Source organism: Ceratotherium simum, chromosome 30, assembly GCF_057802395.1.
Source record: "Ceratotherium simum simum isolate JZ-2026a chromosome 30, ASM5780239v1, whole genome shotgun sequence".
NCBI classification, from domain to species: Eukaryota; Metazoa; Chordata; class Mammalia; order Perissodactyla; family Rhinocerotidae; genus Ceratotherium; species Ceratotherium simum.
Genome location: NC_141929.1, coordinates 3,801,038 through 3,871,039, shown reverse-complemented (window position 1 = coordinate 3,871,039; position 70,002 = coordinate 3,801,038). Strand labels below are relative to the sequence as shown.

Below are 70,002 nucleotides of genomic sequence, written 5' to 3'. Positions count from 1 at the left end.
CGGGACCTCCTAGCCTGCAGCTGCCGTTTGGCAAAAGAAAAAAAGTGATGGAGGGAGAAAATGTGAGAAAGTGTGTGTGCGTGGACGTGCGTGCGCTCGTGTGGACCGGCCGTGCGTGCGACTGTGTGTGTATGGGCGGCTGGCTGTGCGTGGGCGAACGCCCAGGGAAGGAGTGTGTGCCCTTAACCGAAAGTGTGTCCTCAGCGGTGGGCAGGCCTGTGCGCTCGTGCGCGGGTCGGGGGCGCCTGGCCTGTGTGAGGGTGTCAGCCGGGAAGACGTATTCGAGGCCGCGCACACACATGGCGTCTGGTCTGTGGGTGCCGGCTGGGCTGTGTAAAGTGGAGGTGGGCCTGCCAGTGCGCAGCTGACTGCGCGAAGACGCAGCCACACACAGGGCAGTCACGTCCCACGCTCGCGCCCTTTCCCAGCGCCGGCCGGGCTGTGTGCTCGCGGAGCCCAGGCCGGGAGCGCCGGGCGGAAGCACAGCGCGGACAAGCTGACTCTCATCTCCCGCGAGCGCGGCCCCGCCGGGGAAGGCGGACACCGCTGGGCAAGCTTCGCCGGCAAGCCCCCAAGCTCCTCGCATGGACGCGCCAGGCGCCCCGAAGGCGACCAGGCATCTCCCCACCGAGGCTGAAGGCATCCGAGCGAGGAGGGGAGTCAGCGGGGAACAAGGAGGCCAGAGAAACCCGAGAGGCCAGTGGGCTTTGAAGAGTGCCGCGGGCCGCACTCCGAACCCGGCACACGCACAAGGCGTCCTGGCTCCTCGCGACGACCCGCGAAAACATCCCTCGCCTCCCTCCTCCCAACCCTGGCCCAGAGGCCGGCCGGGTGCCCCGCAGTCTATGCGCGAGCAACACTCACCTGGGTCCCTGCGCGCCGCGTTGCGCCCGGCTCCAACGCGATCCTGCGCTCGGCGCCACTGTACCCCCTACCCCGTCGTAGCCCGAACCCAAGCGCTACGAGGTTGGTGGGGGAAGGCTTGCGTGCAAGCCGCTGCTGCGGGCAGCCAGGCGCGCGAGGGCCACCCAGGCCCGCGCTCCCCGCCCGCGCAGACTGCTTTCCGGAACCTGGCCTGGCGCGCAGTGTCAGAGGCCCCCGCGGCGGCGGCAGGCCGATCCCACAGGGGCATTAGGCCAACTCCCCCCGCGCACGCGGAATTCTCTATTATTATTATTAAAGAATCCCCCAGAACGTGTTTACGTTGAGCCGTATAAACTTCCTGCCAAGGCCTTTACCATCTACGAGAAATCAGAACCTGCTCTTGGAAAGTGGGGACACCGGGGCTACGGGGCCAAATAGGCGGGTTTTCAGTGCGTGTATGGTGGTGGGGGAAGTCAACTGGGTTATGTGTGGGTTCAGATCCGAGCGTGGCTAGTGTACACGTGAGTGAGAGTAGGTGCGAATTTAAGCTCCTGTGGACCTACTGTGTGTGCGTGAGTGAGCGCATTAGCGGGCGCGCACACGCCTGAGCACCGTGTATGCGTGAGTGGGGACGCACGCAAGGGTGCGAGTTTTCACCTCTGCGTAATTTACCAGGTTTGCACGTGCATTAGTGCACGCGTGTGTGTGCATGAGTACTCGAATGGATGAGTGAGTGAATGAGCGGGGCCGCTTGTTCGGGGAGCCTGTGCGGTTTCGGTCCCCGCAGGGCCAGCTATTCTCACTCGCTCCGGACCGGCCCACAGCGCCGGAGACAAAGCGGCAGCGACCCGCCCAGCGCTTTCGTTTTCCGCCCGCGCTCGGCTCCGGCGGCCGCCCGCCTGCTCGCGCGCTGCTGGGCGAGTCCGAAAAGTCCCGGGCGCGGCGCAGTCCTTCCCGGGGCGGGGAGAACGGGTAGGCGGTCCCTCGCGGGAACAGACGCTCGCCGGTCGCGAGGACCCGTAGCCAAGCCAGCTGTGCCCGCGATGGCTAGGACCTGGAGGCCGCCGCCGCCGCCGCAGTTGCGATTTGCCACCAGGCTGTACGCGTCGGGGAAGGCCGGGGACCCGGGGTGCGTTTCCCTCCGCGCCGCCAGGGCAGGGAAGGCGGGGTCCTGCGCGCAGCGGGGCTGAACCGCGGGCCGAGGGCGCATTAACACTTGCTCGCCAGGTTGGTGGAGGCGGGGCGGGTTCTGCAGGCGGTCGCTGGGCAGCGAGGGTGGGGGCCCTTTAAGCGCCCACCATCGCGGGGGCCGGAGGGGGGCGAGGAGGGGAGGGAACTCCTGGAGGGTCTTACGCCGGCCGGCGAGACGCCGCCGAGAGAAGTTGCAGTGAGGGCGGCCTCGGCTGGAGTCGTGGAGCCGAGCGCCGCGGGTGGCGGGCATCAAGCGCACGGCCGCAGGCCCTGGAGGTGGTGTCTTCCCCCGAAAACCGGTGGGGGGCTTCCTCGCGGCCTCTGCGCGCGCTGCAAAGAGGCTGCTCTCAGCCTCCGCTGGGCTCCTTCCCTTGTGGGAGGGCGAGAGGGAAAGAGGGAGGAGAGAGAGGTGGGGGAGGAGGGAGCTGGAGAGAGAGGGGGACTGCGCCAACCGCCGGCGGATCCAGCAGCTCCTCGGGGAGGACGCGCGGGCGGGGGAGGGCGCGCCGAGGCTCGCTCGGGAGAAGTGGCCGCCGATGACGGCAGAGGCGCAGCCAGCCCCGCGCGCGCAGCCCCCTCCCCCTCGCCCTCCTGCCCCCCCTCCTCCTCTTCCTCCTCCTCCTCCTCCTCCCGGCTCGTCGGCGGCGCAGAGCAGCGGCGGCAGCGGCGGCGGCGGCAGCAGCCACCCGATGTCTTCGGCGCCCGAGAAGCAGCAGCCACCGCACGGCGGCGGCGTCGGCGGCGGCGGGGGAGGCGGCGCGGCCATGGACCCCGCGGCGTCCGGCCCGTCCAAGGCCAAGAAGACGAACGCCGGCGTTCGGCGGCCCGAGAAGCCGCCCTACTCGTACATCGCGCTCATCGTCATGGCCATCCAGAGCTCGCCCAGCAAGCGCCTGACGCTCAGCGAGATCTACCAGTTCCTGCAGGCGCGCTTCCCCTTCTTCCGCGGCGCTTACCAGGGCTGGAAGAACTCCGTGCGCCACAACCTCTCGCTCAACGAGTGCTTCATCAAGCTGCCCAAGGGCCTCGGGCGGCCGGGCAAGGGCCACTACTGGACCATCGACCCGGCCAGCGAGTTCATGTTCGAGGAGGGCTCCTTTCGGCGGCGGCCGCGCGGCTTCCGAAGGAAGTGCCAGGCGCTGAAGCCCATGTACAGCATGATGAACGGGCTCGGCTTCAACCACCTCCCGGACACCTACGGCTTCCAGAGCTCAGCCGGCGGCCTCTCGTGCCCGCCCAACAGCCTGGCGCTCGAGGGCGGCCTGGGCATGATGAACGGCCACTTGCCGGGCAACGTGGACGGCATGGCTTTGCCCAGCCACTCGGTGCCCCACCTGCCCGCCAACGGCGGCCACTCGTACATGGGCAGCTGCGGCGGCGCGGCGGCCGGCGAGTACCCGCACCACGACAGCTCGGTGCCCGCGTCCCCGCTGCTGCCCGCGGCCGCCGGTGGGGTCATGGAGCCGCACGCCGTCTACTCGGGCTCCCCGGCCGCCTGGCCGCCCTCGGCCTCCGCGGCGCTCAACAGCGGCGCCTCCTACATCAAGCAGCAGCCCCTGTCCCCCTGCAATCCCGCGGCTAACCCCCTGTCCGGCAGCCTCTCCACGCACTCCCTGGACCAGCCGTATCTGCACCAGAACAGTCACAACGCCCCAGCTGAGCTGCAAGGTGAGTGGGGAGCTGGGCTGTCCCAGCCCTGGGGGAATCCGACATCTGTGAGCCCTTTGCGGAACCCAGCCCCCCAACCCGCTGACTGCCCTGGGCAAGAGCTGGTGGCCACTTCTGTTGGGTGCCAACCCCATCTCTCTGGGGAGGCCTCTGCACCCCGGGTTGTCCCTCGGCCCCACCTCCCCTCCTTTGAGGGGTGAGTGCAACCTGGGGCCCCCAGTTTGGGCCAAGGCATCTCTATTGCTCTTTTTCTGTTTCAACTCCTGGCTGCTGGCTGTCCCAGGCTTGGCCAGGTAGGCCCCGTTCTCACCAAGAAGACTCAGACCCCAATATTCTAAGTCCCTTACGGTCCCATAGCCCCTCACACCTCAGCAAGTACCAAGGATGGAGCTGGGACGCCTGCCCTGGCCGGCTGGCTCACCCTCCCTGGGGGGGTCACCCAGAAAGCTGCCAGAAGAGTCACCTCTCCTCCACGCCCGGCCGAATGGAAGAGTTAGGCCCAACGCCGCCTGGGCCCAGTGCTCAGAGCTCAGCGCCCCGGCCTTTCAGGGAACCAGGTCTGGCTGTGCAAACGTTGAGTCAGGGACACTTTCTGGTGACAGGAAGAGGGGTGCTGTGGCCAGGCCCAGAGCAAGGCTCAAAATTGCAGGCCCCACAGACTCTTTGTTTTTCAGGATCCAGGTTTTCAGGTCCCCTGGTCCCCCTCTCATCCTCTGAGGAAGAAGATTCAGAACAGTCTCCCTTAGTGAACTGCCCCCCAGCAGCCTTCTGGGCCTAGTTCTAAAAAGAGCATGGAGTGAGCTAAGCAGGGCCTGTCAGGGGTCAGCTGTCAGCAGCCTGCGGGAGGCAGGAGCCAGCCTGGAGGGTCGCCTCTCTGCAGGGGTCGTCCTGCTAGGGGCGGCTTCAAACTCCTGGGCTCCATCTGCCCTGGAGGGCCCTGTTCTCCAGGAATCCACTCTTCTGGAGAAAACGCCCTTCACCCGGGATGGCCCTGCCGCTTCTCTGCTCCCTGCACGGGCCTCTCACTGCACCAGGGCCTCAGCAGCCGTTCGAGTTGGGAGGTAGCTGCCCCGGTGGCCAGGCGCAGGCCACGGGCTGCCCTGGAGGTGGAAGCCGCCGGAGCCCTCCCTGGTGTCTGCTGGTCCGTGGCAGGCACCCCTCACCCCTTCCCCTTTGGCTTCCGGGAGCCCCGGGTGCCGGGTTGGTGTCCAAGGCAAGACAGGCCCAGGCAGCGGGCGCTCCGGGGAGCAGGGATCGTCGCCGGCATCCCGGGGTCTTCCCTTGGGGCGCACAGCCCGGGCCAACCGAGGGCCAGGAACTGGGGCAGTGTGGGCACTGCGGGCGGAGTGTGCGGAGGCGCGAGCCGTGCGCCCAAGCCGGGCAGGTCTACCCCGTGCGCCCCGCAGGCTTCTCCGCCTTGAACGCCGGCCCCCGACGCTAACCCTGTACTCCCCCCTCCTGTTTTCTCGCCCTGCAGGCATCCCGCGGTATCACTCGCAGTCGCCCAGCATGTGTGACCGAAAGGAGTTCGTCTTCTCTTTCAACACCATGGCGTCCTCGTCCATGCACTCGGCCGGCGGCGGCTCCTACTACCACCAGCAGGTCACCTACCAAGACATCAAGCCGTGCGTGATGTGAGGCCGCCGGGCCCTCCAGGCACGGGCCGGCCCGGCGCAGGACCTCGGAACACATTGCCAGAAACTGCTTTATTCTCGAGGTATAACCGTCGGCAGAAGAAAAGGGTTTGACCCCTCCCCAACCGGATTATTTGGAAAGGAGTCCCCAAGGCAAAGACCCAGCGCAGTAGTCGGCACTTCCTCCCCCACTCCCTCAAAAATTTTTAAAAATGGTGGCGGCGGGGCCTGATCTGACTGCAGCTGTTGGTAAATAAATATCCATTTTTGATCCAATTGAAACCGGCCGAGAAGGTGCTGTGTTGGGGAAACCCTCACCATCTAAACAAGATTCTGCTGCGGTCTCCCCCCTTCTCCTCCGATGGCAAAAGTGGGGAAGGTTTATAGAAAAAAGGCAAGCACGTGAGACCGTCACTATCAAATACTTTTATTTTTTGATTATTTATCTTTTTATTTTTAATTTTGTTGGAAAGAATGTCTTGGAATGCGCAAGTCTCCTTTTAGAGCCGTCTTTTGCAGGGAAGGGGGGGACGAGAAACCGCGCTCTCCCTCCCCACCTCAGAAGTCCTCCGTGACCGCAGGTGGATCTTTGTGGGAACAACTTGCGTTTCTGAAGCCACTGTTCGTCTTACAAAAGAAACCAGGAGCGGCCCAGGAGCGGCCGGCCCTCGGGCCCCTGCCGTCCCCATCTGCCTTCCTCTCTTGCCTTCTCTGCAGTCTTTCTGGTTTTGTTTCGAATTTTCTTTGGACTTTCTTGGTGGGTGTACTCCTCCCGAGCCCCGGCTGTCTCCGGATTTCTACTGTGAATCTTCCGGAGCGAGAGCAGGCGAGCAGGGCGCCCGCCGCGGGGACGGGCAGGCCCGGGAGCGCGGATTCAGGATCGCGGGGACGCGGGAAGGTTAAGGCACTTTTAAACTCTAGCAAGGCTCATCCTGTTATTTATTCTACTCTTTCCCTAATAATCGAAACACCGCATAGGCTCCTCCGTTTATCAGTATTAATGGTGTAACTTTGTTGGCAATATTTGCCGCGTAGAATTTTTTTTAGATATCCATTGTAAATTTGAAACAAAGTCCGATCTGTGTAAAAACAAATTTCCATATGTTTTATATAAATATATATATAAAATGAAGGACTACCCCCCTTTTTTAGTATTTTGGCTGCTGGGGTGCAGCGTTTGTGACACGTATTTTAAATTTCCTTCTGCACTGTATAAAATGACAATTTGAGGATGTTTTGCCTTTGTGTATTTTTTCCTAAAAAAAAGAACAAAAATAAAAATGTATAACATTTGTACCTGGCCTTTAACATTGTATCAACTAGAAATAAAATCGCATGAGTATCAGATTGGGATTGGAATTGCAGAATATCTTCCAAACCCCAAAATGTAGGCAGAAACCCATCTGGGACCTCTAGACATTTTTTTTTTCATTTAAAATAGGGGTGATTCTTAATCCTTTTTTTCTTTTTCTTTTTTATGTGTTGGCTAATCCTCCTCTTTTCTCTCTTCATTTCACATTGAAGTGAAATCTGGAGAAGAGTAACAATTTTTCTTGGCTCCTGTTTTTTAAGAAGAGCCCTCTGCCCCTCTAAATGTCATTTCTCGTTTTAAAGACATAATCAAACGTTTAAAGAAAAACTGTAGTCTGCCTTCCCCCAGGAAAACCATATATATGTAAAATATATATAAATATGTACAAATCATATTTTTTACATTTTTTGCCACTCCAACGCCAATGAGAGTTTTACTTTGAGGTTCAGACTTTACTGTTCCCATATTCTAGCTGTTATAAATCATGAAACAGCTTTTGTGTTGTTTTTTTTTTTTTTTTTTGGTGCCCTACACTTGGTTTTCCCCAATTGAGAAGCGAGTACAGTTTGAGCAGGAAAAGGGCCGCTGGTGGGAGAGCAGGGTGACAGGATGTTTCCAATCCGGTAATATTTCCCCCAAAATCATCCGGGGGGGGTGTGTGTGAAACATTTTTTAAACCTGCCTCTCCTTCTGACTACCCTCTTTCTATTCCAATTCCCGGCTACCTAGGAAAACAAACACAATCAAGTGACATTGTTGATGCGGCGGTTCGAGACCCACCGCAGTTTCTCCGCATCGTGGGGTCGTGAGCCTCTGAACCTGGTTCTTCTCAAATTTGACATTTTGGACGTGAGGGTAATTTCTCCGGTGCTCTGTTACATCAAAATTATCAATAAACTCACCAGGGCAATTAATGTCCCAAACTAACAGCTGTCTATAAAGCCGAGTGGGGATAGGAAAAGGCTGGAGACTCGGTCCCTCGGGGTCTTGGGCAGGCCGAAGTGGTGGGCTGGGTCTCCCTGACTCAGCGGTCTGTCGCCCCGCACGTGCCTAGCCCTGCGCTCTGGAGCAGGTTCGTAGCGGGCGGAGAAGGTAGGGTGCTCCGGCGGAGGCCACATCTCCGCATACCCCGCCTCCCACAGGTGCCCAGGAAAACACGACCAGAGAAAAGCCCCCAGGCCTCTAGCTCGGGAACGTTGTGCTCGAATCCAGACAAGCTCTGCAGTCAAGAGCGGGGGGGGGGGGGGCCCCCTCCTCCCTCCATCAGAGACTGCGCCCCAATTAGGACGGAGGCTCCGGGGAAGTGGGGCTGATTAGGAGAAACCCAATGCCAGCCCAGCCGGCGCGCTCCTTGGTCTCCTTCAACAGCGTCTCCAGGCCCCGCGCCCACTCGCTTGGCCCCTTGGCATGCCAGAGACCTCCGTGCGCCTAGTTGTGCGTGGCTTTGGCGCCGCTGGACCCGAGTCCGTGGCGACGGCGAACCCCGGCTTCCTGTTCATCTCCCCGGCGGCGCCTTTATTTCAGCCAGATCTCCCAGGGCGTCCACGTCCCGCCCGGGCTGGGTAGGAGGCACCCAGAGGGGCCTGTGCAGGAAAACCGGCCCGGGGACCCCAGGGATGTGCCTGGCCTCTGTCTTCGGGACTGACCTGGGGCCTGGGGATGAGAGAAAAGTCCAGCCTTCCCCGCAGAGACAGCTTGGCTCCAGGCAAGTCCGAAAGGGCCAGATTCCTCAGGCAAAATTGCCTCCGCGCCCGCGTCGGAGACTCCACGCCGCCGCCGCCGCTGCTGCGTGGAGACTGCGCTCGCTTGGGTTGTGTCTTCCGCAGGGCCCATTTCGGCCCTGGCTCGCACAGGGGCCGCGGGGCAAAGCTCCCACCGCCACAAAAGCCTGCCCGGCATGTGCAAGTTACTAGCTTAAAATGTAAAGGCCCTTCTGAGTCTGGTGCAAAATCACTTGCCCTGCATGCATAAACGGGTATCTTTCTAGCATAGGGGCATCCTCGATACAATTAACTCAAAATCTGCACATATCTTCAGAGGGTTTGTCTTGGAACAATGCGGTCAAGATGCCCTAAGTGTATGACTCCCCCAAATAATAAAAGGCCCGGAGGCGGGGAAGTGGCAAGGATGTACACGATAGGGTTTCTGTTGGTGGATTACACATCCTGAGGACGCCGCGGTTCTCCGTGCGGGGCCGACGCCCTGGGCACGCGCGAGTCTCAGCGGCTTTTGCCCATTGCAGCTCCGGCAGAGCAGAAGAAGCGCCTCGCCGCGGCCGCCAGGTTCCCAGCTGCAGGCCGGACAGGCCCATGCTGCCTGGGGCTCGGTCCCAGGTCCCAGGTCCCAGGTCCCGGGTCCCGGCCGCAGCTCGGGCGGCTGGAAGGTGCTCAGGATGTGCGCTTTCGATGGGAAGGTGACTGGCCCACCGAGGCCTGCTCTGTCCCACTGTTTTCTTTTCCCTTCGGGGCTGAAGGGCTGGGCACGAGGAGGGGGGTGGTGGCGCAGGAAGGCCTGGCTCCTTGCCTTCACCTTCAAACCACCCACTAGCAGGCAACACTCCCTGAGGTAGTGGAGACACGAAGCTCGAATCCCCGCTCTGCCGCCTTCTGACCTGGGCAACCACGTCACTTCTGAGCCTCGGTCTGCTCATTTAGCAGTACTGTCCTTGCCACCTATGGGGGCAACGGTTGGTTGATGAGGTGACGCTGGTCAGGAGCACGACGACGGCCCAGCTCTGTGGTACCCAGACAGGAGTGGCCACGAGACCTACCCATCTCCCACCCTCCTCCTCTGGAGATCCGCTGGTGTGCACATTTAAGGACGTGGGGGTGGGCGCCATACAAGGTGCAAGAATCCATATTTTACAAGGCCCCCTGCTCAGGGACTTCCCATGAGCACCCAGTTTGGGAACCACTAAACTCCCCGTCTTCCAGTATGACACACCTCGACTTCCTCTCCCTTCCCAGGGAGAAGGAAGACATCCCACGTGGCTCAAGAAATGGAATTCTGACAATGGGCTTAGGTCTGTGGGTCCGACATGGACCCATCCCCAGGATCTCCTAACCTCCAAGCCAGAAGACCCCCAAGCCAACGACATCATTTCTGATGATGGCTCTCAGAGTGCTGCCCAGGAATTTCATCAGAAATACTCAGGGTGCCTGCTCCAACTGCAGATTTGGGGGGAGTGGGCACTGAGAGCCACTGGATTAGAATCTCTGGAGGTGGGACCCAGAAGTCCACAGTATTCACAGACTCGCAGGTGGTCCTGGTGAGTGCTAAAGCTCAGAGCCTCTCCTCTAGCCTTCTCTGGGCGCCTGAGAAAACCTTGGCTAAGGCAGCTCAGCGCGGCCTCTGCTGCCCCCTCCTGCCCAACCACCCTGGGCCGGCTCCTGAGCCTAAAAAGCAGCTGATTGAGAGAATTTGGAGCCCAGGCCAGCAGACACACGGCTGACGTTTACAAGGCGCACTGTGTGCTGGGCTCTGCTGCCAGGCCTCTTTACACACCATCCCGGTCCATCCTCCCTGTGGTCCTCCCAGGCTGGGCCTGTTCTTACACACACCACCCCGGTCCATCCTCCCAGGCTGGGCCTGTTCTTACACACACCATCCCGGTCCATCCTCCCAGGCTGGGCCTGTTCTTACACACACCATCCCGGTCCATCCTCCCAGGCTGGGCCTGTTCTTACACACACCACCCCGGTCCATCCTCCCAGGCTGGGCCTGTTCTTACACACACCACCCCGGTCCATCCTCCCTGTGGTCCTCCCAGGCTGGGCCTGTTCTTACACACACCATCCCGGTCCATCCTCCCAGCGGTCCTCCTAGGCTGGGCCTGTTCTTACACACACCATCCCAGTCCATCCTCCTGGAAGTCCTGAGGTAGTCCTGTTCTTACACACACCATCCCGGTCCATCCTCCTGGAAGTTTCCTGAGGTAGTCCTGTTACTACTCCTGCTTTCCAGATGCAGACACTGAGCTCAGCCAGCTTAGGGGATGTGCTCCAGGCACTGTTGATAAGAGGTGGAATTTGGACTCAAGCCCAGAACTTTTTGACCCCAAAGCCCGTGTCCCTAACCATTTGTGTTCCTAACCATTGTGCTACGTAGCTCCCAGACACCTATCTTCCTCTAGCCACAGGGCCTAGTGAACAAAGAGGGAGGTTTCAGTATTGTCCATGATCCAGCCTCTGCCAGCTGCTGGCCTTTGCTGGGGAGACGGCAATGGGCAGGGGCCACACCTCCCAGACCCCTCCCTGCCTTCGAGCTGGGGGGCGCCTTATGCGGATTGGGTTCAGAGACTGACCCAGTAGGGCCAGCTCAGACCCCTGACATTCACCTCCTCTCTGGGACAGTGGACTTAGATTTCATGGGTTCCCCCCCGCTCCCCCTTAAAAGCTCCCTTCACCTCTTTGGGACCCCTGAGTCCAGCAGAGAAAAACTCAAACAAAAGTTGAAGCTCAAGGCGAGCGGCCAGCTGGGGCAGCACACGTGGCTGCACCTCCTGGCTCTGCTTTTGGAATCTTCTGGGCATCAATATCTCAGAGCTGATTTAAGGAGAGAGGCCCTTGTTCAGCACCTCCTGAAGGCAAGCCATGTCCATTCATGATGGGACACTTAATTATCACAGGACCGAGACGAATCACAGGCCCTTAACACATATTGATTTATATGCTTTGGGGATGGGCAAGGGAAGAGCGGTAACTGACATTTGCAAGTCTGACACATCGTTGGCATGCAACAACAGAAGGACAGAGGGAGAACCACCACACGAGGCGCTGCGCACCTGCTCCAGCCTGCCATGGGACTAGACTGGATCCAGTGGCTGACACGCCCCTGTCGTCATGGGTCCACAGACGAGTCACTGTTTCCAGCACCAGGATCCTGGGGGGGCGGGTCTGGTTGACACCCTGAAAAGAGGATGTCACCAAAGCCAGGGCAACCCCGACCCCAGCAGAGGCAGACAGCTGGCACTGTTCAACACCCCGGTGTGAGTATGGTCACCGAGGTGGCCCTCCAACTACTATGGCGCAGGCTGTCTGTCTGGGGACTCTGGACTTGTCCCCAGTGGACAAGCTCGCTGGGGTCAGGTGTAGGCCATCCCTTCTGGCTTTGTGTCTGCAGGAGGGCAGTGCAGGGAGAAATGTTGCAGCTGGACAGGGGTCTGGGGAGGAACAGTGGTGACAAGCCTCTCCGAGCATCTAATTAAACTAGTGACGGCACACAGGGAGAAGGCATGGACCCCACAACCTGCTGTGTCTAGGGTTTACAGCCACAGGGGAGTGTGCAGGTCCTCAAACGTCCCCTGGAAAAGGACAGAAATAGAAATGATTCTGTGTCTGGAAATTTCCCCCAAAGCAAGCCACAGACCTGCACACCGTGTTACTGGGTCCCGCCGTGACAGCTCTGCGTGGTCACAGCTTGTGTGCAGCAGGGAGGGCTTGGCCATCTCTGTCCAAATGGTCAGAAGCTTGGCAAGGCTGTGGCAGATGTGGGCAGCAGGGACATGCGGGCCATGGGTTCTGCTTAACTTCCAGGGGCCTTCACCGTGATGCCTTCCCCAGAGCCAGTGCTCAGGGTCAGGGGACCCTCCTTGGGAGTGGTGGGGCACCCCCCGCATCCCACCCAACCCATGGATTTCGTCCCTGGCGTTCTTCTGTGAGGCCGCAGTGCCACCTGCTGTCCGCTTCGCAGAGTTTGTGGCGCGACAACAGCAGAGACTTAGACGTAAACCGGCCGAGGAAAATGGATTTCACCAACCGTGGCCAGCAGGAGACGCGTACAGGCAAAGCCGAGTTTTGTGTTTCAGGCCCTTTGACCTTTGTTAAGGGGTAGCTGGCTTTTTTGGGGAGTGGATCACACCAGATTACTTTAGACTTGTCCTAATTACATAAATGATAGGGCTTATTGAAAATAAACCTTAGAAAAGTGAAAAGAAAGCAAACCTTGCTTCAAACCCTGCCCGCTGAGACAGCCGTGTGGGTCCCAGGAGACAACTGCCTGCACAACAGACCCCTGCTGTTCCCGGAGAAGCAGAGAACCAACGTCAGGGGCGAGACTGCGGGAGTCAAGGGCTTGAGTTCGAGGCCTGATTCCACCTCTTCCCAATTTTGTGAGCTCAGGCAGGTGCTTCTCCTCCCCGGGCCTCAGCTTGCCCATCTGTAAAATGAGATGATGAGAGGAGAGCTTCTCTCAAAGCGTTGTTGTGAGGCTTAAGTCAACTAAAAATCTATGAAGGGCTTACAGGTGAAGAAATCAAGGCACAGAGAGGCTAAGCACTTTGACAGAGGACACACAGCTAGGATATGGCAGAGCTGGATTCACTACAAACCCTGGCGTGCACGGCTTCAACACCACGTTCCCCAACTATTAAATCATCTCTCTGGTGCTCCTACAAGCCACTGTGGCTTCCAGTTACCCCAGAGGCCCAGCTGGTGGTCAAGAGACGATCAATCACTGTTTCTCCAGAGGACAGACTTCTCTCTTGCTGATGGGGAGAGGCCCTGGGGCTGAAGGCCAGCTCTGCTGTGTGACCTTAGCAAGTCACATCACCTCTCTGAGCCACATCTTCATCACCTGGAAAATGGGAACATATTAGTACCTGCTTCGTGGGATTCTTCTAAGAGTTAAGTGAGCTAATCTCCCTCCGAGGCAGGGATATTGAGTTTGCTCACAACTCAGCACCCCAGGGCCTGAGTTTATTGCTTCCAAAGCGCAAAATGTCCACATTACATGGCCACATGTCAGCTCCCATTTTAACCTTTGTGATTTATGGACATCGAAATAAAGGGTTCCATTCACAGGAAGAAATCCTGCCCCTGGAACACCAGGGGTGTGGGCTCCACCGTGGAGAAGTCTCTGCTTGTTTGCAAGGTTGCCCAGGTGGTCTCCGGTGAGAAGCTGGGATGGCGACAAGGATTGGCAGAGTGATTGGGACTCAGGGGGAGGGCATGGTGGGGGACAAGCGGGGATCTGCCACGCACGGGGAACCAGCCATCACAATGCAGTGCCTCAGTTTCCTCATCTACAAATGCAAAAAGATACCAGGCTATTTCAAGCAACAGAGGCAAGGCTGGCCCAATGACTGTCACATGGTGGGCTTCCAACAGGGACAGCTATTCAGTGATGTGCAGATGAGAAATGAAGGCAGGACAGACGTGACACAGAGAGCGGACAAAACCCGCTGCCCACTGCCCGGAGACTCTCCTGCACGCTTCTGAACTGAGCAGATGGGGGTCCCACCACCCCACCCCTGCATTTCTCTTCCGGAAAGTGCCCCTGGTATCGTCTGCCTCTTTCTGCTTTGGGTTGCAAGTGAAGACAAGACACAGTGAAGGAAGACACGCGGCTCATTCTGGCTTAGTCTATGATCAGCTACAGTTTGACTCCCAGCTTCACAGCCCACTAGCTGGGGGAGTATTGGCAAGTCACTTCCTCTCTGTATCTCGGTTATCAGGCTGTGGAACAGGGAAGCCCTTTGAAAGTGACTGTGAGGATTAGATGAAATCATGCATTTGCATATTGATGTATATAATTTATATTTATATATCTTCAGTAATATATATGTATGTATATACATCATTATCTACAATATAAATGAAACTATGTGACTAATTATTAATGAAGAACAAATACCCTCCAAACTTAAAGCAGCAAAACCATTTCTCTCCTGATGGCAGTGTGGGGGACTTGGGGGGACAGCCTGTCTCTGCTCCAGGAGGCATTGGCCGAGACGGCTCATCTGGGGCTGCAGGACCCACTTCCAAGATGGCGCTCCCACACGGCTGCCAAGGCCGTGCTGGCTGGTAGGCCTCTCCACGGGCAGCGTGGCTGCCTCACCGCACGGTGGCCAGGTTCCAAGAGTGAGCGTCCCAAGAAGACAAGGTGGAAGCTGCCAGTTTCCAAGCCTCCTCCCGTGAGCTGGCACAGTGTCTCTCCTGCTGCAGCCTATGAGCCAGGCTGCCCCGGGGCCCAGAGTCAAGGGGATGGGGCAGACCCCCCTCTGGATAGAAGGAGTGTCGAAGAACTTTAAGGCCCTGTTTCACAGCTTCCACAGCTTTTAAAATAGCTCAATAAATCTGAGCTGTTATCATCAGAGGGAAGCGTCAGCTGGCACCAGATGCCAGTCCAGCTGAAGACGTCGCCTTCCCTCAGCTGCAGGAGGGGTCAGGTAGGCAGCGCCCCTTAAAGAATGCTGTTGGGAAGCCTTGTACATTCAACTATGTTAGCCTCTCCCTCCTGCTTTTTTGTATGGGGTTCTTTGTATGGCTTATTTTGAAGAAAGGCCTCCCTAGGAGCCCTCCCTGCAGAAAAACATATTGAAATTGACTAGAGTCCATGGTCCTTAGGTTTTAGGGGTATCTGTTCTATTTGGAGCATTGGTTGGATTAGATCCAGATAAAGAGGAAGTGAGTTTAGCAAGCCCCACTTGGTGTTTCTGCTGGGGGTAGGGGTGTGAGAATCAGAATGGAAATGCTGGAAAGAGTCATCTGCGAGCCAGGCACTTCCTGGGGGCTTTTGGGGGAAGGCAGGTAGTGATACATGGTAATGCTCCCCAGGAAGATTAGAAGAGGTGAAGAGGAAGAACTTCTCTTGTTTGCTCCTTTGGCAAAAAGGCAGAAAGCTTCATTATCTCATGCCAAATAAGATGATCTGGCCCTGGTTCCTTAAAATGCAGCGTGAAGGTTTCTCAGGCTCAGCCAGCAAGAGTGCAGGGCTTGATTACTAATGCCTGCTATGGGTGAGGATTCCGATACAGAGGTATGCTGACCTTACGTTACCATCCCCAGATCTGGTTACTGTCTCTTTCTAAATGCTGCTCTCCTCTGAAGTTCTATCCTCTCTCCAGTATCTCTTTACCAAACATAAGCTCTTCTGTTGTTTTAGCAGCACCAGCTCCCTTCTCCTGGGTAGTTTTGTTCTCAGCCTTTCTTATTTGCAGTCTTGTGTCATAATCAGTTTCTTTCTCCTTTTGGGGTGTCTGGGGTAAGGTACACGTGGGTCACTGGATGAGAACTACGGAGGCCAAATGATGCCCCAAGGACAGTGGGAGGGCAGACCCATAGAGGTGGTGGGCAGGACGCCTCCCCCAAGAGTCTAGGAGTCTGGGAGTGCCCCAGTGGCTCAGGGGCTGCTGGCTGGGTTGGGGAGGATGGGGTGTAAACAGCGCCATCCTTGTTCGTCGCCTGGTAGAGAAAGTAAGTACAGCTCTTGCGGGCAGAGACCAGGGTCGGAGTACCAGCTTTACCTCTGCCTGAGTCTGGAACCCTGAACAAGTCCCTCAAGCCTTCTGAGAACAGCCTTTTCTGTTTGTGATAATCATCCATTCGTTCGTGCACGTAAGGAATTCTTACCGAAGGGCTGAGCTCTCACCCACTGGGATACGCAGCCCTGACCTCAAGAAGCCTCCAGCCCAGTGGGGCCCAGGCATGACAAGGGGGGTGCAGAAGTGGAGAGAGATCTGGAGCGATTATCTCTATTGGGCTCAGCTCCGCCAGAACTGGCCGTGGGTCAGCTGGGGGAATCACTTCCTCCTGAGCTGCCTCAGTCTTCTCATTCGCAAAAATGGGGAGAGCATTGTTTCCACTTCATGGGGCTGAGACGGTGTGTGCTGGCGCCTGGCCTACAGGGAACATGTGACACCCATGCTTGTCCATACTGGGCAGCCAGACTCGGAGAATGAGGAGGACATGCTCACCTGTGTATATAGGTGGAACCCTAGGCCCCGCTCAGCATTCAGAGATTGATTTTAGAAGTGGGAGAAAATATCGTAAGGAGTATTTATCCTGGCTCTCATTCCAAAAATGATTTAAGTAATACTAAATAAAATCATCTATGCAGAGTGACAAACAGTAGAAAAGAACACATAGAAATTATAATGGTTCTTTAAGGGGGTGGGATTACCCTTTTTCTTCATATTTTCTAAACATTCTATAATGCTTGTTTTTAGAATTCTATCCCACCTTTATATTTTCATCACTTTGCAGCATGGTGGGAATCCTATGCAAACATTCTTTTCAACAAACAGCAGAACTAGGTCTGTCAATGAAATACTTTGATTGGAGAACAAGAGGTTTAGAGGTACTTCTTCTAGGACCAACTGCTGCTCTTTATCTTACTGAGAAAACAGTTCTGAACTACTTACACCGTTCAGACGACTTCACACAGACACCATCTATGAAGAAACTCTGCAGAATGTCACTACAGAGCCCGGCACCTCAATGCCTGCATCACAGCTCTGCTGCTCAACCCAGCCGTGCCTAAGCAATGGTGGACAGATGCCTTGGTTCGGCCAGCCAGCCATGCATCCCACCCATTTCATTGGGCAGTGTGGTGGGATTTAGGGAAGATCTGTGGAAGGAAAGAAAGTGGAAGAGACTGAAGACCAAGGAGCTTGGGCTTCCTCCTGAGGACGAAAATTCTTTTCCAGATGTTAAAACTGCATTGTCCTATTGACTCCCATCCCCCTTTACAGAAGGACACCAGGCATTGGGTGCCTGGCCCGGGACACCACAGAGAGGCCAAGAATCTCCCATGCTGATGGCTTTATCAGCCTGACTCGGGGGCCGATTCGCTGGCCATGTCTTTACACAGCTGATGTTAAGAGGCTCTGCACTTGCTGCACTTGGCAGCATTAACAAGGGTAACACTGAGTAACAGTGGAGAAGGCACTCGTTAACTCTACTCCTTGGAGGAGGATTCTTCAGCTGCCTCATCTCGGAGGCTCATGTGGATTCCGTACAATCAGAATCTGACATTCTAAGGGGGAACCAAGCAATCAGTTCCTCCTTAAATTCACAGGGCTGCTTATGAAGCCCTTCCCTATCCTGACATTATAAAACATCCTTTTGTATTATCTCCAAATCCCTTTATATTTCTCTTTATGTCTAGATATTTCATTGGCCTGGGATTGATTTTTATGTGCAGTATGATTCAGAAATCCAAGTAGCTTGACTCAGCCTTCAAACAATGGCCAGTAGCTCTCACTCCATTTCTTAAGCAGACCCTTCCTCCTTTGAAATTACTCTTATGTTCCAGACTCCCACCTGCTTTGGAACTTTCTATTCTGCTCACCACGGTGCCGATTTGCTGATACCGTCCTGCTCTCAGTGCTGAAGCCGTGCAGTGGCCTGACATCCAGGACAGATCCCTTTTCTTTGCTCTTGACCATCCTTGAACATTTAACATCCACCTTATCGAGTTTCATGAAAAGGTCGTTGGGATTTTCATTGTCATGTATAGAATATTTTAACATAGGAAGAACTCACACCTTCATTGTGTTGACTCCTTCCATCTAGAACACAGCATGTCTCTTTATTCAGATCTTTCATCTTTTTCAAGAGAGTTTTATAATTTTATCCACATGATCCACACTGCCCACTAGGTGTATTCCCAAATACTTAGTTTTTGTTGTTATTGCATTAAAAACAAAGTTTTCAACAAGTTACTAACACTGTATGGGAAGATCACTAATTTACATGCTTCCCTTGTTTTGGACTTGGAGGACTCTTTCAACATGAAGTCAAATCTTTTCTCAGCTGACGAAAGTTTTAATCTGATTATTTTCCCCACTGTTTCATACGTGCCATCTCTATCCCCTTTGCACTGGGGTCAGGAAGAATCACGTGGCTTAATCTTCCAACTTGTTGTGTCTGTGTCATCTGCCTTCGGTTTGACTACTAAGTTTATTTTATAATGTTTTCAATTTCTAAGACATGTTTTTTTCCTCACCAGTTTATTTTCTTTTTAATGGCCTTCTAATTACCTTCTGATTCCTGTTCTGACATTTCCCAAAGGGTTAGATGATGTTTCGAGACACTGATTTTCCTCAAATGACTGGTAACTCTTTATTTTCTGCTCATAAGTGTAGACAACGGTCCAGGTTGTGTGGTGCTGGTATAATTTCTCCCCACTAGAATCCTGTTGTGGGATATTCACATCGGTTACAGGAGTCTGTGCTCTGACACTGCCTTCTGCAGCTGAGGGGGGTTCTTCTGTGGCTTTCAATGTTAGTGCGGTCTTGCCTTCTCTGTTAGCTGTGGCTTGCCACTGTCTCTTTTCCATTCTCTCCCCTTCTTGCTGAAAGACTTTCTTCTCTCTCCTCCATACCGCATCTTCTAATACAAATGTCAATGTTATAATCAAACACTTTGATTTTTAAAAAGTACATTTACTATCCCGCTCAGCTCTTTTCACTTTTGCCTATTTTCAGCAAGCTCTCTTTTGAGTATATTGACCACAGGACTTGTAATTTTAGACCCCATGATTCCCTGTTTATTTTGCGATCAGAGCAGAAAAGGGCAAAAACTGACACAACTTTTTCATAGAAATGTGGAAACTATCTTCTCAAATTTTTCAGGAGCACAGAGCAGACTGAGTAGTACAGAGTTGCCTGAAACTAACTTCTGTCTCCTGGAGTAAATCTTTCTCATAAATGCTCTTCCCTCACGTCTCGTGTGTCAGGTCCTTCTACTTTGAGAGTCTTTCAAAAGCCCCCAGTTGATCTGTTTCCTATGTCTTCAACTGTATTCAGAGTGTGTCTTTCCTAGAACATACAGTGGGTTCCCTCAGGTCTCACCTTTTCCCCTGAGTGCTGTCATAGACATTCAGATCCCAAACCATTTCCAGTCCAATGAGCACGTCATCTGAGGGCTGGGGAGGGGCCCGGCCATGGCTCATCAGGCAGGGGAACATAATTGTGTGTCTTCTTCTGTCTCGGGTGAAGCCCACGAGCCATGGGCCAGACCAAAGGACACCCAACCTCTCTCTGGAGCAGAAATGGCTGCTTCTTCCAGGCTCTTTTAGCTGCTCTGCCAGCCAGAACCCAGCCCCTCATGACGTGCTCTCCAGCAAGCTCAGTGCCGCTGTCAGCCTGCCCTCTTCCGCCAGGTCTCAGCATTCATGACAACTCACCCGGGAAATGGCTCTAGGGCCACCGCCACCATCGCTGATATCCGAGCCCAGGGCACGCTCTCGGCGCTGCCTCAGACTCTTGCTCTGGACGCCAGGGCAGCAGACGCGAGGTCTGGGCCAGTCCCAAGTTCTGCCCCGTGGAGCTGCTCCACCCCGTCCGAGAGGCAATCCCTGGGGTGTATGGGTGGCTGGGTCCCACTGCCCTCGACAGTGAGCCCACGGTCAGAGCACTTGCCACGTGCAGTCCACGCACTCTCAAGGCGCTATGTCATCTAACCCCCACAAATCTCTGGGGGTACTGTTACTACGCCCATTTACAGATGAGAAAATGGAAGTTCAGAGAGTAAGTACCTGCCCTACCAAACGGTGGCAAACTGATGCTCCCAGCCAAAGCTGTGTGATTCTGAAGCACATCTTGTTTTCAAACTGCACAGAGGAAAGACTGGAAAGAAGTAAGGGGCGAGGTCAAGGCTGCTTAAGGGCTGGGGTGATTTATACCTCTGATATTCCAAAATTTCCAAAATGGATGTCTACTTTTATAAACAGAAAAAAATGTAACTGACGGTGAGCAGTGAGCCTCAAAAGAGACACACAGACTGTCAGAACTGGCCAGGCCTTAGAAATCACGGAGTTCAGCCCTGTTGTTCTAAAGGTGAGGTAGCTAACACCCGGACGGGCTACGTGACCTGCCCACAGCAGGCCTGGGCTCTGGGCTCCGAGTCCAGCACTCACTGTGCAGAGTGAAGGGTGAGTTTTTGGAAACTGTGCTGCTGTGGACTCGGCAGGAGTCTCCTCCCCCTGCTGGCAAAGCCACACCACCATTTAGGAAAAACAGGATGGGACCCAGGAGTCACGAAGGCTCCACTTCAAAGGGGCCCATGTACTCGCAGCACTGTGTCAAGGGGGCATTTTCCGTTATTTTCCCTTATTATCATTATGTGAATTACACAACTACAATGCTGACAAATACTCAAGAGCCTTGGGAAGGGAAGGCTGGGTGCCTGAGCACTTCCCTGTAATCTGAGCACTCTTCCCGGTGGCCCCGAGCACGATCACTCCGAGGCAAGGAGGGGAGGAAAAGGCGCGAAGGCTGATACATCGGGGGTACTGACAGTTCAGGCACTTGGTGTGTAGTTTTCCTTATCCTAATCTATTTTCCACCAATATAAAAATGATATAGCGATCTAGATTATCTGTATATCAATATACCTGGATTATTCTGGCAGCCGGTGACAGAAAACCCAAGCGACCCGGCTTAACTGGGAGGATCATTACTGATGTGTAGGACTCAACAGTCTAAGGTGGGTGGCAGCAGACACAGCTGGACACTGGGCTCCCCGTGGAGGGATCAGGATCCAGTTTCTCCCTCTCGGCTCTGGCAAATCCCTTCACAGACCACATTTTCCTGAGTTACTGTGCATCTGCCAGTTGTCCTCACAGCCGAGGTACAGCGGGGAGCGAAAGAGACAGGTACAGACTCCTTCCTGTTCTAACGGTGGCAAGTCAACGATAAAAAAGTCAACAAAAACTAAACCAGAACACGTCAAATACAGGAGACATTCTAGAAAACAGAAAACAGAGTGACAGAGTGAGGGGTTAAGATGATTAGGTCACTGCTCTGGATGGGGTGGTCAGAGTCGGCCTCTGACATCCGAGCTGAACAACGAGCAACAAAACGAAGCCAGGAACAGCCAGGCGGACAGACGTGGACGGTGCAGAGAGAGAGAGAGAGCCATGAGGCCCTAAGGCAAGATCCAGGCCTGTTTTAAGACATTTGTACCCCCTCATTTTATTCATGACAACTTGGCAAAGGAGTCTGCATTTAATGAGCAAATCTGGGCCGGCCTGGTGGCGCAGTGGTTAAGTGCGCGCGCTCCACTGCAGCGGCCCAGGGTTCACAGGTTTGGATCCCGGGCGCGCACCAACCCACCGCTTGTCAGGGCATGCTGTGGCGGTGTCCCATATAAAGTAGAGGAAGATGGGCACGGATGTTAGCCCAGGGCCAATCTTCCTCAGCAAAAAAGAGCAGGATGGGCATCGGATGTTAGCTCAGGCCTGGTCTTCCTCACACACACAAAAAAGAGCAAATCTAAGGACAGATTTTCTCTCCCAAGTCTCCATAGTATTTTCACCGTGAAACCAATGAGAAAATGCTTTTTCAAAGGGAGATGATGGCCTTGACGTTTTCTTGAAAGTGCGTGCAAGGCCTGCCCTCTTGAGGCACAATACTGCACTTAAAGTATGCTCAATAAGACCCGTGGTGAAAAAGTTAAAATTTCCAATGCATATACATTTGAAAAAAATATAATCTCCACTTAAATGCTTATTTTGACTTTTTGCCCAGCATCAACTGCAAAAAGTGCTTCTGTTTAGAAAGCAAAATTCAGCCAAAATCTACAGTGTTTTTAGGAACAGAGAACTGGAGGAAAAACCCAGAACATATAAGGCACTGGGCGCACGTGAGTGTGTGTCTAAGACTCTGTCTATGACGTGGGCTGGGACAATGCATCTTCCAAAGCCAATGACCCCTGCAGGACAGAGCTTCCTGCTGCGTGCAGGGCAGCTGGCTGAGAGCTGAGGGTGGAGGGTGTTCCTCCAGAGGGAGGAGCGGGGCTGGAAAGGTAAGGTGGGGACAGAGGTGAGACCTGTTCAACTGAGAGTCCACGTGGGACCGACTATCTATCTCTGACACTAGGACTGAGTGGTGACAAGCAGTTTTCACCCAGGGACTGAACCACTTGGCTTCTGGTTTGCGTACAGCCGCCTCCAGTAGTGCCAGGCCAAGGACCCAAGAGCACGAGGGCATTTTCTGGTTCTGCCCCTCTGTGCTCCTGCACTTGGTCCCTGCCAGGGCCTCTCCTGGCAGCATCTTCCATCCCTCTTCTCTTACTCCCCACTCCCCTCAAATCCAGAGCACAGACTCTCCTAAATCACTGTCACCACTTACTCCCACTTGTTTATTGCTCACTCAGCCCCCTAACCCTCCACACTGCTGTCTCCACAGAGAAACCAGCATGTCTACACCATGCAACAGGCTAAAGGCCCAAGGTCAACCAGAACCTGCATACAGCGAGTTCTCAGCCTCCTGCACACAGGAACTGTGTTACTGCTAGTTTCCCCTACTCGTCAGGAGATCACCAGGCAGTAACTGAAGGCTGTGACTTCCTAGGAGACTGAATTCAAAATAGCCCAGGCAGCAATAGCTCTGCCGCGTCCTGCTATGTGGGCTGCTGAAATTCCTTGGGGACTGGAGCAGGACGTCGTCATAGGTCAGAGACGGCCAGGCGGTGGTCAGAGTGTGGCTCCCCAGCGTGGCCGCCCACCACATCACTGGCCTTCTGCTGCCTGGCCAGCGCCACCCTTAAGGTGCTGGCGCCCAGGTGTAGGCCCTGCAGGCAGGAGACGGCCTGCTGGGCCGAGGCCGGGTCCTGGTAATGGAGGAAGGCCCTGCGCTGTGGCCCCTGCCAGGTGAGCCGCAGGGGGGCTGCGCTGAGGTCTTTGAGGGCTCTCTTCAGCTCACTCACTCGGGCGTCCCGGGGGAGGTTCCCGACGTAAACAGTGTCAGAAGGCACATCCTCCCCCTGCACGGAACCAGATTCCGGCTGGGGTGGGTCCCGGAGTCTTCTGACAGCGTGCAGGGGAGCCATCTGCTGACAGCCCGTTTCCAGGTGCTGGGGCTCATCCTGAAGGGTGACGTCTTTCCCAGCCTGCTTCTCTCGGTTTCGAAGGCTCCTCAGTATTGGGATTTTCCCCATCATCTCACAGCTGATCTGAAAAAGTAAAGCGATTCCAGCTATTCTCGAGGTGTCCACAAGGGACCACGACATGGTCACGAGGGAGGAGAAATCGAAGTCACACAGGGCCTCTGCCACACACTCACATGAGCAGCCAGCCACGCTGCTACCTGCCACGCTGCACCAACAGATTAGATGCTGAATGGCCCAGCCTGGCCCTCCGGGAAGTGGGACCCCCGCTGTCTTAATCAGTAGCTTTGACCCCCCTGGCTTGTCACTAGTATGAGGGTTATGACTCCCCTGGGGACCCCCCAGGAGAGTGGGGGGTTTCTGCCTCCATCCCTGCCCCCCCACCTATCCCTTTGGGTGGATCCACAGGGATCGCCTCCCCCTCCTCTCCACCTCTCCACTAAAGGAACATTTCTCAGGGACCAGACCTTTCAAGGTGTTGCCAAAACAGCAGAAACAAGGCAAATCTAAAATAGAATGCCATCTTTGAAAATACTTTCTAGCAATGGGTCATCAAGCTACAAAATAAGAAATACTACAAAAAATGTTAAGTTTCAAGGAATCGGACTCCTATACAAACAAATATTTCCTGAAATCTGCAACACAGGAGGCGGCAGAAGAGTCCCAATACATGAGGTTCAGCCAGTGTGAACAGACTGGCACTGGCTCCATCCAGCCCGAAATGTGGAGACTGGGGGCCGCCCACGCGGTCAGGTTGCACCTGCACAACTGAGCCCAGGGCAGAACTGCTCTCACATTGTTGGAGGAATCACATGGCAGAAAAGGAACAGAAAGACACTGGTTTGTCCTTTCTGAACATTCTCATTCCCTACAGACGCTTTCTGTCTTTCTTTTTGGGCTCAAAGCTTTTAAATGATCACAGTTACCAAGAGGCAAGCAATGGTCCAAACACGGGGCTTCCCACAGATGTGGGTATGTCAGAATACAGATCAGCACGTGAGGTACACAGGTATAATTTCTCTACAAAAATAAATAGTTCAACTAGCATCAACGTTCTCATTATATTCAGGATCATATGTAACTTAGAGAGATGGTTCTTCTCCTTGGCGGGTGTTGGGGACCTTTGAGAGAAGCTGAGGCTCCCTCCCAAGCAAGACCCCCCACAATTACGTGTACACTTTCCCAGTGTCTGTTCGCAGACCTCCAGCCCACAAGAGCTGCACAAGCCCCAGGCTAAGAACCAACAAGTTAGAGTGAGATTTAAAGAAACACAAACACCTAAGAACAGTCAAGTGCCTTCTCGCAAACCTAAAGGCTCCTAGTCCTCATTAATGTAGGACCTTGCTCTCTCTCCCAGTGCCAAGCAGACAACGTTCTTCCCCTCAGCAAGGCCTTTTCTGTGCATCAGGGCGCTCTCCAACCGTCACTGCCCTTGCTCCCTGGCACTGCCGTGTCAGGAGCCTCGAGGGTGGCGCTAGTCCACGCTGCTCTTCAGAACCGCACACAGACTCTCACCTGCTGTAGAAGCATGGTGCAAAGACAGGCCTGCTCCTTCTAACGTTTCCCATTGTTCAGACACAAAGAAAAAACAAACAAAAATCACGTCTATGCCATGGAGATAGTCACAAGATGTGACTGCTCTTTGCTAATCAAAAGGAATTTTTCTCTCCTTGACCCTCTGCAATTCTTATGAATCGATTCATCCGAAGGTGACTATACCCACAGACCAGCACCCTAGAGGTTCTGGTCCCAAAGAACCCCAAAGATGATCCGAGTCCAGGCAACCCAACTCCTTTCCATGTCCCTGTTCTACTGTCTTATCTTTCAGAGCATTTAAAAACAGATTTAAACTGGTCATAATTAGATTCCAGTTTAAGAAATCTCAAGGATTTCTTAAGTTACTAGATCTAGTATTTGGAAAGGATGATCAAGTTTAAAACTGCAATTTCAGTCAGGGAAAAAGTGTGACTATACTTCCATGGAAGAACTAAATCTTACTCCACTCTGAGCACCCGCAGCAGGAGCCACCACGCGCCCTCCTGGGAAACAGCGCACTTCCTCCGGCGCCTGTTCCGGAGCTATCTTGGCCAGCTGACCACCCCTCAAGTGCGTGACTTCCGTGTGTTTTGCCAGCGGAACCACAGGGCTCCCTCAGGCAGACATAGGTGTCTCAGGAAACCTGACCCATGGGGCAGGCTCCACACTCGGGCAGCAGAAATCCATTCTGAAACACGTCGAGTGAAGCAAAAATACACCCTTCTGCACACATCACAGGGAGCTACTTGATCCTGAGCTGGCGCACGTACAAGCTGCAATCAGCTGCAGAATAATGAAAATGTTTAACCACGCACTATGAACTAATGAAGTCCACAGCACGCCACACAGGCTAACACAGAGGGATCTTTAGAAGTGGAAATGGTCGTTTCAAGAGCAACGTCAGCCCCCTCTTCCACACCCCCCCCAAGTTCTAAATGGAAAAACCTCCCTGACTTTGAGGTGGCTTTTGCCACTTTCGCAGCTTTTCGCCATTTCTGGACTCTCTGTGGGGCGGCCTGGGTTGGTCGCCATCCCACACTGACAGAAAGGCCTCTGTGAGCCCACGGGACAGGCGGGACTGGCTGAGGACAGGGCCACGGTGGTGCTGCTCTGTTTCTTCTGGCTGGCAATTAGGAACATTTGTTACATTTTGTCAATTTGCCATGTGAAATGAAAGATATTGCTTGTTAATCAAACATAAAAAAAATATTTTTCCCCTTCTGTAACTAATCATTCCACTAAAAAATTGTATAACGCAAATCTGATTTTCTTTTATATGCTACAATCACTCTTCACTGAAGCGTACAGATGCCAGTCATTTATAAATATATATTCTCTTTCAAGATGAAATGTAAAGATCTGTCCCCTAGAAATACATGCTAAGTCCAATACAAATCAGAACTCTGACTCGCAAGACATCTGTTGCCAACCCAAGAGGAAGAGACCTGGGTTGTAACCTTACCTCCGCTACACACTGGTTTTATAGCTGTGGGTAAGTCACCTTTCTTCCTGGCTTTCACCTTACTTGACCAGAAGATAAGGAGACTGGGAGAGATGATCTTTAAAATCCTTCTTGTTCTAAAATGCTCGGACATGTTTGAGCAGCGGCTGGCAAAGATAAATAGAAACACCGAAAGTGTTTCTAACATGAAAAACAACTTCCACAACACAATAATGGTTAGTTCTCTTGCAAGAGACTCAAGCTCATTCACTGATGAAAATGCCTTTGGATGCCTCCAAATGATCAAGGTGAAATAATTCCAGGAATAGGCATGCTTAGGAGAGGAGCATAAAGCCCACAGGTCACCCACGCCTTGAAGCATCTATTCACTTTCTAACTATAGTGTCTCAATTATAATGCTGCTCATTTAAGACATCTTTTTGCACATAATTGATCAAAGGTGCCACTTAATAGAAGGAGTCTCCACAGTGTTGCCCCTTTATAATCACGCTCCTACTGTGGGTGTTGAAGGACAGGCAGGGGCAATGACCACACCATCTCTGTATCAGGCGGTTCCCCAGTGTCAGGAAGAGATGGGCTACTTGGGAGTGGCCCAGAAGTCACTAAATTATTTAGTAAAAACATTGTTATTTTCTGGGGTCCATGGTGCTCCATATCCCAGAATGTCGGCCCCCTGGGGAAGAGTGGCCCTGTGGTCCACTTCTCAGTATACAGGGATAAGCTTGATGCAAACATGTTGGACAGACCGGCGTACACAAGCACATGAATTCAAGAACTGGCACATGTTTAACCATCTCGGACCTTGAACTCTCGTTTTCACCACCTGAGAGCTTGGGGACCAGAGACTGCACACCTCAATGCTGCGAAACTGGATTCACACACACCCAGGCTGAAAGTCTAGCTTAGAAAATGGTTACCAAATTTAATATTTTCTCCACTGAATAGTTTTACTAGAAAAGTACTATGTACTTGTTGTGGGAAATTTGGGGGAACAAAAGTAGAAAAGAAATCTGAAATCTCACCTCACAGAAATAACTAGTTAATATTCTGATGTGTTTCTTTCCATCTTTTTTCTATGCATATTTTAACATAATGAGCAGAACGCAAAATTACATATCGAACATATAAATTTATATTCTACTTTTTCCACTTAGTATGTATTATACCATAAGCATGTTCTCATGCCATTAAAGATTGCTGTATGCACTTAAAGTGTAGGAAACTAACTTTCCCCCCTATTTAAGGCACTGCCGTATACCTGAATACATATAAATCAATCTTTATGTGAATTTATAAGTATTTCTTTAGGACAGATTCCTAGATGAGTTATTGGGTCAAATATAGTAATTCTTTTTTTTTTTTTTTTTTGGCGAGGAAGATTGGCCCTGAGCTAACATCTGTGCCCATCTTCCTCCATTTTGTATGTGGGATGTCGCCAGAGCACGGCTTGATGAGCAGTGTGTAGATCCGTGCCCGGGATCAGGGCCGCAAACCCCGGGCCAGCGAAGTGGAGCGTGCGAACTTAACCACTACGCCACTGGGCCGGCCTTAGTAGTTCTTTTAAAATAAAAGCATCTATCAGCCCTCTTAACTTACTAGCCCAGTTGTAGGTAGGTGTCAGTTCACAGTTAGCTGTTACTTCCAGAGAACAAGTGTTTCCATGGGATCTGAAATGGAGCTTCAATGTCCCAGGACTGCTGCTGATCACAGGAGAGCTCCTTTTCCCAAATCCTTTCTCTTGAGGAGTCTGTCCTTCTCAAGAAGGAAATCAACGCAGCATGCTGTGATCATCTTAGAACAGCCCTCCCAAACAGGCCGTGCAGGGGTGAACAGACCGTGCTGTGGAAGCTACATCATCATTTGTTTCTTTGAGTCTAAACATGAGAATGACCCTGGCAGAATCCCATTTCCTTCATTAAGGAAAACATGAGTTGATTTGAGCAAGTCAATTGTCCAGATTCTGGTCAACAGTGTCAGGCTGCTGTCCTTGGGAAGCAGGGACAACACCTCCACGGCACTTACTTAGGGGGCGTGGGGGCAGTCCTCTGACTTGCGGCTGGTGGGGATACAGCCTCATGGGTGCCCTGGGCCCTACCGGTGCAGCTGTTTCAATGGAGCTGCAGCCACACCTCACTGTCTGCCCATGTCTCCAGGGTATTCCCTTTTTTTTTTTTTTTGGAAAATTGGCCCTGAGCTAACATCTATTGCCAACCTTCCTCCTTTTTTCCATTTTTCTCCCCAAAGCCCCAGTAGATAGTGGTATGTCATAGTTGTACATCCTTTTTGTTGCTCTATGTGGGATGCCGCCTCAGCACGGCTTGATGAGCAATGAGTAGGTCTGTGCCCAGGATCCGAACCCGCTGAACCCTGGACCGCCGAAACAGAACGCACGCACTCAACTGCTACACCACTGGGCCAGCAGCATCCAGAGTATTCTTTTTTTTGTTTTTTGTTTTTTGTGAGGAAGATCAGCCCTGAGCTAACATCCATGCTAATCCTCCTCTTTTTGCTAAGGAAGACCTGCCCTGAGCTAACATCTATTGCCAATCCTCCTCCTTTTTTTGTTTCCCCCCCTTATCTCCCCCAAAGCCCCAGTAGTTAGTTGTATGTCATAGTTGCACATCCTTCTAGTTGCTGTATGTGGGACACGGCCTCAGCACTGCCGGAGAAGGGGTGGGTCGGTGCGCGCCCGGGATCCAAACCTGGGCCGCCAGTAGCGGAGCGTGCGCACTTAACCGTTAAGCCACGGGGCCGGCCCCCAGGGTATTCTTAAAGTCAGTCCTTTACCCTCCCTCTGCCTCAGTCTAGCTCAGCAGGAAATAATAAAAAAGGCATGGGTCTTGGCTGTCCAGAGGTCCAGTCCAGCGGGGCTGTGTGAGAGGAGCTGGCGGACAGAGGGCTCCATCCTACCCTGGCTTTCTAGACACTCACCTGGGTGTAGCAGGCGGCCACACTCCTGAGCAGGATGTTTTACTGCTCTGCCATGACTCGCCGGACAACTCGCAGCCCCGGGAGCTGACAGGTTGTGGGTGGGGCTGCAAGATGCTAGCTGGCCAGGGACTTTCAGTTTCCTCCTGCCAGAGCTAAGGCATCCAGGCCAAGGGCTCTCGGCCCATCACAGATCATCTTACACATGACTGTCCACAGGTAGGGACATCTGGATTACTGTCTCAGAGACTAAACGGTCATCTGAGCTGGAAGAACTGTCTGAGGTTCAGGACCATACTCCCACCTCAATGGCCAGGTCCCCTGCACCGTCCTCCAGCCCAGCAGAGACCCTGGGGGAAAGCACTTCCTTCCACTGGGGTGGACTCAGTCTACCTGGGGTTCAGGGAGCTCTGGGTTCTCAAGGGAGGTGGCCCGTGGATGAGGTGGAGCAGTCGTGGCACCCTATACCGAGTTCTACAGGTCACCAGGTGGGAGACCACCCTGAGAGACAAAAGGGCCCCATGTGCACAGAGTAGACACACCTTCCAGAAGGAGGAAGGGAAAGTAGAACGTCTCTGTGCCTCTCCCTCTCCTTCCTGCGTCTCTGTCTTCTCCTTCACTGAGAGGCAGTAAAGGTAGTAAAGGGCACAGCAGGGCCTCATGTAACAACACACAGCCACACAGAGCCACAGTGAGACCCAGTCTCAGCTCAGTAAACTACCCGAAGGACTACCGTAAGGATTCTGCCAGCAGTGACGAGAAGGAAAAGCATGCCACAGTGTCCAGGCAGATTTCTCACAACAACTAACCACCATTTCACCCTTGTTACCACGATGATGACAACAGCAAAGGCTCCCCAGGCACCAGGTGAGGCACTCTACACACACTACCTCGCACCAACCTGTGAAGTTGGTACCAACAGTATCTCCACGTTACAGACAAACAACCGGGGGACTTGGGAGGGCGTGCCCAAGGTTACAGACACAGCGACTAAGTGGTACAATGGCGACTTCTAAACTCATGCTCTAAACCACCGTGCCACCTGGTCTCTGTAGTTAAACTCAGGAGGCACAGGCGGAGAAAAGCCTGTGTGGACTCAGAAGGCAGGTCGAGGAGATCCACTGCTGGAAGTAACTGCAGTCGGACAGGAGTCCACACCAGGCTGGTCTCCAGGCTGTGGCAGGACCCTTACTTCTTGAAAAGCTGGAACAAAAGCCAGGGAATCAAATGCTGCACAATCTTTGTGTACCAAGGACAAGTGAAAAAAATGCATCACATTTTGTACTCATTTCACAACCTTCATCTGAGTGGTCTGCAGTGTTCAGAAGAAAAATATGACTCCAGATATTCCAATAAAATAGACAAGAGGCAAATTCTTGGATTCTAATACCTACGTGATAGAGAGTCTGTGGGTAGAATATTGTGGAAGGATATACCAGTGTTTGCCAAATAGTCAATCTGAAATAATATTATAACCCAGCATTGAACTTCCCCTACCCCCTCTCTAAATCTTCAGTGAAATTCAGGACTTTTTCCCCAATGTTGAGGGATATTCACTCTGGCTGCAGCGTAGCAAGGCCAAAACAGAAAGCCCCAGGGGCTGGACAAAGTCACTGCCTTCGTGTGACCCACGCAAAGGGACCACAAGTAGGTGGCAGAGCTGAGAGCACACGACCAAAATATGAGAAACGGCCTTTGAAAAGTTTGAGATTCTTGCCAAGGCCTCATTAAATGTTAGCATCTTCCGGCAAGAGGGTGAAAAAGTCGAGGTCCCAACAAGCAGTAAAGGCCCCAATGCCTCACGCACACCAGTCACCAGTGTGGCTGACCGCTTTTTAGGAAGCTTTGGTTGAGTCTGGTTTTTTATATAAGAGGGATTATATTTGCCTAACCCAACTGATACCCTAACTTGTTGCCATTTTTATATTTTTCTTGTTAAAATCTGCACAACGTAACCATGGCTATTCTCCAAGGCCACATATCTCTCTCTTCCTGGAGAGGCCACCCAGAATCTTCCTAACGTGTGCTGCATCGGTCCTCGTCTATGAAGTGTGGGCCCCCAGGGGACCCATGGCCTCACTGTGGCCAGCCCCCACGTGCAACCTCCTGGGGCCTGTGTTCTCAGCTCTGAGCAAACAGCACCTCGCTCCTGTGACCCGTGTGTCAGCCTCCACTGAAACGGGATGCTGTGGATCCAAATTCCAAGGTGAACCCAGGTTCTTACGAAAGACACCAAGGGACATTTTAATATCATGAAGGGTGTCAGTGCCTTCTCCCTGGTGCTCGGGGTGCACTCACTTCTGAGTCTCACACACTCCTCCTGTCTGCCTTTATCAGGGGCTAACCCAGAAGGAGTGCAGGTCCGCGATGGCCCAAACCCCACCCGCCTGTGGCGCCTGTGTCTGCAGGGAACAGCCTGCTGGGCTGCGGTAGAAGCGCAGGGCGTTTCATGTCGGTGTTCATCATGGAGGTGGATGTTGTTGATTTCCCACGCCCAAAGGAAGGCTGCCTTCCAACTCTGGGTGATTCAGGTTCAAGGAATAGGAAATGGCCAAACGCTTATTTGGCCACGGGTTTCAATCCAAGTGAAGCACAACCTCTCCCTGCTTTCTCAGTGACTCTGGCTGCTTGCCAGCAGACGGTATCATAACCTACAGGTTGGCTTCTGGGTCAAACTCCTACGCAGACCAATCTGTACTATGTGCCCCTGCCTATTCTGGAGATAAAAGTCACAAAGGCAGCAGCAGATGAAGGCTTTGGTACTGCCTCCTACTCGATTTAGTTCTGCTTGCAGATCCAGACCACAGGGAGAAAATTTGGGTTGGCAAAAGGAAAAACCGATGAGATAGGACCCTGCTGTAGCTAGGATGGTGGAAGGCAACTCTGAGAAATGAAAACCGGCTGGCAAATAGATTCAGGGCACAGCCCTCCCGGCGATGTGGTCCCTGCTGCCACCTACGGCTGGGTGTCTGCAGCAGGAGACCCTGAACCTGGTTGCTTGTCAAAACCTGCGGGTTTGCAAAATAGATTCTTGGGCCCATGCCTAGAGACTGTGATTCAGGAGCTGAATTGTTCAAAAGCTCACAGGTAACTCTAACAGCCACGCCAGGCCTGGGGACAGCTGCCATGCCAGAGAGAGAACACAGTTAAAAGAGGAGATGCCTCTAGGCTATGGCCAGAGCTGGCCACGGGATGCTGCAGCCTCCCTCGATGCCATGCGGTGACCCACCTTGGACCATATGATTCCCGCTGGCTTTGGGCGCTCACACCCCGTGGCAATGACTCTCGTTGGAGTGAGAATATAGTCCACCGTGAGGTCGTGATCCTCAAGGAGCGCTTCAGGTATGTCGACGACCTGGTCAAACAGAAGTGGGTAAAAGAGCTGTCGAGGAATGTGGCTGCAGTCGTGTTCACTGCGCCACTAAGTTAGATGTAGTGCATCAGTATGATGCTCCCCAAACCCACCGTGGATCAGGCCTAGCTACTGTGCCAGCAAACGAATCCAGCCCCGGCTGATCAACACCACTCACAACATGGCACAGAGTCAAGGCAGAGACCACTCTCTCTCCCTCCCTCCCGCCCCCTTGCTCTCTCAGAGGAGCGTGGCAGTGGCTCTGCTTGGCCCGTTCACAGGAAGCACCTGGCAGTCGTGGACGATGGTGACCACTGGCGTCCCCGGGCTGACTGCTCCCATGGACACCATCATGGCATATTCAAGATCAGCATACCCTTCTCCCTTCCCAATTCTCCAGCCTAAGAAACAACACAGAGAATCAATATCTCTGTGGGGTCTGGCAAATCCTTTAGAAGTAAATTTTTCATTGTGTCACACACAATGGAAGGAGAAACGTGGACCCAATATCCCTGGCCCTTCCACAGAAACTTCCATAGTAACCCCACAGGCAGCCCACCAAATACGGACTTACAGAAGTTGGAGAGGAATGACAATACTGAATATGTACAGTGGGTAACACACAACGAAGAGAACTTCAAACCTCTTAAACATGGAAACTTTTCCTTTACAAAGGAAAATGAGCTTTCGTTTATGTGAGCTTTATGTTGGCAGGACTCACGTTTAAAAACACTGAAAGAGTAGTTTTTTAAAAGATTAAGAACAAATTCCTATTAAAGGCAAAATCTTTTCCATGTATTTCCCTCGCAGAGAAAATAAAAACTCTAAAATGAGGGATACGTGATATGATTTAAGATGGCATAGCCCGGTCTCGTAAAAAGCACTGAATAGTTAACCCACTCAACCCTACCGTCCTTGAAGGGGCGGTTAAGCAGTAGTACTAGTACTATTTTGCAAATTCGTAAACGGCCGCACAACGAAACAGTGATCTGGAGCTCAAGGGGAAGCTGAGCAGGAGAAAAGAAAGCAGCAAGACAGCGAACGCTAAAATGGCTTCTAGCTCCCAAGACTAGTCTACAGATCTTCCCATTAGGAAGCCCACGGCATTTCAGAAATTGTGACTTCTATTTAACATCACATCAGCATCATTACCAAGAGTATAAGCATCATTGCTCATGCATCTTTCCAAGATCCCACTCTGATCTTGCTACTTTTACAAGTAAAAGGCATGCATGCAAAGAAACAAGAGAAAGGCAGTTCAACAGAAAAATAGCAAACGATACGAACAGTCCAGAGAGAGAGACAGGCAGGTGAATAGCAAACATATGAGAAACGTTCAACTTCACTCATACTCATAACTAAATGCAAATCAAAAAGCAAACGAAATACCATTATTCACTATCAGATGGATAAAAATCAAAGTTGGATAATTCTAGTTATTAATAAGGGAGTGGGGAGAGAGGCAAGGCCTTAGGTGTCGGGGATGTGAGGTGGGCAACCTTTCTGGTGGGTAATTTGGCAACATCCATCAGGATTTAAAATGTACCCTTTGGTTTGCAATTCCTCTCCTAGGAATTACCCCATGGACAGTCCTCAAAGGCACACCTACACCATATGACAAGACTACCCCTCATTCTAGCGTTATCTGTAAGGGAAAAATCAAAACCAAATCCTGGAGATAACTGAAATGTCTATCAGTCAGGGCTGTTCAACAGCAGGAGGCCGACCCATCTGCGCTGACAGCAGACTGTGGAGATCCGTCCTCCAGCACAGCCCAGAGCGCCCTGAGTGCTGCTGCCCTCCTGCCAAAATGGACACAGGACGGACACACAACCCACACATGGAATACATGGGACACCTGGATCTCACAGCGCTGGTATTACGTGTATGGACACAAGGATGGGGCTGTGCGGGGACAGCAAGAGGGAAGGTGCCCAGGGATGCTTCTGTGCTATTCAAATTTTCTAAACATGCGCATGGTGATTCTGTTGCTTTAATCAGGGGGTTACCTGGATGATGATATTTACAAAACATTGTTTTCTTCTTCATACATCCTGAGCTAAAAAAGAAAACTCCTGATGATCTTTTCAAAGAAGAAATCTTTGCTAATGTCCCATTGCCAAAAGAGTATAGCCCAAATCCTGTCACCTGGCCTCAAGGTCTCTGGAAAGCCAACCCCAACCACCAAAGGGCCACGCCACGTGACCACACTAGCTCCTTCTCCCTCTCCTGCTCTACCTGCCTTGAAAACACCTGGCACACAAGAGCTAGCCCTGAGGTCACCTCTGAGATGATGCTCAAGGTTCACAGGTCCCTCCTCTGAACCCATTAATGTCCATTCTGACTTCTGTTTCTAGTACCAAGAGTATCCTAGTTCAGCTATCGTGTCTGCTCCTCCCACTCACTGTGGGCTCAAGGCAGAGACACCCAGTGCCCACCTGGCACAAGACAGGCACACAAGAAAAGTGTGCCCATGTGTACCCATCCCTGATGACACAGATGAAACATCTGTAACTGGGAATACACAGAAACAAAGAATAAAGAACTACAACATCTCACACACTAGCCCAGAGTGAGAGCTGGGAAAAGAGTAAATTTAAGGTGAAGATATTAAAGGCCAACATTTAAAAACATGATGCTCAGGGTTTGGAATGAATGATCTCGACCATCTCTCACCACTGGGAACCTCTCTTGAAGGAAGAACTGGGCTTTGGCGGATTAATTTTTCAAAGAGAGAGTTGATGAGCGTCATTGGACAGTTCTCTCCTTTTTTCTTTTGGAAGGAAGGGAGGAGAGGGAACGCTTTCCCAGTGGGGGCCAAATTACATTATACAAGTGCAGGTATGCGATGGGCTGACCCCACTGGAACCTACTGATCCTGCTGTAGTATGAACAGATCGTTTTCAAAGAGCATCAAGCTGAGCCTGGGGCAGAGCGGAGGGGGAGGAGTCCGCAGGGGCCCAGGTCCTGGGGGCGGCTCGGCAGAGCGCAGACGCTGGCGCGGTGGTGCCGCCCTGCTCACCTGCCTACAGAGAAAGCACCAGGCTTTCAGGAGGCAGGCTTGGGGCACCCGCGCTGTCCAGGAGGCTGCCGCTTCATAACAGAAACGAGGCTTAGAACCTAATGTTTCTCCACTTACTGGAGGCTCTCTAAAACCAACTATTTACTGACATACTGCAAATAAACTCAGCTCCAGTTCCAGTCAACTTAAGAACACAGGGAAAAGCTTTCACCACCTGAAGAGAGCTTATCTCACTTTATTTGTCCTGTTAAGAAAGTGAAGATGCCATAAAGGCGCTGAGTGGGGCAGAGCGTGGGAGGGACCGAGTTAACTCTTCAGCATGAGTGAGAGGTGCGGTGCTTGAGGAGGCCAGGCATGCCTCCAGAAAGCTGGAGTGAGGTACCATCAGCCTCCGTAAGATGAACAGAAGGCTGGCGGAGCAGCAAGCTGCAGGGTAAGTGGTCGTATCCCTGAGTTTCTGTGTTTAATCTTACCTTTTTCAGAAACAGCGACGGACCCCACCACAACTAAGTCCACCTGGACCCTGGAATCCAAGCCCACGGGAGTGCTGAAGTTCCTCATGCCCTGCGAACACAGAGGCCGACCTGAGAGCTTCCCCCTAAAAGCAGCACTCGGGGTGTGAATCAACCTCCTATATGGAGCAAGCACTCGCACTGCCCTGCAACAGACACGAGGCACTGCGGAGAGGCACTGCAGGGAAACCAGAGCTCAGAACCCACTTTAGAATAACTTCCCAGAATTCCCTCCCCAGGAAAGACACCAGGAGGAACCAACAACACAAATGAATAGGATATTAATTTCATAATGTTTAGCAAATCATTTTTCCCATAAGGCAGCAGAATAGTGGTGAGAACACAGACTCGGGAGTCACACAGAGCTGGGTCCAGATCCCTCCTAGCCCTGTAACCTCAGCAGGAGGAACCTCTTGGAGCCTGTTTCCCAGGACTGGTGTGGGAATGAAATGGGAGAGCAGAGGTAACACATCTGGCACGTAAGACATGATCAGTAAACATGTATGACATCTGAATTCCATATGAAATACTGGAGGCCGTTATCTTCATGCACAGCATATCACTTCTGAAATACTACTTATTTAACCAAAATGCACCCATTTACACTAACTAACGGAGGCTTGTCTTTAAAGAATAGGGCGGCTGATGTGGTCTGGTTCTCAGATAAGGAGGGCACAGGTCAATCTAGGGAGCCAGATCAGGGCACTGTAGGGAACAGGACCTGGCAGTGGCAGGTCACTGGGTGTGGTGTGGGGCCCTGTCTATAAGTGTGTGACAAGTCACTTAGAGAGTCAGTATGTGTGATTAGTGTGGGGACTCCCAACAGTCAAATCAGTCCTCAGCTCTAAATGCAAGTCCTTGAAAATGAAAATGCTTTTGAGGTTCATGACCCTGGATCTCTGATTTTGATCTGGTATCTCATGTTATAAAATGCCCAAATGCTGCTGTTCAATCCTCATTGAAAGTTCAGTTGTGAGAGCTGGTCTGGCTTTACCCTGGACCTGGCCATACTTTCAGGAGTGTCTGGGAGGGACCAGCCAGTGCCAGTGCTTCACGGGGACTCCTGGCAATGAGCAGTCATCTTTGCAGGGGAAGCATAGATGCCATTAAGGGTGACACAGGCCACCACACCAGCACCATGGATGTATCTGACCTGGACCTCGATCCCAGGAAAACGACTGCTCTGACTGTCTGGAACCTACGACTTAATGAATCACTTTCCCTGTTGGCTCTAGGAAATGTGGGCTCAAATCTGTGGCCCACGTCTGACGACTCCAGAGAGTCACACGGTTTGTATTGTTGAACACTCACCAGAACCACGGTTGTCTCCTATTTTTCTACCTTCATTTTCTCTTTGCTCCTTTTTCTACACATATCTTATTACTTTACTTTATTATATGTATTTTTGTAAGCCACATCAAATTCCATTTTTGGCATAAGACAGGTTATCAATAAGTAACAATAAAATATTCAATTTTTATGCATCAGACAAGTAGAAAATCCCTTAAAAAAGAGGGAATACCTTGATGCCCTATTTTTTATTCCCAGTATACGAGGAATCAAATGGCCTGAGGTCTACTCTAGGACTTTGAAAAGAGTCACCAAATTCTATTTCCTTATCTGTAAAATACAAGGAAATTACATTATAATGCACCCCAGTGTAATATTTACACATTTTGATTTTACTACATTGTAAGGCATTCAATAAAATCACATTACTAAATTACTACAGCCATTATTACTTTAGAACTGGTGAGGCAATTTCCAATGGAACATATTTTGGAAATTCCACTGTCCCCAACTGCTGTGGTGGCATTCAGGAAAACACCATAGGGTGCTAGACGATGTCACTGGTTAACACTAGAGGGCGCCAGAGCAACGTCACAGTTTAAGACTACAGGACGCCACAGTACCAGACAACTTGCTTTTCCTTTTCTTTTCTTTTCTAACAGGAAATATACAATTTGCCAACTTGGTGCAAAATAGAAACTGTTACACAAACAGAATACATATTTTTTTTACTTGGCTCCTTTAATGATAGGATTGCGGAATACTTTAACATCTCTGTTCATTTGGCTTTGTTAACAGATTTCAACGTTGTGGTGTATTTTATGCTATTCTAACTCACCAGAGGCACAGCTGTGAACAGTTCTTTCCTCCTGGGTGATGTTGCTTCTCACACTTACCTGAGACGTGGCACATTTTCTCAAGATGTCTTTAGTTGCCCCAGGGGGTGGTGTGATCTTATTAAATAACCCTGTTCTCAGTCGCGGTGTTGGAACCAACAGCATTTTCTTACTCTTTTAAAAGAAAATCAATCAATTACAAAATGATACAGGAACTGTCTTGCGTATGTTTTTAACAGAGGCAAGTTACTATTATCTGCATTTTGTGGTATGCGCCAAGGAAATGATATGTTTGAAAATCCAATTAAATAACACGTGGGGGTCAATTTTACTTAGAGCCACTATTCTACCCTGCCTTACGATGAAGAGGCATGGTGTCTGTTAAAGTTGCTAACTCTAATTAACTTGCCATTCAAATTCGTTACATGAAAAAAATGATAATGCAAATCCAAAGATCTGTTCTCACAGAAATTCCAACCATACCTTTCCTATACCCTCTGTTTTCAGCATTAACAGTATACAGTTTCAATGCTTTAATCTGAAACTGGCATAGCATGGCTACATTAAAAACGTTATTCCATCAAGCATTTATATCCATTTGCCATTCAATGAAAAGCAGTTTAAGAGATCAGTACTCATTATAATCAATATTCAATACTGACTTGTGTCCAGAGCCGCCTTCTTTTTAGTTCTCAGATGCCTTATTGTGAGTCCCAGAGCACGGATTCTCAAAGTGGGGGCCCCAGGCCAGCAGCATCAGCAGCCCCCGGGGCACTTGTTAGAAATGATCAGAGGCACTGGGGGCGGGGCCTAGCACCTCCCACTGGGTGACTGATGCACAGGGAAGGTGGAGAACCACCGCCCAAGGGCATCTCTGCAGATTACACAGGGGTAAGACATGAGGCAATCATAAAATTGATAAAATCTTTTGTGTAAAAAATAGTATATTTTAGTTTTTGTGCAGGCGATGACAGCCTGAGACTAATAAAAGGCCTATAAAACCACAGTCTGGCTTACTTCAAGGTTTGCAACCACAAGAGAAGAGTATTTTCAACACAAGTCATGACCACGTGCTACTTTCCTTTTGAGAATTAAAGAGGTTTGGGTTCATTTCATGTGCCGTCTCCAGATTCTGGTGTACTACAGATTATTCCAGTTACTCCCTCTTTTCTGGAAGCTGCTCGCCTCCGGCTCAGTAGCTCTCAACCCTAGTTGTACATCAGGATCACCTGGGGAGCTTTAAGACTCAGCAAGGTCCAGACGCACTCAGTGCCTCTGATTCAGCACCTGACCTCGGCAGCAGACAGTCTTCAAAGCTCCCCGGGTGGTGCTAACGTGCAGCCAGGGTCAGCAAACGCTGCACAGGATAAGGACAGCGGCTCTCCAAGTGCCATCAGGGTGTTTACTAAAAACAGACTCGAGAAACCAGCTCGAGGTCTGGGGTTGAGTCTGGGAAGCTGCATCCCCAAGCACAGGCCACTGTGTCCCCAGGTGTGGTCTGTGGCCATGTGTATCACCATCCCTGCCTGCACTCAGGTGGAGCTGAGGAGCCTGCAGGTTTAGCTGCTTCCCAGGTGATTCTTGACCCACTCAAGTCTCCAGAAACCACTGAGGAGCCTATAGCCCTAAAGGGCAGGGACCACATGTGTCTTTGTGTCTTTTTCACCACTACATCCCTGTGCCCGACATAGACCTGGGATACAGCAGACTCTCAACAGCTCAGCTGTTGACTTCCCCTGAATAAATGAAGTGACGGTGAAGACTCAGCTATTCCATCCTGCCACCTGGCTGCACTCCCCGTACAGGTTGCCTTGACTCATCTAATTACCAGCACACTCAAGGCCTTTGATTCTGTGCTCTGAGGGGCTGAGAGGTAAGAACACCCCGACTCTCCCAACATGTGGAGAACTGGCTCTGGAGTCACACTGTGGGTCAGAATCCCGGCTCCACCATTCCCAACGTGTGGCTTGGCCGAGACACTCGACCTCTCCGTGTCTGGTTTCCTCCAAGTCATAGGGAACAGAGATCATGCTTATAGGGCAATGGGACAATTAAATGAAACAATACAGGAAGGTGTTTGGCTAGAACTGTGCCTCACACATAGTAAGTGCTCACTGCAGGTCCTTCACGCTGCTGCTGCTATCACCCTAGCTCATCAAAGTGATTTACTGACTGGGAAAATAAGGCTGGCAAGAAAGAATGCTTCCAGAAGAGCTTGAAGGAGAGGCCCCTCTTGGGGCTGAACCACAATTAGCAGACAACATGATCTTCTACAAGAGACAGCTGCAAGAACCAGATCAGGACCCCCCCCTCATCCCTGTTCACTTCCCTTCTGGCACATTCAGCTCTCCACGCAGGACGAAAGGTGCCCGCGTAACCACGGCTCCTCAGGAGTCTGGGAGAACCCAGTCAGCACATGAGCCAAGGCATCATAAGGCAGATTCCACAGATCCCGCACTGCGACATTCAGCACCAGGCTCATGTTATCAGCAGTGACTGGTTTCAGCAACACACCACCAGCCGTTCCATTAAATGAGTGCGGCTATTTGAATGTTATTGCTTTTCTACTGTTGTTTTATTTAATTTATATGCTTATTTTGGTTTTATAGTTGCATGAAAGCTATGAGCATTAAAATTTATACCAAATATTATGTTTATACTTATTAAATTGTAATATATTAATTTAAAGCAACCCTGGGGTAATTCTTTTTTTTCTTGAAAAGAGGCCTATATATATGTTAAGAAACACTGTTCTAATTTATATATTTTGGGGACTCATTTATCAAATCAAGGGTTATCAAGTTTCAAAGAATTATATCACAAATGTAGCAGAAGGAAATAAACATTGTACTCTTTCTCTTCTGATGAAGCACATCAGATTTGAGAATGCCTCAATGTCATCGCTTTGAATGTCCTTTATCTTTGAATGTAGAAACATTCAGGACTTCTGACTGACTGACCGCTAAACAACTGCAAGACTTCCACACTGTTCCTGGCAAAAACAACTCCAAGGGCACGCTGTGTGGGAGGGAGTCAGAAGCGCCACCCTTCCAAATACAGGAATGCCCGCGTTTACCCGCCACCTGGAGAACATGACCCGTCAGTAGCCAGGGCTCCACTCAGGGAAACAGGATTACCTGCAGCGCCAGCAGCCGAACACCTTCCAGCGGTTTATCAGGGTCCACTTTCACTTCCTGCATTCTGGCAAAACCTTCTAGGTCTTTGATGTTTTGGCAAGCCAGATAAGAGCCCTGGTTAGGCAAACAGACAGAGTTGCACTTACGTCGAGGACGAAGAAGCGAGCATTTTTCTGGGGAGCATCAGGATTGACTTTAATGGTTCTGGCCACTTTGAATGCCTGCAAGCGTGGGAAATGCTCGGCAGCACGAGGAGCACCCTGTTTTTAAACGCAATTGCATGTTACTGAGAGGACAACATGATCACGGGCCAACTACAGCCTGAGCAGTTTGCTCCAGCACCCCACCCAGACAGGTGGGGTGTGCTAATTCTGAGACAAGAGCTAACAGTCACCTAAAGAGACATCTAAGAGAGCAGGCAGGGTAGAAAGGGACTGAGAAAGCTAACCTAGCCCCAACTTATTTTTTACTGAAATAAAACATACTTTCCAAAAAGTATACAAATCATGAGAGCATAGTTTGATGAATTTTCACAAAATGAACACACTCATGTAACCACCACCTAAATCAAGAAATAGCTTATTACCACTAACCCAAAACCCCCATACCTCTCCTAGTTGATGCCTTTTTAGAGACTTTTTACTAATTCTGTGCATCTTTCTTGTTTTCCCTGTACTTCACATACCTTTCTCTCCCTGGGGTAACAAGCACTAAAACAAAACAAAATAGCAACAAAAATTTATCCAGTGTTGGTGGTACAGTGCTGAGCACAGCTGCCTTCCAAAAACCACACAAAAGAACAGTGTTTCAAAGGGACAGGATGGCCTCTGAACCAGCTCAGCCGAGGACCAGAGAAGGGCTGGAGCTTGCTCCTGAGAAACCAGGTGCAGGGAAAGCCCAGCCAAAATGGAGAGGGTGATGGCAACCCTCCTTCAGGCCTGACAGGGCTGTCAGTGTATTTTCAAAAAGCGCTTTTTCTTGTGGAAAGCACGCGTGCCCAAGAGCATGAGTTGTGTTATATTGCCAATTTCGAACAAACTTTTTTCTATTAATACCGTCAAAGACAGGCATCTTTGATTGTCTTCTATCCTGAATAGTGGGGAAACCGAGGCTTGGAGTCAGCAGGAACTAGCAAGGCCTTCCTCTCTTTCCAAAGGCGCTAGCAGTGGGGCTTCCCTCTCAGATAGCATTACTCCTTACTGTTCCTAGAGAGCCAGTTTGGTGAAAACACATCCCAACAATAACATGCTCCCAGCCAGGATAAATGTCTTACTCTGCATCAAATGGTAAACAGTGGCCTCAGCATCACCTCCTGGCAAGACACAACCCACCCTGCACAGGAAGGCAAGAGACCCCGAGAGTGAAGGTCGAGTAACACAATGAGGGATGTCTCCAGACACAAAAACGCCCCAGCCAGGTGGTCTGGATTTCACACCACCACTCCCGTCCACCGAATTCAAATCCACCATGAAGCACAACGGTAACTGTATTACTAATGTTACTCATTTAGGAATATCCTGGTTTCCTTTTGGATGCTCCAGGAATGCTTCAGTACCTTGAAGTTGGGAATCCTGTGATGAACAGGTCGGGGAAAGTCAGCTAAATTTTGTGATTCCATGTAGTCCCAAATCTGCTCACGAATGTCCTGTTTGGAAGCACCTATCGCAACAAAGGGTAAGCCTGATTAATACAACAGAAAGGAATCCCACAGTGCACATGGCCCCGGGTCCTATCGTGGGCCTGCTCCTGTGTACCCACAACTCCACCACACCAGACCAGAATCTAGGGCTTCCCATGTCTACATCAAAAAATCAGGGGAAGTGATAAGATTTACACTCACAACAAATTGTTCAAGTCCAAAAACAGAGTAAATTCAACAGAATGCAAGTGTTGACCTAGTTCTACTACCCTGCAGCAGTAGGAGAACAAAATGCAACCCAAACCACGTAAGCAGGCATTCCTCGAGTCCTCACTAGGAGATGGAGGTCTGTTCAGTCAAGACACTGCCATCTAACGCTCAGTCTATTCTGTCTTAAACAGCTGTGACTAGTTTACTTCCGCTGTAAATCCAGTAAGCTTGTCTTAAACCTCAGTGATTTGTAAGCCAGTTATTATTTTGGATTACCACATACAATCCCCTTTGTTAGTATGGGAATCTTTTATTTTATATCCAACTTTGGAAATGCGATTTTAGGCAACAAATATACTTTAATTATTTGATTAGGGCAGTCCTAATAAAATTTGCATTAACTATGTGCTCCTCTTGGAGTGGAGAAATATAAAAAGCAGTTTCCAGTTAAGTAGAAAAAACATAAAACCAGGACATTCATATAGGAACATTTAAAAATATTCACTGAATTTTTATTTTAGTTGGTCCAAAAGGATATCCTTGTTCTTGTACAGAAGTTTGTTTCAAATCACTTTGATATCTACTACTTGATTTATTTTCATAACAACTTCCTATACGGACAGCACTGTGCATTATGAAGCAAGGAATTTCATATGTGGTAATCTCATTTGCTGGAATATTCTCACTCCCAACCTGGAAGTAGATTCACTGCCACATGTAACTCCCGCTGAAGAGGAGCATTATCTACCCTACGCCATCTGAAAGTCTCCGCAGGGAGACACACACATGTGCATCTCTGAGGCTGCAACCTCTTCTTTTCAGAGACCTTTGATGGTGTTCACCATAACTAAACACAGCAAGATTGTGACCATGAGGTTCCACACACAGTGTGTGTGGCTGGGGCACCTCTCAGCACCCAACAGGAAGGACGGGCAGGTTTAACCTCGAAAGTCTTCAGTCTCCCTTAAATGAGTGGAGGCTGCTCAAAAGTGACACAAGGGAGCAGCCCCATGGCCAGAGAGAGCCGGGAGTCACCGGGATGGGTGGTGTGAGGGGCTGGTAGCCAGCTTCTCGGCATAAACATTTCTGAATTGTGTGGCTTGGAATCATGTAAATACATTCAAGAGCTTAATTTTTTGTAAATGGATTTTTAAAACATACAAACAGATGTACAATGAAAACCCTCTCTCCTTGCTGTCTGCCAGGTCCCCTCTCCCAAGGCAATGAGTGCACCTGTTCTCCTGGTGAATTCCTCCCCAGGGATCTCAGGCTTCACAGAGGAGACGCTGTTCTCGCCCTCCTGTCCCTTCCCTGAGGTCGTGCACCACACGCGCAGCTATACACGCTGCTCTGCACTTTGCTGCTGTTTTCACTATTCCGCAGATTAGTCCACACACACGAAGCACTCTCATCCCTCTGCAGATGCTCAGTGCTCCCCTACAGGGCCAGCTCAAACTGCACTCGGGCAGTCCCCTTTTGTTACTGCTGTATGCTGTACAGCCCAGCCCCTGCCCATTTACATCAATTTGTTAAGCCTCTACACGTAGTTTTAAGGTGTAAGGGCCACAGCTACAGGCTTCCACTGCTGAGGCCCTACAGGCTAGACCTAGATCCCCTGGGCAGTGTGCAGACAAGGCCCTTCACAGCCAGGCTCAGAGCCTCCTGGAGCCCACTGCAAACACCACTGGTGCTTCTTGACCCTAGCTGTGCTTCTGTCGACTCCAGAAACAAAAAATGCAGATGTGGATGTGCTTAGGGAACACACATCTCTAAAGATGCAGGCTGAGACGACACTGTGTCAGCCTGGGTAGGGCCACACAGGCAGGCAGTTTCCCGCACTTGGCTTGTTTTTTCCTGAGAGCTCTGCACTTGCTGGTCTCTGCTGGAAAGTCAGCTTGGCTCCCCGTCCCTCCAGCAAACCCTCACTCTTCAAGGCCCAGCTTGGGCACCACCTCCAGGAAGTCTCCCATCCTGTCTGCTCCAGTGCCCTGAGGATCCCTCTGTTATAGGGTCCGAAATGAGCTGGAAAGCCCTGCTGGTCACTTCAGCCTGATCTCTCATCACCCTCACCTCGAATGCAAAGAGTGGCTCAACCACTATTGGTCCCTGGCCTCATACACCTGCCCACCTCTCGCGCTCTCTCTCTCAGGCCCTTGGACCTCCCCTTCTCTCCTCCCTAGTCCTGCCCCTCCTCTCCCTCAGGGCTAGCTGAGACACCACCTCCCCCACGATGCATTATCTGAGTACTGTCTCAGACAGATATCCCTCCTTTAGGAACCCAGAGCACCCTGTTTGTTTGATTTTTTCAAACAAACAATTACAATGGCACAACTATTATAAGGTTATTGCATTTATCACTTTCACTAACAACCCAGAGGTCTTACAACCTCCCCAACACTGTGCAGGATACTGTGTGGGACACAAGAAACGTAGAAATCATGGCCGTTGCTCTGGAGAGTCCATTAATCACAAAAATTTAAGTGACTCCCATTTAGAAAGCAATGGGCTAAGTGGGAGGGGAGAGGGAGGGAAAAAGGACAGCTCCCTGCCCTTGGAAAGTTACGGAAACATGGGGAATGATTAGGATAATAAAACGCGACATATATTAATGTGTGACATGCCTGAACCCTGTTCTGCCTATTGACTGCCCTCCACGGGCTGTGGGCCTGTCAGGCCAGCTTGACCCTCCACCTCTCGCTCTGAGCTCAGCGCTGGCCCCGGCGGGTCTGCACGATCGCCCCGGCGTGTTATCGGCATGGTTACCGTGCGGTTTACATGCTGCACACGCGGTAGGGGCAGGAGTGGACTTACTCCCGGTTGCGGAACCTGGCTTTAACAGACCCCGGCGCACCAAGAGTCTTAGGAGGATTATTTTTGCCCAACAATCCCGCAGTCAGTCACCAAAGCTCTTCTCCGCTAGAGGGTGACCTCCTAAAGGCCCGGGGATCGGGGGCGAGCCCCCCGGTGCCTGGAACAGGCCCCGGCGCAGCCGAGGCCCGGAAAGCACTTGTTAAGAGCACAGTGATGAGGAGCCCTGGCGTTTACGTTACATTGGTTCCCAGTCCCGCCCCTGCCAGCAGCCGTGAGCCTCAGTTTCCCCTGCTGTCAAGTGGGGACGAGAGGGGAGTGCAGATCTCACGGGGCAGTTGCGACGCCTCGCACAGGCGCTCACGGACACCGCCACGTGCCCAGAAGGCGGCCCTCCTCCTTCTTCCCCCGCTCTCTTTACTCCACCGACTGGGGCCGGCATCTGGGTCCGAGCCCGCCGCCGGTTCGACCCCAAACCCCTCTCAGACCCCTCCGCGCCGCCTGTCCGCCCCCGGAGACCCCTCCGCGCCCCCGGGCGTCTCTCAGGTGGACCCCCGGCGGCCCCTCACCCGCCCTGGGCTCCATGGCGACGCCGTCAGTGCGCGACGCCTCCCGGGACGGAGTCCGCGGCGCAATGACGTCACCCTCCCGCGCCCTCCGGGCGCCTGCGCACTGGCCAGGAGGGGCGGTGGCGTGTGTTGGGAGGCCTGGTGGAGACTGGCGCGGGCGCGCATGCGCTTGCAGCGTCGCGGGTCCGGTGGAGGGAGGTTCGGCGGGGGACTCGTGCGGCTCGGAGGCCTGTGGCTTGTTCATGGGCCAAGTCAGTGTTGACCGCTTGCTCCAACGGGCGTTTGCCGGACGCTGGGGCTACCGAAGTGAGCAAGCCCCTGGCCTCCCGAAGTCTACTGCCAGTTCCAGCAGACTCCACTCCTTCTGGTCCGCAGAGGCTGCCTCCTCCTGGAGGCCGGCCCTGATTGCTCCTTCGGGACGCGATTTCTCTCCTCTGAGACCCTACAGACACTCAGGTGCTCACACCTGGGTGTGCGTCCGACTCAGCCGGAGGCACCTGTTTCAAATGTCAGGTTGCTGGGATTCACTGGGTCGGGGATAGCGCCAGCCCAGCTCCTGGGTGAGTCCTCTGCCGGCTCCGAGGCCGCACTTTGAGCCCACATCTTTTAGATTTTGCCGTGGCCTCTGGCTCTCCTAAAGACCGAAAGAACGTGGCCGCCTGCGTTTGCTCATCCACATCATTCATTCGTTTGTTCTCTCATGCGTTCAACACACAGGATGAGTCAACCTAAGGGCCGCTCGAAGAGACAGGACTGAATGGACAACCAAGTCCACGTCCTCCCCGGGGCTCCGATCCTGCGGGAGCCATCAGTTTGGCCGAGCATTCAAGCCTTAGGAAGATGACCCCTCCTCTCAAAACGAGCAGTGGGGAACGAGCCACTGCTGTCCACTCCCTAAGGCCTGATTGCATACCCCTAGCATGTGCCTAGTGCGTCATCAAGTGCACAAGAAGTGGTAGCTACTTTTCAAAATTGCGTGTCCAGTACTTGATACGATCCTCCCCACAAACGTGTGAAATAGACAGCATTTTAATACCACTTTACCGATATGGAAAATGAGTTTCCGGGTGTTTCAGCAACTTATTCAAGGTCTCAGGGAACTGATCCTCTGCCCTTTGCCTTCATCAGATAGAACATAATTAATGACAGTAATAAACAATGCTGCTAATGTGCCAGGCGCTGGGCTAAGTGCCTTAGAAGTTGTATCTAAAGATAATCCTCACAAGAACCCCAGGCACAAATGTGACTGGCATTCTAGAGAGGAGGGAACAGAGACTCAAGATGTTAAGAACCTCGCCTGAGGTCACCCAGCTGGGAAGGGGGCAGAGCAGGATGTAACCCCAATGGGCTTCATTGCAAATTTTGCAGCTCCTGGTCACAATTCTACATTCCTGCGTGGTCTCCATAGCACTAATACATAAAAGCATTAAAGGGCCTAGTGCTACGTAAGAGTGTCTTTTACCAGGTTCGCAAAAGGAGTACAAAGCATCACTTTGCAGAATAGAAGGTTATAAAATAAAATCTCTCAGAGAGGTTAGTGTTCTCTTCCCCTTTCAGAAAAACACAGTAGATCTTCGCAGAGTATGTTATGCAAGTTGACCTGGCCCAGGCAGCTAAAATTGTGCAGGATTCACTGTGCTCAGAGCAGTGACCAGAGTGCTAACCAACAGCCAAGTCCCTCAGATGGACCACCTGGCACATCCCCCAGATGGTAACCAGACACTGGGGACAACCTCCCCCGTGGCAATTTTAGAAAGCAGGTGGTGCCAGCAGGAAGGACATCCCTTTAGTTCCTTCACACCGTGTTTCCAAGTTAGAAGTGCCCCAGAAGCCCAGGCACTTAGAATCACAAACAGTTATAAAAGAGACCCCTTAGAAGGAATTGGCTGGCTCTCTTGGAAAAGATGTTCTAAAACGTTAACCTAAATGCTTCAAACTCAATCATATATGTAAATTTGCATTGGGTCCCTTGAAGAATTTTTTCAATAGACTTTATTGTTTAGAGCAGTTTTAGGTTCACAGCAAAATTGAAAAGAAGGTACAGAGAGTTCCCATACAGCCCCTGTCCCCCCACACACAACCTCTCCCAGTATGAGCATCCGCACCACAGCGGATGCAATCCATGAAGCTATGCTGTCATCATTGTCACCATGGACTGCTTGTGCCCTCCCAAAGTCACATGGGGAAAGCCGATCCCCAGTGTGATGGTGTTAGAAAGTGGGGCCTTTGGGAGGTGACTAGGTCATGAGGGCAGAGCCCTTATAAAAGGGGCTCCAGGCATCTCCCTCCCCCTCCCACCACGTGGGCACACAGCGGGAAGACGGCCGTCTGTGAACCAGGGAGCAGGCCCTTACCAGATACTGAATCGGTCAGCACCTTGATGTTGGACTTCCAGCCTCCAGAACTCCGTAAGAGAGAAATATTTGTTGGTTCAGCCCCCAGTCTATGGTATTTTTGCTGTAGCAGCCCGAGCTGACTAAGGTACACCCAAAGTCCATGGTTGACATTGGGGCTCACTCTTGCTGTCATACATTCTGTGGGTTTGGACAAATGTATGATGACATGTATCCACCACTGTAGGATGATACAGAGTAGTTTCACTGCCCTAAAAATCCTCTGTGCTCTGCGTGTTCCTCCCTGCCCACCCTCACCCCCAGCAACCACTGATGTCTTTACAGTCTCCATAGTTTTCCCTTTTCCAAAATGCCATAGAGTTGGGATCCTACGGTATGTGGCCTTTTCAGACTGGCTTGTTCCACTTAGTGATATGCATTTAAGGTTCCTCCATGTCTTTTCAGGGATTGACAGCTCATGTCTTTTTAGTGTTGAGTAATATTCCATTGTCTGGCTGTACCACAGTTTATTCATCCATTCACCCACTGAAAGACATGATGGTTGCTTCCGGGTGTTGGCAATTATGAATAAAACTGCTATAAAATCTCGTACGCAAGTTCACTTGCGGATTTTAAAGCTTGTCACAGACCTTACCTCATGAATTCGCACACCTCCTTTGGAACTTGGCCAGAAGGAATCTAGTGAAAGAGGTAAGTGCATGAAGAGCTTGGCCACGGACCTCTGAGCTGTGTGACTTTGGGTAATTAGCCCCACCTCTCTGAGTTTCAGCTCCCTCTTCTGTAGAATGTGGGGATGCCATTCCTGCATTAGAGTTGGTGAGAGGACTGAGTCGGGTGGCACACCAGGAGTCCAGGCACAGAGCCTGCCGAGCCCTCAGCGAGCACCCTAGATTTGTTAGCTTGCGTTGTTCCATACGGATCCTATCGGAGTGAAGAGGCAGGTGTTGAGAGATGAGGGCCGATGACTCACCCCGTGCTGGGCCGCTGAGAGCCAGACCCGCCCCGTGTGCGCCTCTGAAGGCAGCTCCTCGGGCCCCTGCCTTCCCGGGACGGGCCTGGGGCATCCAACGCCGCCTCTTCTCTCCGCCCGGACTTCTCCCGGTGCCACGTACACACACACACACCACTCCCACGGCGCGAAAAAGAACAAGAGTAACATGAATGAGGCTGTAACAACAAAGGCTGGCTCCGGAGAAGCTGGCACTCCCGGAAGCCGGCTCTGCTCCCACCCCGGGATCAGGTGAGGCCCATCCATCAGCACCCGGCATTTCACGGAGACCATACTTCTGGACACGAAGTATGGCGAAGCACAAAGTTCTCAGCTGGACGGTCCAGGCCTTGCTTGACCGCCAACTCGCCTCTCAGCCACACTCCATCCCTATCAACCCGCCCTCCTCCCCCTTCCTGGTTTGGTTCATGTTTTGCTCATCCCAGAAATGCCTTCCCCACCCTCACTCCCAACTTCTGCAGGTCACAAATCCCACCCCAAATTGGCCGGTGACTGGCAGGAGGGAAGGGTGGAGAGCCAACCAACTCCTCTGACAAAGTGGGGGGGTCAACCGACGCGAACTCGGTGACGGTGGATGGAAGGAGCACCGAGAGCGAAGAGGCACGACTTAAAGGCACAAAAGGAACCTTCAGAGAACTGAAAACATCTCCTTGGGAAGCTGCTGGGGGTGGAGGGAGGGGTGGGTGATGCCCGCACAGTGCGCTGGCATCCTCAGCTGAACCAAGTGCTGATTTAAAATACACATGCTGGGGCCGGCCCTGTGGCTTGGTGGTTAAGTGCGCGCGCTGCGATGCTGGCGGCCCGGGTTCGGATCCCGGGTGCGCATCGAGGCACCACTTCTCCGTTCATCCTGAGGCCGAGTCCCACATACAGCAACTAGAAGGATGTGCAGCTACGACACACAACTATCCACTGGGGCTTTGGGGGGAAAAATAAAATAAATAAAATCTTAAAAGTTCTTCAGATGATTCTAATGTGTATAAGGATTGAGAACCACCAGTCTAATGACAACCCGAAGAACATACTTTAAAAAAATAAAAATAAAAAAAAATAAAATACACATGCTGCGCGACGATTACACAACAGGGGTAACTGGGGACTGTTTGGGTCGTGTTCTAAAACGTTCGCCTTGCACCTGGGAACCAGCCAATTTCTTCTAGGTGAACTTGTCACCGTCTTGAAACACAGAGCGGGAAGGCAGAGGGTCATAGCGGTAGCTGCCAAGAAAAAACATAGCAGCAAAGCCTATTTTCAAGATTCTTTGGTAACTGCCAGCAGAAACAGTGAAGGGAGTTAGTGGTCTCTGAGTGGGGAGGGGGTGGCGAGAAGATGCTCTTCTCATTTTAAAGTTCTGCACTATCGGGATTTTTAGCCGTGTAATGTGTGACGCTCACGCTTTTTAAAAATCAGTATAATTTCTTCTATATTTCAAGTTTCGAGCAATCCGTTGATATCTCCCCCATCTGGCCCGGCACACACAATCACAGAGCAAAGTAAAGACATTCTCCTTTTACGCTCCCTTATACTGTGAAGTTGAACAACACGTAGTTATTTGAAGCTGCACCTGATATTTAATAAATGTAAGATTGTTTAATAAGCTAATAACCAAAAAGGCGTTTGAAGAACTTTTTCCCCAAGGGGTTGCCAGATTAAATACAGGATCCCCAGTTAAATTGGATTTCAGATAAACAACGAATAGTTTTTTTTAGTATATACATCTGTCCTAGGCAGAATGCGGGCATCTGTATTTTTACTTGCTAAAGCTGGCAACCGACAGGGTCAAGGAGAGAGAAGGATGCTTGCGGGTGAGGTTTTACTTTACCCAGATCTCAAGGCCCAGCTTGATTGCCAACTTCTGCAAGAAATGTTCTTGGCTCCTCTTCCTCCCCTTCCTGAATCTTGTGTTGCTCAGCTCTGCCCCTCCCTCTGTGCCTGGCCACCCCACACAGGGACAGCACCTCGGAGGGTTGAGCTCGTGGCCCCTCTGGTTGGAATCCCAGGGCTGCAGCTTGCCAGTGGGTGTGTCTGGGCAAGTCACTGGAGCTCTCCATGCCTCGCTTCCTTCATCTGTAGGATGAGGATGACAGCACTGTTGGCATCTCCCTCTCAGTGCCGGTGAGGATTAGTGCTGAATGTGAGCGCTGCCCCTGGAACTCGGTGAGGGCTCTCTGTGTGTTTGTTAAAATAAGTTTCAGCCTGTGATCCCTTTCGAGAACAGCCTTGGGGCATTCGACGCTTCTTCCCCATCTCTTATGCAGCATCTGCCTAAAATAAGTGCCAGTAAATGTTTGAATTGAGTTCTGGGTTTGAACTGCTAACTGGGAGATGAGGCCTGTGGTCATGGCAGGAGGGAGGGGGTGTCTCTGAGGCTCCAAGGTGACATCTATTCATTCAGTTTATAATTCCAGAGCATGGAGTCTGTGCCGAGCAGAGCAATGGGGTATGGGGTGCAGTGGGGTGCACAGGGTAAACCAGGTCCCTGCTGCTACATCCTGGTATGGGGGACAAACAGACAGGATCCTATCAGACAGGGTAAAAATGAATCAGCACGAGGAGTGGGGTGAGGGGATGGGGAGGGAGGAAGTAGGTGGGTAGTTGGGGGAGGCCTCAGAAGAGGTGGCCCTGCAGCAAGGAACTGAGGACGAGGGACCCGGGCAAAGGGCACAGCATGTGCAAAGGCCCTGCAGAGGGTCCACACTGGGCTGGCATTGGAAGTCCCCTGTGTGGACGCACATGTGCAAAGGCTGGGGCCAGCGGGAGAGTGTCCCGGGCTTGATGGAATTCCTAAAGGGTGAAGAGCATCCAGTGCCAGCGATGATCTGACTCCCCTCGGTGAGCCCCTCTGTGCTGCTGACTGCATTCAGTCCTTTAGAGGTCTCTCTGGGGCCTCCCTCAGTTATTACCACTCTGAGACCCAGCGGTCACTTTGAGGCACTGGCCAAAGCTGCCCCCAGATTGTGATTCCAAGTCTGGCTTATTCCCTGGGGTTCAGAACACCCACCCCACAGGCTGCAAATTTGGTGAAAAACAAGTAGGCCCCTGACCTCTCTCTCCCTGCCCTCGTCCAACAATCCAAGCCCTGTCTGCAACTCCCCGGGAACAGTCCTCTTTTTACAGGCTCCCATAATGAGCCCATTTGCCCCACAGACTTAATTACAGGAGTTCAAGTTGGTGATAGAAAAACCTAAAATTTCATAGACATTAATTCATGTGTTTAGAAGTCATGCCTTCATGCATACACTATTGACTGTGTATATATAGTTATGAAATTATATATATATATACGTATGTTTCCATACAGACTATTTTTATTTACTAGAAGTTTCTATTTTAGCTTTTTAAGTCTCCTCCAATTTCCAAGGCCCTAACCCAAAGAGGCAGCAAAGTAATGGGTTAGGAGATCCTGATTCCACCACTTGTAGCTGCAAGACTTGGGTTAGTGATTTAAGATCTCTAGACCTCAGTTTCCTCCCCTGTGAAATGGTGATATTGATGGTACCTACCCCAAAAGAGGATTAAATGAGATACCATGGGCAGAACATCGGGCAGAGTGCTTGGCACACAGCATGCACACATTACATTTTCCCTTATGTATTAGGGAGAAAAATCTTGGAAAAGTCATACATACATTCAACAAACACTTCTTGTGCACCTATCGTGGGTCGAGGTATCATACGAGGTACTGGGCTGCTGAGACAAACAAGGCAGGGTCACCAGCTGCCAAGAAAGGTAGGACATGTGTGGTGGACATGAGGCTGCTAAAAGAATGTCACTCGCCTGTCTGCCCGGGCACAGCAAAGACTGAAATTCCCGTCCCCTAGGGGCCCCTGTGACCAGCTCTGGCCAATGAGTTGTGAGTGGAAGTGACACATGTCAACTCCAGGCTGGATCACTTGATTCCCAGGGTAGGATCTCCCTCTCTTGCCCCTGCCAAGGTAACAGGAGTTGTAGGCTTTGAAAACCCAGGCTCCTGATCGACGCTGACGAGCAGAGCCCCCGAGGAGCTGGGTTGGCTCAGGATCAAGTCATCGAGACTTGGGGTGTTTGTTACTCAGCATACACCAGCCTCAACTGATTGGTACACCATGTAAGCCAATCAATTACATAGCAGTGTGGAAAAGGGCAACTATATAGGACTTGGATGATATGGGCAGCATAGAGCAGTGTGTAATTAACTCTCTTTAGGGAGAAACATATGTATATCTTTAATATTCTGTTTCTAAAACATCTGTAGTGCTCTATTGCATTTCTTGGGTCTTTGTGTTAATTGTGGCAATGCTTGAATTATAAGACAGATAAGCTTCTTAGAGAATCAGCTTTTTTTTCTTTAACAATCACAAGTAAATGTGATAAACTCCATGACTGTTGAAGATTGTTTTTCAGAAACTTCCAGAAGACAAGGAGAGGGGACACAGGGGCCAAGTTGGGCCTCCACTGGGGTTTGCAACTGCTTCCATGGAAAGATTTTTGCTTTGTGTCACATACCTTTTTAAATTATCAGAGAAACAGTGGTGTTTTTACCCCAATTTTTTTAATTTTGAAAAATTTCAAACTTCCCAAAAAATTTCAAGAACAGTACACAATGAACACCACATACTGTAGGCCCAGCCATTGCTCTTATTTTCCCACATTTTAGGTAACTTGCTCTCTCTCCGCTCTATCCTCCCTCCCCTACTTTGGCTGAATCTTTTGAAAGTTGCAGAGATGGTGAATATCAGTGCTAAATATTTTGACGTGTACCTTCTAAAAACAAGGACATGCTTTAACTTGACCACATGTAATTGTTACACTCAAGAATGTTAACCTTCATACAAGATTATTATCTAATACTCCAGATTCAAATTTCCCCAGCTGTTCTCAAACCTGTCCTTTATTAGTTTTTTCCCCCTCTATCCAGGATCAAGTATTGCACTTAGTTGTTCAGTTTCTTTAATCTTTTAACCAAGAATGGTCCTCACCCTCTGTTATTTTGTTGTTCACAGCACTGCCTTTTGTGGACGGTGCCCTATCGCTTTAACTCCCCGGAAACGTCATGCTCAGTAAAATGGGCTCGGACAGATTTCATCAGGAGCGCACTCTTTGTCTTGGAAACAGATCATTTCTAGGAGCTGGGTTACAATGGATTTTTAAGCAGCAGCACTGACTCTGTTTAACCCAAGGGTTCATCTGATTCCAAGTAGCTCTTGGAAGCCTGGGACTGTTCTTATACCTGGTCCCTTTCCCTAAAACCCAGGGCATCTCGTGAGCCCAGAAGGGAACTGTTTGAAGGATATTGGGGCGAATGTACTGAAAACGGTGAGAGAAGACACAAAACTCCTTTCACTTGTCCCCTTGGTGAGTTCTTCGTTGTGCCTCGGAAGCAGAAGCGGCTGCAGATGCATTTACAGGTCTCCCTCTTGTTAAAGCCAATGCAGTACACACACATCCAGTACAAACATTTTTCTGATGAGTTCCCTGAAACTCGCACCACACGTGGGGCAGAAAGACAGCTGCCATGGGGAGACACCGACGGACGAGCAAGTTGTTCAACAACCCTGGAAAAAAAATACCCAGACTTCTAGCCACCTAAGAGGCACAGATACTTCCTTAAAACCTCAGCGAATCTCCCTAGACAGGATTTCTTGTTCCCAGAGCAGTTCCAAAGACAGTTCTGTTTTCCAACAGATCATGATCTTGACACATTGCAAAGCTACGGAAAATGTTTTGTTTTTTCTTAACCGACGCGCCGCACACAGTCTATTACCTTCTCTCTCACAGACTTTGAAGGCTTTACTCCTGCCCCTGCAATGCTAAGGTGTAGCCACCAGGTGTCAGCACCTGCATTGCAACCACAACAGTCGTTACTTGTTTTTTTTTTTCTTATTTAAGAGTAGTTCCCCTGTTGGCCTGAAGGTGGCGCCAACACCCCAGGTCCGCCCGAGCCGCCTCCAGGTGCAGGAGCCGGTGGCGCCCAGGCGAGGAGGCAATGCAGTGGAGGGAAAGTGGCTTGAATATCTTTTGCTTTATCATCGCTTATTATTCTAGTAACACACCAGGGCTCTCTGGGACCCGATTCCGCTTTCGGCTCACTGACAGCTAGGTCAGGAAAGGAAGAAATCAGCAAGATATTAGCAGCTCCCAATCCAAAATACCCTGGCAGGTTAAAGAAAAGATCGGAAATATAGTTTTTCCAAAGTCCAGGTGTGTGGAAGGTGTTGTTTTAATAACCTGGACAAACATCTCTCCCGCAGTCCTACTGAGCCGAGAAGAAACCTAATTCCAGGGCGAAGGAAAATGTCTCTCTCACCTTTTCTGTCTTGATTATAAGGATTTCTCCCTTCCCATCCCCACTTTTTTGGGGGGGAGGGTAATAATCTTGGCAATTCAACCTAGTTCTTTTGAGATGACATTGGTTTAAACCTGGACACCCTTGTAAATACAAACTCAGGCAGAAACTGTCATTTTGGAGTTTCTTTTCCTCAGTCCTTAGCTATGTTGAGTTTTGCCCTGTGCTGTTATAAAGCTTAAAAAAAAAAAAGAGAAAACCTCGTAAAAGCAGAGTAAATAATATTCCTCCAGGAAGCCTACAGACTGAGGAGTGTTTCTTGATCAATAGTTCGCATTTCCAGTAAAACGATGAGCAGAACTCAGGGTGCCTGTCACGCGCTCCAGGAGAGAGGGGCTTTTTGCCAGTTTTTTTTTTAAGATGGATGTGAAAATACTAGAGGTATTAAAAAATAATAAAGTCGTAGTGGGAGTTGGGTGATGGGAGAACGCTCAAACCATTCACCTGTGAGCTGAGGACTGGGTAGCAGTATTTTACTTCGTTGAGAAAAAAAAAATCAAGTTGGAGAAAAAACTTATAGCCCCTGTAAAAAATATGGTATTTCAGAAGTATAATATTTGAGGTAATAGGAACCCGTTTTGGACTTTCTCTTTGATTTTGAATTTGTCGGGAGATAATACCATTCATAGATAATGCACATAAATAATACTTTTTCTTTTGTTCTTTTATTGAAAAATGAATGAGGTATCCCCAAGGCCATCCGTTCACCTCCCAAAAGTTAAGGATGGCGGGTAGATTCTCTCAAATCCTTTTCCTGAGACTCTAATAAGCTAATCTAATAAAGTGGCAGCAGAGTTAGGAGGGCTAAGGAAACCTGAGCTACGAAAGTTTTACATGAAGTCTTCTTCCCTAGTCAGCTGGACGGACACCTTCCAAAGAGTTCTGACCGGCGTTTAGCCCTCCTTATGGGAGAATCCTGCCCCTTCAGGGGAAGGGACAAAGGAGGATCTGATTATTCGAGGTGTTAAAGGAATAAATACTCAGTCCACAGATAAACAAACTTTCCGAGATTCCTAGAGGGAAGGAGAAAGCCCTGAATGGCCAGGACCTCCCAGCCGCTCCGGGTCAATACCCCGAATAATACCACCTCTGGGAATGCCTTTAACCGTTTGCAATCGCTTACTCCGTCCTCCCCCTGGCGCCCAAATCACCTTATCAAACACCAACTAAACAAAAAACACTGAGATATAGGAAGTCAACTTGGAGATTCCCAAGGGGCCTTTGCCGGGAGCGGGAGGTAGGGATGCGTCCCGGGTGGGTGTTGCAGCGGCGGGCTGGCGGTTAGGAGCCCGCGCTGGGGACGCGCGTCTTGGGGCGAAAACCCCGCGGAAAGCGGCTCGGGTTTCTCCTCGAGGGCCGAGGAGCCCAGATCCGCCCGGCCCGGTGGCTCGCTGCTGCATTGTTCCCGTCTTTTGGGAGCGCGGGAGTCGGCTGTCAAAGTGAATTTATCTCTGGGAAAAGCGAGAGACACTGAGAAGCTGGAGTCGGTGGGCTGCAGGCGTCTACGCGGGAGAGGAAATGAGCAGAGTTATTTCACTCTCTTCCCCAAACCCCACACAACTGCGCGCGACAACGTGGATGATTTGCCGAATCCAAGGCGAATTTAAAGGATTAGATTCTCAAGACTTGCTATTTTCCCCAGTCTGCCTTGCCCTGTAGACACCTCGGCCTGCATCCCCAGGTGGGGGTGAGGGGCCTTCAGATGCTATAATTTGCCTCTAATACCTTTATAGGTTATTCCTGACGGCCCTGAACCTGGAAACTCTCTCTTGGTTATTAATTATTTGCTTAAATAATGACAAGATCCATGGGAGGCCCCTTCCATTCCTATCCAGCACGTTTGCTTTGAATCCATTACACCTGGGCCCAGATTATTTGGAAATCTAATTATTCGCCTCATCACTCATTAATAAGAAAAATAGTCCCAGGGTCTTTGCTACTTACATCGTCTTTGGGGAGATATTTGACTACATTAAGCAATTCGACTTTATATTTCAAACTAACTTTTTTCTGCAAAAAAGCTTCGGGTTTTTTCTTTTTGCTCTGGGCACGTGGGCCCATTAACCAAAATGTGATAATAAAATAAATTTTAATAAAATATAACTCTTTAAAAAAAAATCTTTTCAAGTTAAGACTGATCTGCATTCTAGTCTGGTTCTGCACGGCTGGGTCTTAGAGCCGACGGATTCCGGCGCTCCTCGCCCTGATTGGCGCCAACTCCCCACAGCTGCCGGGTTATTGGTCCAAAGTTCCCGGAGGGGGCGTGGCCGGAGGAAAGTAAAAACTCGCTTTCAGCAAGACGACTTTTGAAACTTTTCCCAATCCCTAAAAGGGACTTTGCCTCTTTTTCCGGGCTCAGCAGGGCTGCCACTCTGGACCCCGGCTCGCTGATCCTCAGGGCTGCCGATTTGCTGGGGGGCTTGGAGAGCCACCCTCCCGCCCCTGGCGCGGACCGAGAGACCAGCCTCTGTCCACTACGCGCGTGGCGTCTCCGCTCCGTGCCCCGCCGCTCGCCTGAGCTGCCACCCGCCGGTCCCGAGAGCGAGCGAGCGAGCAAGCAGGGGCTGGCGCTGCGCTCGCCGGGGCGCGCCCTCCAGGATGCTGATCCGCCCGGTCCGCTGAAAACAAGCGCGGCTTCTCCGCCCGAAGGCGGGCGCCCAGCGCCGGCGCCTCCTCCAGCTCGCCCCTGAAGCTTCCAGGCGCCCGGGGCTCCCCCCGCCGGCTCCCTTCCCCTGTCTCTTGCTCTCGCTCTCTCTCTAGCTCTCTCTCCCTCTCTGTCGCTCTCGCAGGGCCTTCTCCGCGGTCGGTGCGCGCAGGCAGGGGCGAGCCGTCTCGGACGCAGCATGCAGGCGCGCTACTCCGTGTCCGACCCCAACGCCCTGGGAGTGGTCCCCTACTTGAGCGAGCAGAATTACTACCGGGCGGCGGGCAGCTACGGCGGCATGGCCAGCCCTATGGGCGTCTACTCGGGCCACCCGGAGCAGTACGGCGCGGGCATGGGCCGCTCCTACGCGCCCTACCACCACCACCAGCCCGCGGCGCCCAAGGACCTCGTCAAGCCGCCCTACAGCTACATCGCGCTCATCACCATGGCCATCCAGCACGCGCCCGAAAAGAAGATCACCCTCAACGGCATCTACCAGTTCATCATGGACCGCTTCCCCTTCTACCGGGAGAACAAGCAGGGCTGGCAGAACAGCATCCGCCACAACCTCTCGCTCAACGAGTGCTTCGTCAAGGTGCCCCGCGACGACAAGAAACCGGGCAAGGGCAGCTACTGGACCCTGGACCCCGACTCCTACAATATGTTCGAGAACGGCAGCTTCCTGCGGCGCCGGCGACGCTTCAAGAAGAAGGACGTACCCAAGGAGAAGGAGGAGCGGGCCCACCTCAAGGAGCCGCCCCCCGCAGCGTCCAAGGGCACCCCGGCCGGGCCCCCCCTAGCGGACGCCCCCAAGGAGGCCGAGAAGAAGGTGGTGATCAAGAGCGAGGCGGCGTCGCCGGCGCTGCCGGTCATCACCAAGGTGGAGACGCTGAGCCCCGAGAGCGCGCTGCAGGGCAGCCCGCGCAGCGCGACCTCCACGCCCGCCGGCTCCCCAGACGGCTCGCTGCCGGAGCACCACGCCGGCGCCCCCAACGGGCTGCCTGGCTTCAGCGTGGAGAACATCATGACGCTGCGAACGTCGCCGCCCGGCGGCGAGCTGAGCCCCGCGGCCGGACGCGCGGGCCTGGTGGTGCCACCGCTGGCGCTGCCCTACGCCGCCGCGCCGCCCGCCGCCTACGGCCAGCCGTGCGCGCAGGGCCTGGAGGCCGGGGGCGCCGGGGGCTACCAGTGCAGCATGCGCGCCATGAGCCTGTACACCGGGGCCGAGCGGCCGACGCACATGTGCGTCCCGCCCGCGCTGGACGAGGCCCTCTCGGACCACCCGAGCGGCCCCACGTCGCCCCTGAGCGCCCTCAACCTCGCCGCCGGCCAGGAGGGCGCGCTCGCCGCTGCTGGCCACCACCACCAGCATCACGGCCACCACCACCCGCAGGCGCCGCCGCCCCCGCCGGCTCCCCAGCCCCAGCCGGCGCCGCAGCCCGGGGCCGCCGCGGCCCAGGCGGCCTCTTGGTATCTCAACCACAGCGGGGACCTGAACCACCTACCCGGCCACACTTTCGCGGCCCAGCAGCAGACTTTCCCCAACGTCCGGGAGATGTTCAACTCCCACCGGCTGGGGATTGAGAACTCGGCCCTCGGGGAACCCCAGGTGAGCAGCAACGCGAGCTGTCAGCTGCCCTATAGATCCACGCCGTCTCTCTACCGCCACGCAGCCCCCTATTCCTATGACTGCACGAAATACTGACCTGGCCCGCCCCTCCCCTGCCCCGGCCCGCTCCGGCTTCGCCTCCCAGGCCCGACTCGCTCAGACAGTTCAGGCTGCAGAGACGCAGGAAGAACCAAAACTTGTCCGCCAGCTTCTTTCTCAGACCGGGAGCAGAGCGCGCGCGCCGGCCTCGGCCCTCTGCGAAGCTGCAGGTAACTGTAATTCGCCGCCCGGTTTCCGAGATTCCAAGAAGCCCCTGTAAAGGGACGCGGCCCAACGAAATGAATCTTGATTTTTAAAATCCCTCTCCCCTACCAGGATGGCTGTGCTCACCGCTCCACTCGGGGTTTCAAAAATAAGTTATGGACCAAATCCCATAGCCACCCAGTAATGCCTCTCTGTAGAGACCCCCATAGGTTTATGGGGGGTCTCTATAGATTATATATGTGCTGTGTGTAATTTTGAATTTCTCTAACCGTGCTGTATAAATGTGTGGATTTGTAATCAGGCTATTTTTTGTTGTTGTTCAGAGCCATTAATATAATATTTAAAGTTGAGTTCACTGGATAATTTTTCATCTTGCCCAACCATTTCTAACTGCCAAATCGAAAATTCAAGAAACCTATGTGGGATATTTTTCCCCCTGTACAATTATGAGATATGATTCTTTTCCCAGGTCTAGGTCTTTTACCAAACAGGAAAATAATTTATTTTTTGTTGTTGTTGGCGGATAAAGTCAAGTATCTGATACTTTTTATTTGCAAAGTGTGATGGTTGTGTATAGTAGATGCCTCCCTGAGCATTCCTAAAAGAAAAAAAAAACCTTAAAAAAATTTAACTTCACCTGTGTTTGTCTTATGTGGTCTTAATTGTTGTACTTACCTTAAAATAAACCCATGTTGTTTTTCTGCCCAAAGTCCGAACAGTGTATTTGTGTTCTCGAATTTTTTAAAAACAAGGCGTGTTTGCAAATCCACCTGTTTTGATAATTTTTGTTATGCGGGTGGGTAAACGTGTAGACATATACAGATGATCACAGAGGAATGGGGGCACCAACCTATTGTCTTGTTAGTGACAGAAAACGCTTTTGATTAATTCAAAATCCCACCGAGGCAATCAGGGCACAGTTCTGGCTGGACGCAGCTGCCTGAAGGACGGCGTGCTGTAATGTCATTTGCTGTAATGCATTTCGCTAAATGCAGAAAAACATGCCAATTGTCAAAACAAACCGTGCCATTCCATCTCAATGTCCAGCCATCCCCAATTTAGGAGTCGAAGCAGGGGTAGGATAAACATTTTCCATCAGCTAACTACAAACCAGGGGTGTGCTGTCCCTGGATTTCCTAAAATGCGGACTTCCTTACCCACTCTGATGGTTTTTCAGAAAAGAATTTGAACTGAACCAGTGAAGGTCCAAAGGGGATCCATTATGTAGCATTTAACGAACATCCCCGGTGATGGCTGGATCAGAGCTGGATTTCAGACCTCTTTACTTCTTGATTTGATTTCTAAATCTTTACCCTACTGCAGTGAAAAATTTTAAAGCCTCATTGCCCTTAAAAAATAATTTACAATGCTTTTAGAGTTCTAAATATATCAACTTTTCCAGGACTTGAAATAGTACGGAGATGATTTTTCTTTTCAATTTTGATAGCTCGTCTTTTTAAAATTTTTAATAGCAATGCAGCCTTTGTGAGACATGGCTGAGGGGAAATGGCTTTACTATCTGTTTCACTGGCCGAAATCCACAACTCCCCTGTTGGTCTCTGCGTGTGAATTTTGGGGCCAGAGCTCCAAATTGGGAATTAGTTTCCCACCCCAGCAGGTGAGCTGTACTTTGCCAAGGGTGAAGTTTCTTGGGAACCCAACATTTCAGGCCATGATGATTTTCCACAAGGTGATTTTACTTGATGCGGTGGTGTTAATGTGACCTGGGTGTTGTGGTGGTGTTTTCAACATGTCATTTTGTCTCTATGTTATGCTGAAATAGAATTTGGGGAAGTTTGAGCATAATAATTTTGCCCATATGCGCAGCTCAGATTTTTTCAGTCTGCGGCACCAGAGGTGGCAAGTGGTTAAAACTATGAGGCTGCATTTTATTCCTTTTCATAACGTCTAGGAGCCGGGAGCCCTGGTGGTTGGTGCTGACTTTAAGCAGTCCCCCAGGCCACTGTGCTTTGGTTGAGTGAGCTGGCCAGCCAGTTACAGTGGGAGGTGGGGGGTAGAGAGTCCCCCTCTCTGAGCTGCAGAATGAAAGGGGCCAGCACTCCTTGCCCAGTTCTGGTAATCCTTTTCATTTTGCCCTGTTCTTTTTATGCTGTTTGGGCTACAGGAGAAGAGGAGAGTATTCTAGCAGGCTTTCTCCTTCCCCAGATGTTTCGAAGAGTCCTCCCTGAAAACTTGCCCTCATCTTAAGATTTGGAACTCAGAGGAGGTCTGAGAGACACATGGAAAACAAAGGAGAGAAAAATGGGATGCAGTGGGGTGAGACACCCTGCCGTGCTGCTCAAGCCACGCTGGGATCTTCCACCTTTGGGAAGGCCTCTTAAAGAAGTTCCCGCTGTGCCGTGGGCCGCTCACCCATGTGGGTAGCTCGAGAAGGGCCCCTCACCTCATGGAGGCCATGGGCAACTGGGGGGGGGTTGTATTTGGGGCTTTACCCGGGCCTCTGGAGGCGGCAGAGTGGAGGGGTGTGTCAGGCCAGGGCGCTTTGGGAGGCCTCCGGGACCCCAGAAGTGTTCCTCAGTCTGAGGCCCCGGAGGTCGTGGTCTGTATGGGTAAGTGCTAGAAGGCCAGCCACTGTGCTGGGCGCTGCACTCGAGCTCGCTCAGCCCTGGCTTTCGACGCAGACCTCAGACTTAGGGGCTTAGCGTCCTCCGGGGCATCTGTTGCTCCCTGAGGAGTGGGAAGACCCTGCGGTGTGACGCTGAGCAGCGCGGGCCTGAGCACCCTCCAGGCTGCCTTGCGCGTCTTCACTGCCACCCTGCGTGTCTGCCGCCCTCCGCGCAAAGACTGCTCACGAGGGTCACAGGCTGTCCTTGCTCCACAGATCCACTCGCCGCCCCTTCCTTTGGCCGCTCAGTCCTCCGGAGGCCTAAGGCCTTTCAGGAAAAGGGGAAAGGAGGTCGGAGATGGAAGGGCTGGAATGCCTGTCGCAGGCTGCTGGGACTCCTGGCTGGGGTGGCTGTGCGGTCCACGGAATGGCAGTTTGCATTAAGCCGTGGTCTATAACCCATGTTCCTTCCTGACCCAGTAAGATACAGTTCGGCAGGTCTCAAAGACACTGCAAATAAAATGGAAGCAACACAAACACCACGGCATAGATGTTTCCCATACAGTTAACCTTATGTCCCCAAGAGGCCTTGGCTGGGTGGACTGTGCCTCTAACCAAGGTCCAGTTTTGACAGATATGGGCCTGCTGGAGAGACCCCGTGGCCTCTGAGCATCCTGCACATTCACAGTCATGGAGAGGCTGCAGCTGGGGTAGCCTTTGCTTCTCCTGAGACTCAGGAGAGATGCCCCAGGCTCCCCACTCTCAGGAAGAGGGACTGCCGGTATGCAGCCCAGCCTGGGCCTCTCTCCCAATACCCGACTTGGGTCTGTGGCCAGGTGGTTCTCTCTCTCGGCCCTGGTTCAAGTGGCCTGTCCCCGGGGATGCCAAAATTGGTGGTGACTTGCATCCTCAAATTGCTGGAACACTGGGCTAGGAATTAGAAGATGACACCTTGCTGGGAGAACAAACCACTGCCCTCCCTTGCCTCAGTCTTCTCATCTGTAAGATGACCAGGTGAGTGCGAGGGCATTTTGGGCAGCCCAGCACTTTCCTTCCCAGCATAGCCGGGGCTCCTGCAGCGGGCCCTCACTTACCCCACTCCCCTTCCCCGCCAGCAAGAAACGGAGATCAGAAGTGAAAGGGGGAAGAAACGCAGGTCCTGGGAACCTCAGCATTTGGCTCATAAATCTTTCCGGATCCATCTCCTCCCCTTTACCACAAGACTGCCTGGGGCTCACCTCTGGGCCCGGGGTGGGGGACATGTGGGCTGCACTCAAAGCACAGAGAGCAGCTCCCAGGCCCCCTGAAAATGGGCCCTGGTGCCTGAGCGCCTGCCTGCTCGCTCCCCATCCCCATCCCAAATCCAAAAAACTGGATGGCGTGTCCGGCAAGTTTGGTCCAATGGGAATCTATTGATAGCCAGACATCTGAGGTGGGTGGAGAGAGGGACACTGAGAAAAGACACCCATGGATTAATGGGCAGGACCACGTTTCTGGAGAAGGCGTGCCCAGGGTCGTGGAGCCCGTGCTGGGTGCCTCAGGGAATGTGCGCCTGCTGTCGTCCCAGACCGCACATTCCTGACTCTTGGGTGCGGTGGAAGTGGACGAGTAGAGATCTGAGGTTTGATGCCTTAGGTGCAGCCAGGCCAGGGATGGCTGGGGGGCTCTCCCCAGGTGGGCGAGACACACTGGGTCAGAGCCACCAGAGAGTGCTTTCTGGCACCACGTACGGGAAATGCTTTCCCAAACTTCGAGAAGCATTCCCCGCCTGCCTCTTTCTTGCATGGCCTCCGCTCGCCAAGGCGTTTGAAATGTTTGCTTTTTGACATAGGCATGTAAGGAAGGGGGTGGAATGTTTCAGGGAGTTTGGAAGGCTGGGCGGCCGCAGTCAGGGACAGCCGCTGCGCCTGGGAAGACGCCACTGCCTGGCTTTGTGCAAGCCTTTCGCTTGGTTTTGCAAATTCCTGCTCTATGGCAAAAGCAGAAAGACAGCTTGTGTAGAGTTTGATTCTTGAATGTGTCTCTCTGGCTATGGTTTCTCCAGTGTCAGACTTGTGGGGACTTTATCCTGGGCCTGTGAGTGTGTGAAAAGCTGAAATGGAGGGAAGGGGGGTTGACAGATCCATGAGCTAGCTGGCATCGCAGGTCCCTTAAAGGAATGGCGCTGGGGAGCATTGGGGTGGCGTCGCCATCTCCCGGGCCTGGGGTGCAGCTTTGTGCTCAGTCTATATGCCCACCCAGGCTGGGAGGTCACAGAGGCCAGAGAAGCCCCTCTGACCCCTGGCTCAGTGGCCTTGGCCCTGGGCCTTTCCTTTGTCCAGCAGCCCCTGGGGGCTCTCTCTCTGCCTCAGAGATATTTTTACAGGCAGGCCCCCCCACGGAGCCTTTCTCTACAAGCCGAATCCACATGCGCCAACTCAGGCCCTACACAGAGGCCAACTGAGGCTTCATGTGACCTCGGGCACGCTCTCTCAAGCTCTCTGGGTGCATTTCTCAATTGAAGATGATGGGATCGTTGAACAGCGTTATTGTGAGGATTAATGAACCCAGCACACGTTGGGAAAGTGCTTCGATCGCGCTCAGTCCATAGTAAGCACTCACGGTTAGCTGTTAGGATTTACCTGGATAACAGAAGAGACAGGATTCTTTGATCTCAATGAACTGCATGTATCAGGCTAAATGCTGATGTGCTTGGGCAGGGCAGCGTCTGTGCCCTAACTGCCCCTGTTTAGACCCTTGAAATCATTTCTTTGAACAAGGAGAGCTCTAAAGAAATCAGTAATTTGGGAAATTCTCCCTGCTCTCTGGGCCTCACTCAGCATCAGCTGACCGGTCCACTCTTACCTTCAGGGCTCGCTTCCCCCAGGAGAAGCTGCAGAAGACCCTGCTCCCCATCCTTTCAAAGTGAGAGAGGAGGGGAGCGGGGGAGAGTCTTCTGGGTTTTGGTAGGATATTGGTGAGGACTCTGATTTCCTACATATAATGCCCCAAATGTCCCAGCTCTGGAAGTGCCACACACCTCTCCTCTCTGGAGGGCCCCCTTTCCATTTGTTTTCTCCTGACACATCGCTCGGAGCCTCTGCTGACACTAGAGTTGTCAGACCTCAGAGAAGCCACTTTCTGAGGGAAGCATGTGGCTTCCAATCCCTGTTCTGCTCTTTACTACCTCCATTGTCTTGGGGTGTTCTGTGCCCTGACTCAGTTTCATCATCTGTAAAATGGGCAGATCCATCACCCCTGTCTTTCACAGATGCTATGAGGGTTCTCGAGAGAACTTTCACAGGGCCCTTAGCATCCACACACAGTAGTTGTGATCATAGGATTGTTTCCTGTCCTTGCAACACTTCCTCATAGGAGACCCAAGGCAAGCAAACTTCTTGGCCTCAGTTTCCTGGTCTGCAAAATGGGAATGATAAAGATTTCTGTTTCTTAGGATGGCTGTGAGGATGGAGTGACTTAATACAAGGAAAGCATGGAGAATGGTGCCAGCACATATTAGCATACAAGACATTTTAATTCTTAACATTATCCTTGTTATTATCATCATCTCCAACGTTTTCAGGTTGGCAGTAGGGTGCCCTGGCTGAGTAAGTCCTGCATCCTTCTGCCCTCACTCTTCTCAAACATATTGCACACATGGTGGAATCATTCATTCATATACATATATACATATATATATAATTCATTAACTGTCTTCACATTTAGAAAAGTAATGTAGATATTTGGAAAGATGACACAGATCATTGTTAACTTGAGTGTCTGCTTTTATATTTACGGGGGGGGGGTGCCTGGGGAAGGGTAGATGCCCCTGGTGTGTGGGGGGGAGTGGGAGGGGCTCCTGTCTCACCCCCGCAGTCTTTTTTTCTGATGCCTCTTTGGTGCCAGGGCCTGGTGTCTGGCCTCTGCCCAGCCTGCCCAAGGAGCACGCTTTCTGGGGGTGGGGGTGGGGGTCGGGGGAGTAGGAGGGAATGGTACTCTCTGCCTTCATCCCACGCCGAACCTGATTTCTGCTCCAGCCCCAGATTTGGAACCGCCAGGGTCCTTCGCGGAGCATCAGGGCAGGCGGGAGATCTCAGGTCTTTCCTGCAGACTGGGAGATGCGCTGGCCCTGACTTCGGAGATGAACGAGCTTTTCTGGCATCTAAAGGCTTAAGAGCCTGCAGGATACTTTCAGGGCCCCCGTTTGGCTCTCTGGGACGCACTCTGCCCGAGCTGTCTCCCAGGCTCGGCTGCTCCCCGACCCGGCCTCCGCTCCTTGCTCACCCGACAGAGCTTCCGCACGAGGGCGCATCCGCTCTCGGACGCTAGGGGTTTGTGCCCTGCGCTCCCCGGAAATACACCCCAGCGCCCAGGGTTCCATCCTACCGTGGCCTCTCCTAGGCTCAAGTTACAGACGCTTCACCTGGGAGCCCAGGATGCGTACCCCACCTGAGCCGGGTTGGGGCGCCATTCCGGAGTTCTATGGCTGGAACCTCCCGGAGACTTTGCAAACTTCTGCAAACGCGCGGGACTGGATGCGCCTCTCCAGACCGCGACCAGAACTTGGGTGTTTTTTTCCCTTTACTATCAGTGCCCCGCCCACCAGCCGCGCGTGTCTCCGCCTGCGTCCGGCCCATGCCCAAATTGGGCGGTGTTTATTATTGTGAGAATTCAAGCTCGGATTTGCCTTAGAGTTTAGAAGAAGCGCTGCAGCGGCGCGCCTTCTGGAGAGGCAGGGATGTGCGTGCTGGACTGCGGGTGCCCGGGAAGCTCCAGGAAGGGCTCCGAGTGCGGAGGTGGGGGAGTGCGTAGTGATACCCGTTTGTCTCTTGCTCTGGGTCTGTTAGAGCGGGCGTCGAGGCTGGAGACCCAACTGGATCCAAACTTGAGCTTGCTGGGGGCGTGCGGGTCTGGAGAGGTTGGGTGACCCCAGGGACTGTGGGACCCGCGGGTTGCAAGAGCGCAGGCATTGAGGTTCGTTTTTCACCCCAGGGTTGGCAGGGTGCTCTACTGAGAGGCAGAGAGCCAGAGAGAAGACAGGGCCCCGCCCCCTGCTGGCTGGAGGGCCATCCCCAAGATCTAGGCCGGGCCCAGGCTGGGCCGGACGCTTGGCCTGAGCTAGAAATACAGCGCCGTGGAGGGAGGGAGGCCTGGTGATGTCCCGGGGCCTGGCCTGGCGCTCCCTCAAGCCGTGCCTGCACCCACACCGGTTTTGTGACCCTGGTTGGGACTTCCTTTTCGGTATTTCAAACGTACCCCCTCCCCTGCGGTCTACCAGGAACCACGGAACACATGAGTTACTTTCTGGATCCCCCATTTTGGAGTGGGATTCTCCCCGCTTTCCGTGTTCAGAGGTGACCTGAGCGCTAGCAACCAGTCCCCAGGATAGTGTCCTCCCTCTGTGACAGCAGCAGCGGCAGACCGCCTCTCCATTAACGCGCGTTTAGCAGCTCGCTGGCCTTCCCGGCGGGAGCGCGGCTGGTGCGCGCCTTCTACGCCCACCTGCCGTCCTCACCTCTCCCTCTTTCCCTTGGCATCGCGGCCCGATTTACTCAATGAGATGCTAATTCAGTTATCCCGAGTGTTTTTTTTTTTTCTTTTAAAAGTATTCAGCAGAGATCATAAACAGGAACTAGTCACGCTAATGCTCCCCCAACGCGGTGGAGAGGGAGGAGGGACACTTCCTTCTGAATCGGCATCATTCAGGGCTTTTGATTCAAACTGACGTGGCTAAATGTAAAATGAGAGGGGGTGGAGTGGGGTGGGGGGTGCTTACACCCAGGGTGAGTGGGTGGGTGGGTGGGTGGGGGGAGAGCACCAGGCTTCCCAAATGCTTAATGTAATCACGGGCCAGCTGCGTGCACTTGTAAAGTTGTTATAACCCCCCTCCTTGGTATAAACAGGAAAGCGCAGAATATAAAGCAAGAGACCCGCATTCACAAATACCAGCTCTCCCGAGCCAGCTGCCAAATTCCCCTTTTATGGTGTTCCTTGCTTTCAACCTCAGCCCCATCAGAGAGACCTTAGTTTCTCCCCCTGAACTCTCCAAATGGGTTTATTTGAAACTTCCCTCCACCGAGCTGTGGACCAGGTACCCCATGCCCTCTGCAGCTCCCCAGCCCCCTATGCATTGGTCTCAGGAGAAGCTGGGTTTCTGGAGTCCTCTTCCCCAGATCCCTGGGGAGCCCTGGAGGTCCAGGCTTGCCCCATATGGGATACTAGGCCTCTAGGAAGCGCCCTGACTCCTGCAGGGCATGTCGAGGATCTCTCCAAGGAGAGCTGCATCCTCTTCTCATCAGACTCCCAAATCTCTTAGAGAGACACACCTCTCCTTCCTAAAATATCTAGAAGCTTTCCAAGACCTCCGAAGGCATTTTACAAGAGTATGCGATCTCTACATCTCCTATTAAGCCTGGGAGAAGAGAAGACCTTTTGTGGGAGGTCCCTGGAGTAGGGGCTCCCCGAGGCAAGCGGTAAAACTAGCCCCTGCGCCCCCCCCCCCCCCCATCTCCACCTCTCCTTCCTGGCCGGGCAGATCCTGCTCGGAGCCATCGTGGTCCACATCCTGCCTCACCGACTGTGTGTGCTTACAGCGTCAAGGGGTGGACGTGATATTTCAAACATCAGATCAGTGCGTTTATATATTGGGTGCCCGGAAATTTTTCCAAA

General features: G+C 51.9%; 3 protein-coding genes and 1 pseudogene across 5 annotated transcripts; 2 read left to right on the top strand and 2 right to left on the bottom strand.

The window, feature by feature from the left end:
- The window catches only part of LOC147913079 (uncharacterized), a 1,322-nt pseudogene extending 190 nt beyond the window's left edge, over window positions 1-1,132 (bottom strand).
- A 1,459-nt stretch (window positions 1,133-2,591) lies between these two features.
- On the top strand, window positions 2,592-5,361 carry FOXF1 (forkhead box F1). The gene is made up of 2 exons (XM_014792649.2): window positions 2,592-3,723; window positions 5,201-5,361. Exons 1-2 carry the CDS (start codon window positions 2,592-2,594, stop codon window positions 5,359-5,361), a joined length of 1,293 nt encoding a protein of 430 aa, XP_014648135.2.
- Window positions 5,362-21,866: 16,505 nt separating this feature from the next.
- On the bottom strand, window positions 21,867-46,641 carry MTHFSD (methenyltetrahydrofolate synthetase domain containing). Of its 3 annotated transcripts, none has more exons than XM_087419832.1 (8): window positions 46,584-46,641; window positions 42,913-43,016; window positions 41,504-41,617; window positions 38,281-38,394; window positions 36,056-36,146; window positions 32,849-32,961; window positions 32,438-32,563; window positions 21,867-23,348 (listed from the first exon to the last, which is right to left on the bottom strand). In XM_087419832.1, exons 1-8 carry the CDS (start codon window positions 46,597-46,599, stop codon window positions 22,842-22,844), a joined length of 1,185 nt encoding a protein of 394 aa, XP_087275958.1. In that variant the 5' UTR covers window positions 46,600-46,641; the 3' UTR covers window positions 21,867-22,841. The 3 variants fall into 3 exon arrangements, with proteins under 3 accessions (XP_087275958.1, XP_014648134.1, XP_087275959.1); XM_014792648.2 differs by lacking the exon at window positions 41,504-41,617 and adding an exon at window positions 41,358-41,471; XM_087419833.1 differs by lacking the exons at window positions 32,849-32,961; window positions 36,056-36,146; window positions 41,504-41,617 and adding an exon at window positions 41,358-41,471.
- Window positions 46,642-58,620: 11,979 nt separating this feature from the next.
- Window positions 58,621-61,497, top strand: FOXC2 (forkhead box C2). Its single transcript, XM_004437044.3, has one exon. The coding sequence runs from the start codon at window positions 59,115-59,117 to the stop codon at window positions 60,618-60,620; it is 1,506 nt and encodes a 501-aa protein (XP_004437101.1). The 5' UTR covers window positions 58,621-59,114; the 3' UTR covers window positions 60,621-61,497.
- Window positions 61,498-70,002: the final 8,505 nt, after the last annotated feature.

Bases quoted from the DNA above. Each gene is read 5' to 3' on its own strand.
- MTHFSD (XM_087419832.1), bottom strand. The intron at 36,147-38,280 runs GTAAGTGTGAGA...CTGTGTTCGCAG, and splicing joins GAAAATGTGCCACGTCTCAG to GGCATGAGGAACTTCAGCAC. The intron at 32,564-32,848 runs GTGCTTCCTGTG...CTGTTTGACCAG, and splicing joins CCATCGTCCACGACTGCCAG to GTCGTCGACATACCTGAAGC.
- FOXF1 (XM_014792649.2), top strand. From the start codon at position 2,592: ATGACGGCAGAGGCGCAGCCAGCCCCGCGCGCGCAGCCCCCTCCCCCT. The intron at 3,724-5,200 runs GTGAGTGGGGAG...CTCGCCCTGCAG, and splicing joins CGCCCCAGCTGAGCTGCAAG to GCATCCCGCGGTATCACTCG.
- FOXC2 (XM_004437044.3), top strand. From the start codon at position 59,115: ATGCAGGCGCGCTACTCCGTGTCCGACCCCAACGCCCTGGGAGTGGTC.